This window comes from Topomyia yanbarensis, chromosome 1 (genome assembly GCF_030247195.1).
Source record: "Topomyia yanbarensis strain Yona2022 chromosome 1, ASM3024719v1, whole genome shotgun sequence".
Classification (NCBI taxonomy): domain Eukaryota; kingdom Metazoa; phylum Arthropoda; class Insecta; order Diptera; family Culicidae; genus Topomyia; species Topomyia yanbarensis.
This window is the reverse complement of record NC_080670.1, coordinates 2,542,768-2,603,715: the sequence shown is the minus strand read 5'-3', so window position 1 is coordinate 2,603,715 and position 60,948 is coordinate 2,542,768. Positions and strand designations below refer to the sequence as shown.

The window sequence follows — 60,948 nt, the reverse complement described above, 5'->3', positions numbered from 1 at the left end:
TGAGCTACACCGGAAGAAGAATACTTACAAAAAAAACCTTATATATCGATCGCACTCTAATTAAAATAGTTTATCAGAGGAAAACGCTAACGATAGCGGAAGTGAAATTAATATTATTGGAAACTTTCTCATCAGTATGCGCGATTTCACGCTGGAGGTCTACATATAATTCTCTAGGATGCCTTTGTGAAGAAGCATGAGGCAGACAAACATAAATACAGAAACAAACTTTTCCAATCCCAACTGGTTGCTATCTATCTCGATTAATTTAATATTCATTCTGTAATAAAACTAAGTGATTGTGCGAATTAATTTTTTTTGTGTCCAAACATTCTTCGTTATTGTATCTATAACAAAGCGGAGAGGTAGATTAAAATCTTTTTGTTTTTACAAAGTTGAACATTTCGTTTTCCTCCGGATTGTTTATTTCTTTTGCTTCTTAGTTTCATTTGGTTTGGTTCGGGAGCTTCTCAGTGTGAATCGGATTGTAACAATACAAAGTATATTATATATGTTAATTCAGTGGTCGATTTTGTTTCGAGAGCGAATGCGTCGGTGTTGCTTTTGTGAGTGGGCTGTAAGTTTCGGAATTGATGTTGGGTACCGTCCATTGTATCGCGTACCATTATTGATCAAAATGTTAATTTTGGCCTATTATTATAGATTGTTCATTGGGACCGGATTGTTTTTTTTTTGTTTCTAGAAGCAGACGCATGGTGCTTCATATGTACTTTGTTACAAGCAATATACCAAGCGTATTCATGGAAATTTGACTGTATTTATAGAGTATACTTTTTGACGAATTCACCGAATCCAATGGCGCCATGGCATAATGGGCAGAGTCTGATCTCAACTCCAAATAGTAAGGTTACCCGTTGTGCTTGTTAGAATTTTTCTCGATCGGATCAAAACCATTTTGTGCATGAATGGCCAAATACTTTTAGCTTTAGTAAATCAAGGATTTACTTCGTCAGACAAACTTAGTTACCAGATTTAAAATCCATTTTGCACTTTAGAGAGTAATACAGCAAGGCAGTTATTATTGTTGTTTTATACAGTGCCATACCTTCCTTTGTGACCATGGAACACGGTATTCCCTATGCACAGACCACATTGTGCACATATGACGAACAAACTGCTACGTGTCAGCTCTTATCACAATCTGGACATTATGGAAAACCATGAGTAGAAAGCCCAAGGAAATAGACACGAATATTGAATCAACGACTAGAGCCAGTGCGCAGTGGGAAAACATACTCCCAAAACGCGGCTTTTTGAAAAGGCTGGATAAATAGTTCCAAAAGAGGCATTTTTTATATAAAAAGGTCTAAAAAATTTACAACGACCACACACGCTATCATGCTCGTTTCGCCCCAATTTCCCTTTTTGTTTGAGCTCATATATAACTCGGAAGAAAGTTGAATGCGGCTGACCAAAGTTAGTGTTTCTGTAGAAAAGTCCAGAGAATCGATTGAAGATAGTTTCAATAAGCTCATGAAACATGTGTACCTATTTTACCCCATTTCTTCGCACAAATTAAGTTTAAAGTCAATCCTGTCTCTGTATTTTGGTAAAATGGGGCTATCCGACGGTGGTACTTCTTATGTATAAAAGTCCAGGAAATCGTTTGAAAATAGTTGAAATGACAACCCGAAACGCGTGTAACCGTTTTACCCCAATTCCACCCGTAATACAAGTATAGAGCTAAACATGGCTCTACATTACATACAGTAGTAATTCTTATGTAAAAAATTCCGGGGGTCGATTCAAGATAGTCAGAATGACTTGTTTCGTGAGCTCATTCTAGCTATCAATAATTTATTCCTTGGACTTTTGCACATAATAAATATTATTTTCGATTCGTCACAATCAGTCTCCTTCCGAGATATATAGTCCTGTTAGGGTAAAGGTCATGGGGGTAAAACAATTTCGCACTTCCGCTTTCGGCAATCGCATCCTGAACTTTTTTACGTACTTTAGATTAGCCGCGCTCAGCATCCGAAATATAGAATAAAGTTTAGCCGAAAACACGAAATATGGGAAGAATTGGGGTAAAACGGGTTCACACGTTTCGTTTTTAACTACCTGCAATTAATTTATCAAGTGTTCGCCACGCTCAGCCTCTCTCCGAAAAGTAGTGTAATGAAACTCTTCGAACTTAAGCAATGGGAACTGGGGTAAAACGGAAGCATACGTTTCGTGCGGTTACTGCAACTGTCTTCAATCGATTCCCCATTTGTTCATATAAGAAATAATATATTTGATCAGTCGCATTAAGCCACTCTCTTAAATGTAGAGCCAGATTTAAGTTCACACTTGAGCTATGAGAAGAATTGGGGTAAAACAGATTCAGACGCTTTTGATTTTTTTTAAATAATATGTATTTCATAGATTACAATTTAAAATAGATAAACATAAATAAATTTTGAAATAATATTTCTGTTGACCATCCTGGGCGCACTGCTTCCCGCTCCTTGTGTTATGATTTTCTTTCTCAGTCAGGTTTAGCCTCGGCTGCTTGTTGATTTTTCCGTTTGCCTTTTTCCTCGCTTGTGTTTGTGTCCATGTCGTTGTCGCTAGAGCTTTGGTTTTCGCTGTTACTTGTTTTGTGTCCTTTTTATCTTTTTGAGTGACTCTTGTATAGCCGTTTTTTTATTATTTTATTCTTCTCTAGGTTTGTCAACTATAGGCTTGGGGATACCGTGGCTCGCATTTATGTTTGGGTCGGATATCTTTGGTGTATTAGCGGATATCGTACGCTGTTTAATGAGGGTGGTTATAATAGATGAATTTTCTTTAGATGTTTTTGGTGCATGGCTTACCGCAATGTGCCGTCTGGCACCAAAACCGCTGAGAAAGCCAGGGAAAAAGATTCTACAAGTGTCGTACACTTGTCCATGCTTCAACATAAATCATTTGATATAATCCGTGCTAGTACGAGGTACCAAATCGTGTAGGCGAATTTCCGTCAGATCAAGGTTATGTATACAAGGGAATCTTTGTTTTGACGTTTTCATATTCGACGTCGTGTTGCGCGTTGTCCTTTGCAATGAAGTTTTCTGCCTCGACTAAGGAGTTGAACGTTATTAGTACTACTTGTCTCATATGATGTAGCTGTATGTATGAAACTTCTGTGAGAATAGGTTTAATTTTCACCTTGATCAACAGTTCCACCTCCCGCACTGTAGGTCTAAGACGGGTCTGCGAAAAGTCAATCGCGATTGTGTTCTCCCGTAATAGGCGAAATCTGTTTTGTGGTTCGCTTATTTCATTTGCAGTTTTGGGCAACGGAACTATGTTGTTTCGATATGTTACACGTGCACGTTAGAGCGGTACGGTGCGGTGCGGATAATAGTTTTTGTCTATATACCCTTCGCAAGCGGTGCGCTTTTTGTCTTAGACGAAATGAGGAAGCAGGCGTAAAGCTTTGATCATTTATTTTTTTATAAATATTTAAAAATATTTAAAACAGTGATGTACGCCGTTGAAAAATATCGATATCGGCGGCGTTGGTGCGATTTTGAAAGCCGACGGCGGTGGCGCAATACGACGTGAGATATTTTTTGATTAGGACGGGAGATAGAAACGAGTTTTCTCGACTTATGGAAGTCGCCTATCTTCAGTACCATCACCACCGCAATGCTGTTATCATTGCACACGTTAGGCCAAGCAGAAAGTTTCGTTTTGCAGAACAACCTAAACTACGTGATTGAAAGTGACGGCGTTAGAATTAAGATTCCCGTGTATATGAACAAAGACAATATAAAAGTAAGTCTACATGACCAATCACCGCGTACCCCACCTAAGCTATGTGTGTACGTATGTAACAATGCATGTCACAATACGGAGAAGTAGAATCCGTTACACCTGATACTTTGAAGAAACTTGTTCGCGGGTATGCCTTTGTTCCGTATGGCCAGCAATATCTTCCTAAGACTGGGAGTGCAAAGTATGACACAAAATTGAGGCGTTGACCATTTTGTCTGAAATCGGCGGTGTGTGAAAATCATCGACGGTGTCGGCGTGACGTGGCGGCCGCACACCTCTCATTTAAAAAACCTACGACTCCTTTAAGCTCACGCATAGAGCCGTGTTGAACAAATAAATTAGAAAAAGGCAGTTATATTTATTTTATGAAGATATTGTTGTATTTGCGACATAAGTTACTCTAGTACAATTATAATCCATCACGTAATTCCTTAAAATCAGTAACTTGTTAGTTTAGTTATTTTCAGAAAGAATTTTCTCACCTTTTTTTAGCCTTTCATGCCCAACTTTTTTTACTGCATGTAGAATTTCAACACTATTTTTCCTTGAAAACGGTGGGGTCAAGAAACACGAAAAGCCCTTTTTCATAAAGATAAGTGCTCACCCCGCAGTACTAAAAGCTGCTCAATTTTTACCTCCCAATGCCCAATACATTTCCAATAGAATATTTACAATAATCCAATTTCGTAGAAAAAGCAGCCAAAGACAGCCTAAATTGATATGTTTTATCAGTTTTCAATAATATTGCAACATAACGAAGGCATATGAAAAATTCATTTTCCGTTGTCAACGTAAACTGTCTCTGGCAGCACTGCACCATCGGAATCCAATTGGAATAATTGCAACAACTTCAGCTCTGGCGCAGATCTTGTTTTAGTGAGAAAATCTCGCCTCAATCAAAAATTATAGCTGATTAAAAACGTTGTTGTCCACCAACAACATGGGCATGAATGGGTTAAATATGATTTGCTAATGTCCTTAATTGTGGCCCAGTCCGTGATGTGACGAGAGCTTGTGTAGCTGTTGAGACGGGTCTCATGTACAAGACTCTGATGAGACCAATTCGACGTAGAACCACAGACTAACAGACATAACACTATGAGGGAATTCCCTCAAAAAACATCGATCCGACAATTTTCCCAGAACACTAGCTCCACCTTTAATTCACAGTCCCAAACACTCATTTACTGGTGGGTTACCCCTCAGGTTTGGGAACAATTTTTCACCAGTGGTCTATCCCCCATATGCTTGTTCATATGTCAGTGGCGCCATAATTTCAAATGTGGCCACAGTCCCAACTACAAATATATTTAAAATGACCGTTAAAGCGGGCGAAGCTTTGTTTTTGAATGTTATGTCTGTTAGTCTGTGGTAGAACCATTGGACCATATTCAACTGTTTTCCATTGGGATCTAGAGTTTTTTTCTGAGGATACTGAGTCATTGTCTACATATAGCGGGCACTTGAAGCTCTGAGATTATTTATCCTGAATCTCATAACGATGTGCACTCACTGCTTTGTACGACTACCGGAGTGTAACTTCACAATAATAATCAGCACTAGAAAATTGAATAACTGGCATACCTCTAAAGCTTCCACAGTGTCGCATCAGCTGTTTGAATTAGTCAACATTTTAATTTCCTTTCACCATGGTGTTTGTCAATACTCACGCTTCTCGAAATCGTATTCTGGTTGCAGTTGAAAACTGGAAAATCCAACCAGCGACAATCGTATTTTCTCTGGTTCTAAACAACGGAATCACGTCGGAGGTAGTGCGCTGTTTTCGTACAATGATGCGCTATCCATAGCACTACTTCCGACATCATGGATTAGCACTAAACAGAAGAAAAACCGATTGTCGCTGGATGGATTTTCCAGTTTTCAACTGCAACCAGAATATAAGTATGTATGCAATATTCCGGAAGCTCATTGAATGTTACCACGGTTCTTCAAATTTCCCTCGGCGGAGTATACGGGGGCAAAGTAGATCGCTGCATTTCATAGTTATGTGAAACCCGATAATCTGTCAACCAGCAAGTCTGACATGTAAAACAGGTACGAATTTTGCGTTACATAATGTAGGAATAGACCCTATACCACGTGAGAAATTTGTACCAACCCCCTCTCTCTCTCTGCATTTCTCCGAACTAACTCATTCATGCACACAATTTAAACTATATTTTGCTCCATCAATTCACAAAAGTGTTTGGTCTAGTGAAGCTAGATTAATTTTCACTGTCAGCTAGGATAGATTACTCTGTTTCAGCTCATGGTTGAGTGAGGACCGACACAATCGGTGCTCGGTGAGACCAAACTGCATACTATTAGGAGTAAACAGCACCCGAGGTTCTTATATTCCCGCACCGAGTCTTGCACTCAATCCTATCCTACACGAAAGATTAAAACTTTTTGCCTTGAATTCAACTTTGTATTCTGGAGGCGGTACACTGTACTAGATATTCCTAGATCGTAGCAACCCATCAACTGTATAGCTATATATGCACGAAAACCGATATCCTTTTTGTCGGCACCTGTTCGTTCATGGAACGTTGGTTGCCGGTGGCGCCTACACTTTTACCACTACGACCTACCGATACGCCATCGACTGTCAATGTGAGGTAATTTATATCGAGAAGTGAACCAGCTTTTCGCCCGGTGGTTCGAGTTGCCTTGTCTCTTTGTTTTCGCTCGTTGCTAGACGAGGCTGGGGGAAGAAATGTTTCCCTTTTCACGCTCTTATCGAACTATGTAAAGAAAGGAGCGTTCTCGGCACAATCGTGCGTCGGGGTGGAGCATACGCTTTCCCTTTACCATTAACCTCTCGGAATACTGTGTTTGAATGGAGCCTACCAACGAGAACTGGAGCCACCATCGGAACGCAGTCATAAAACGCAATCAATTTCAGGCTTCAGTCACGTGTTCTATCGAGAGCGTGTCGATGGGTAGGATGAAGCCTAGAACTTGCACAATGTGTGTATGGCTGATCATTTACAAATTCCACTCTGCACCGAATAGACGGCACCAGCCAAATTGAGAACAATTTGCGTGAAGTGTAATGTAAGGTTGATAACAATTATGTTGTTTTTGCTTGAAGCGAAACCCAGTCAGGTTCTAACCCCAACTGCTGTCAAAATGTATGAACTGACAGCAGTTGGGGTTAGAAGCTGACTCAGTTTCGGAGTCAAGAAATAAGCTATAACCATTGTAGTCACTCTTTCTAATCTGTCAAGTTAGTTCAAATACGTTCATTTTGTTTCTTGTTATCTTCTTTAAGCTTAACTAAATCTTCACAGTTATTGTAATTTGTAAATTACCTCCATTGTGAACAACTTTAGTTTGGAGTAGTCAATCGTTTTGCACAACTCGGGAGAATGTAAACACCGTATGTGTCGTTCTGTTCGACAGACGCAAACCGGATACTGTTAATTAGAGCAAGCCGCATCCTATGTTCAAACATCTGAACAGTTTAATTTTCTATACGTTCGTTAATGTACGACACGCCCCCAGCATAGCCTGCTGCGATAGAATGTTACCCAGCAAATAATTTGCACGTTGTTTTAATGATGTTTTGGGTTATGCGGTATGATGTTTGCTTAAATTTTCAATTTTCTTCGTTTGTAACCCTTCTCGCGATAAAATTCAAATTGATTATTCTCATAATTTGTTCGACATCGCGCAGAAATTAATTTCATACGCATGATCCAGCAGGAAACAATATTGCTGATTTTGATAAATTAAAAAATTCAATTTAAAAATGCATTATTAATCCCAATAGGCCGAGTGGTGTTGAACGTGTAAAAAAAATCGCATCGAGCGAGCCTGCACACTGGATTCAACACCGATGGCATATTGGACACATACCAAGCTGCTGTCATCTGGCGAAAGTTTATGGCATTTGATTTATGACTACACGAACCGAGCTGCGGCTAAAGGAGACACTAGGTATTTCCGGTGCAACAAACCTAACATTTTGATTAAATATTCGTCACGTAGCTGGACTGATACCACCCGTAGAATTTCCTCAAAATGTGAGACATGTGTGTAGCTAGGTGGAAATGGAACATTCGATTGCTTTCGTGGGAAGAAAAAAAGACACAGAGTATGTACGGAACTTTACTTGATTTCTTAATTTATTATCTTAAACTTTCTATATAAAATAATCTAAATCACAGTAACAATGCTACAAACCGTTCGATATATTGTAAGATAAAATATTCTACAACGATAAATAAATGCTTATTCATCTACCACTAATATTATTAGTTATTAGGAAAACTATCATTTGAATGAGCATTCAGCCTATCCAGTGATGATTCAATTTTTACTGCCGCCATCTATGATCCATGGTGAGATCTTGAGCGGCAATGTCACAGCAATTTGACACGTTTCGCAAGGAAAAATTTTCACTTTACTGTATTACGTTTCCAGCTGGTTCTGAGTTTCTGTGTTTCTGAGTTACGTTTCTGTGAAAATGTATCATGTTCGATGTAGCATCGATTATCAAATTTCTTTCTAGCTAGCTCTAGACAAGCTTTATTGAAATGACTTTTGGCACTACGTTAATGTGCATATTTCGATGAAAAGATTAAATAGTCGCATTGGCCCCAACGGCGACAGCAGAATCATCAAAGCAGGTGCCACCAGAAGAATGAAGAGGGTTACCGCGTCGAGTATCGGTCGCCGGCCGGAAGAGCAAATTTCATTCTCGATTTTATCACAGTTCAGAAAGTGGCGGTCGGTGGAGAGCAGCTTGGCAATCTTCTTCAGGAAGACCGCCGAGTCCGGTTTGCACTTGTACTTGGCACTGGTGAAGACACAGTTCTCGTAACCGAACCGGGCGCTGGAAGTGGGAGAAGAAGAAGGAAATATGACTATACAATTGATGTAAAAGGGATGCTGTTCGGTTTATGTTTAAGTGTGAGAGTATTAATGTAACTGATTTGATGACTGATAGATCCCATGATTTTAAATTGAAAGTGAGTAACACTTTTTCAATCTTTTCGGTTCACTTCTCAAATAGGGTGATTTGGCTGGAACGATCTTTCGTGAAAGATAGTTTTAATTCAAATAAGTAAAAAGCACCCGTAGGGGTTAGGTATTTTGTACATAGAATGTGCATTCTAAATTTGAAATGAATCCGTTATTTAGTTTTTGAATTGCAATTAACACCACAAATCGTGTTTTTTTCAGATACGTTCTACAAAAAGCTTCATCACCGAGCCGTTTGTCGATATTTTTGCAAGAAAAAATTGCAGAATGTTATTGAAATGAAGTATTATAATACACAAATACACAATGCTTCACCCAAAGCTCTACAAAAAATCGCAAAAAAGTGATTTATTCTTGCTGAAACCCTTTACAACTCCTCCCCCCCCCCCTTAATGGATTAAGCACATAAGTGTTTTTTTTAATCCCGTATTATTTGAGAATTCATTTATGAGTGTTGTACAATATGATCAGTTCAAACTGCAAGAATATGATACAAAATATGTTTAGTCGCCTGTTAGTACATAAGCTATTTGACGCGAAATAAATATCGTTTTTCGGAATTCTATGGCCAAAAAGACATCTTTGAATTACAAACCAATTGATCGTTGCAGTTTCTTGATAACAAATTCTGTTCCGACAAGAAAAGAAGAACGAAAAGGAAACGGTGAAAACATAAAAGAATGACAACAATAGAAAGTGCATTGTATATTAATTAGCCGTTCTTCAAATAGAGGGATTTTCACAAACATTTCCCATCTTATTGCAGCAATGGGTCTCAAGCTCGTCTAATTCGTTTTATTCATTTACTTTATTTAAACCATTTTTTATTTTAATTTTATTCCATATAGGGAGTAATTCGGACCCCTCGATTTCTCAGAAAATCGTAAGACTTTCTGACTGTCGTACATAATCGTGGAACCACTATTCTAAAACATTACTTTATACATTATAGTACTAAAATGTGGCTCAGGTTTCAAACTAATAATTAGGACCTTTGACCGATTAATTTTTTTTATATCTATCCATCTAAAAGTGCGATTTGCTTAGGTAGGTCCGAATAGCCCCGGGTTCCCCTACTCATTGTTTCGGTTTTTTCATTTCATGGATTTTATACATTCATTTGAGATAATTTCATTCATTTCATGGTTTCATTCTTTAGATTCAATCTGATCAGTTTATTCATTTCTTGTATTTTAATTAATTTACTAGTTTTACTAATTTTAATTAATTTACTAGTTTTAATTATTTAATTATTTAAATTAATTTTGTTCATTTTATTGTTATCATTTTCATTTTTTTTATTTTCGTTTCATCCATTTGATCCATGTGATAAATTCCATTTATTTTATTATTTTAATTAATATTCATTTATTTCATTTAATTTACTAATTTTTTAATCCGTTTAATTCTTTTAATTTGCTTAACTCATTCAATTGATTTCGTTCATGTAATTCATTAATTCGTTTATTTCATTTTATTAATTTAATTCATGTAATTCATTCCATTAATTTAATCCAGTGATTCTCAACCTGGGGTCCGCGGACCCTCAGGGGGCCGCGAAGTCGTTGCTGGGGGTCCGCGAAGAAAAATATATTTTCCGAGCGCAGATTGAAATTTTTCTAGTCTTGTTTCCTAACATACTGAAAATAACATATTGATAGCATACAAAATCGATGTTTATCCGTGGGGGTCCGCAGCAACCCAGGGCGATTTTGTCACGGTAAAGATGGACACGTCTATCGATACCAGGACACATGTTAGTGAACTCGGGTGATTCGTAGTTATACTGCCTAAGCTCGACCCTCATTAACAGAAGACAAAGATTAAACCCGTACGATTTTAAGCCTGTTCTAATGCTCCTGCCACTTCTAGTTTTCCGATCTGTTTACTTCACATCCTTGCTCTCACTGGAGTACTATGGCTCTAATTTTCATAACATTCCCTACCCAGCAATCTCAGTTAATTAATTTAACTCATTTTATTCTCTTTACTCCATTAATTCGTTTAAATCATTTTGTATATTTACTTCATTTAATTAATCTAATTCGTTTAATGCATTTATTACGTTTTATTCCTTTAATTAATCTTAATCATCCAATTCATTTACATTATTGCATTCATTAAATTCATTTAATTAATGTAGTTCATTGAATTCATATATTTTATTTCATCAATTTAATCAACTGAATTCATGTGTCCACTTGATTCATTTCATTAATTCAGCTCAAGTATTTAATTTTATTCATTTAATTTCTCTTATTCATCTAATTCATCTGATCCATCTTGTTCATTTAATTCATTTTATTCATTCAAGCTATTCAATTCTTTTAATTCATTTAATTTAGTTAATTTAATTAATTTTATCAATTTTAACAATTTAATTTTTCCTAATTTACTATTTTTTTTCATTTCTCTAAATTAATTTAATTCGTATTATTCATTTAGTTCGATTATTTAATTTTGTTTATTTTATTATTTTTTCCAGTTCATACACTGGGTTCAGTTTCTTCATTTTAATAGTATTTTTAATTCTGTTCAGTCATTTCTTTAATTCATTCATTCCATCCAGTTCGTTAATTTGACTGAATTTAATTTAATCTATTAATTGAGTAACTTGTTTGTTGAAATCTTCTAATTCCTCATTTAATTAACTGAACTAATTTGATTTATTTATATTATCAATTTGATTCATATGAATCTTTCAACCAATTTTATGGATTTGATAACATTTTGCTTTACATTTTTTGTTTAAATTTTATCCATTTTTCGTATTTTCTATAATTTATTCAATTTATTCGAGGTTTATTCGCGCAGGACTTGAAACTGTGTTCATGCCGGGTGTACTCCATACGGCATACGGACGTTAGGCATAATGTGCATTATGCTTAAAAACATTAGGCATAATGGACGTTAAGTCTAAATGACGTGGAAACAACGTGAATGTTTGCATTGTTTTTGATGTTGTAGAATTACTCTGTAAGTTCAAATAAGACGAAGAAATATTTGTTCAAATATAAGTAACAGATCGAACGCTTGGCATACGGAAACTCAACTTGCGTCAATTTCTCGACGTACAACCAATAAATTGCACATAACTAAAATAGTTTCAAAACTCTCGTTTAATCTGTTAGTTAAAAGTTGAGGAGGTTTTATGCTTGATGGAGAGGGTTTGAATGAAATCTAGCTCGAGGGGGTCTTTCATTGCTCCAAATAGAACAAATCAATCTCATTTATATTAAGGTTGAATAACGCACATCAATTTAGATTAGTTCAGAGCGCGGTGCGAACGCGTCAGAGAATCTTGATTGACATCCTTCGATACAAGTTTGACCGTACCAATCAGTAACGCGGGTGACGTCGTGTAAACTGTCGAATACGAATTGACAATTTACATAAATTATCCAAAACTACTCTTGCAGAAACTCGGGTGCCTAAAATTAAAAATCTTCTGAATCTTTGGTTGATCTCCCTATTAACAAGTCCGGTTCGGGTCGGGTTCTGGTTTTTTAATTTTTAAAATTTCGTGCTCGGGTCGGGTTCGGGTTTTTCAATTTTCAAATTCTCGGGTTCGGGTTCGAAAAAATTGAAACCCGACCATCTCTACTACTTTGCATGACTTCTGAACTAATGAATAGTCCAACAGTGATTTGTGCAAGAACGGTCTCATCTCTCTGCTAGGTGCATTAGATCGGTTATTATTCTTACTTTCCACTATCCCCCATAGTTGTTTGCAACAGCCGGAAACCTTATTCAATCAACGCCTACTCACCAGCAAAAGTGCATGTACTGTACATTGAACGACTGCTGAGTTGTGCGAGCCATTTCCTCCTTCAGGATGTTGACAAACTTGCTGGAGCACGAGTCCCAGTCGTCGTGCACATGGTGGAAGCAGGATTTGTGCTTCAGGAACTCTGCTTCCCATACAATGCGATTCGGATGCGGCAAGGTAAACAAACAGAAGGAAAGTAACACAGTAAAAGGATGATTTAATCAAATAATTTATTCTGTGTGGCACTTTGAGGTTCACTCTGTCCTGCGGTGAACAGACACTAGACCGTGCAAAGGTTGAATTTTTTTATCTTACCTCGCTGGAAGCTTTTATCCCGGCAGAGATACTCGTACAACATTTTGGCACCGTATACCTCATTCTCGATGATTTTTCGTTCCTTCGAGTCAACGCATACATTTAGATAGCGCTGGACGCAGTCCATGCCCCGGTTGAAAACTCTGGTTGGAAGGAAAAAGAGACGTGATTAGGTCATTAAAAACCTACAACAAGTCGGTGTACAATAGTACTCCGGGCGCTTTGGAATGTACTCACATGCAACGGCTGCTGATCTCCTCCACCGTTTCCGGGATCTTGACCGAGTGGAGCAGATCAACGGCCACCTTAGGTGTTGTGTTGTGGAAGCAATTATCCAGCATTAGCGAGAGTTGACCGCACACGGGTTCTGGGATAGCACTGAGTTGCAGGTTGGAGTCTGGCGGAGGAATTAGATAAATAAACGGGAGTTAAGAGTAGCGATTGAAATGCTTCTAAAGCTAATGGTAACCGGTCAAATACCTTCAGGCTGTCATATCTGAGTGTATGTCTAAGCTTTATTGCAAATATCGATTCAAGTAAGGAAAGGGTGTGTTGATAAATATTGCAACATTTTTGATTGGAAAAGTCGTCAGTAACTGACAGTAACACTAAATCCAAACAGTTCGCTCGGAGTCACTGACGGAACGGGAATTGAACTCTTGTCTTTTTACGTGAGAACCAAACGCCTGGGAGTATGCAACTTTTTCCCACTGAAGGAATTGTACTCCCAGGAACCCTTTTTTTCTTTTCCACATTATTTTGCATGTTTTCAACAAGAAGGGTTTAGAATTGAACAGAGTAAAATATGATATATATTTCCAAAAATTATGAATTTTTATTCTAGGTACAAAACTATATGTAATGGAACTCCGCCATTTTGTATCTAAATGAAAATAAAAATTTGTTTTTGTTCCTCAATATCGATAGAAACAGAAAAACTAAACTAAACGATATTTTATTAGATCAATCCGCTTCCATCTGACAAAGAAAATGATGTTGTGGTCACCTAGTAGGATTACCACTTAATTTTATATCCATACTCATTCCTGCACAGGATGTCCACAGGCTCTAGCAAAATGATGACCCTTTATGTATAAAAAGTTTATACGTAATAACATGCACCACTGGTTATGGAAATAACCGCAGTTGAAAGTATACTGCATTTCTGACTCCTGATCTGATTTAAATAATGCTGTGGGTAGCTGCTCAAGCCATATCTCCCAGACTTGCAGTTTGTGTTCGACTATGACAGTATGAATATTTATGCCCGTATCTTCGGAAGGCAATTTAACTTTCTGCAACGAACAAAAGCTTGATTCTTCTTGTAGAATAATCTTTTCGTTACCTGTCTGTACGATATGATGTGAATATTACTGTCGAAAGTTTTTCGCTCATCGTAGGGTAATTGACCTATTTTATTCCTAGTAGAAAACTAAAGCTTCCTGTCACCAGAGTTTAAAATATACAAATTCATTTAATAAAAATTAAATAACGTCAAACGAACAAACCACCCATTCATCCATGCATATTTTCATTCGTCTCCGATTATTACACGAAGCGACCGTGCAGCAACGAATCAAACGCATCAAAGTAGGCCCTGGCACAATGTAAGCGATGATGATTGTTGTTTCATATGCTTTACCGGCATTTGAAAACATTTTCCTAGATAATTAGTGAAATGAATATATTGTACGATATTCAACTGAATGAATAACATGGGTATTTGAATGAATATTTTTTCTATCCACCGAGAGTCTCATCAGGTCCATTTTCAGCAGTCAAAAAAGAGCTTCTATTATTTTTAACTTTGCCTGTCAACAGAGTTAAAAATAATCGAAGCTCTTTTTTGACGGCTGAAAATGAACCTGATGCGACACGTGGTGGATAGAAACAAGGTTCATTCAAAAAACCAAGTTATTCATTCAGTTGAATATCGTACAATAATACAGTGAAGACCCGATTTTATCAGCCCCGATTTTGTCTACCCCCGATTTTATCAGCTTTTTGACCCGATTTTGTCAGCATTGGAGACTAACTTTTTATTTTTGCATTTTTGAATTCGAGTAAATCCTTTCTTGAGCATATTTTTCTTATCCGAAATATGCAAAAATAAAAATTTAGATTTTTTTTTTTCAAATTCTTCATCCCCTTAAGGGAAATTTAAACTAAATAATCAAAAAGGGTTATGAAGCTATATCTAGGGACTAAAGAAGAATATTTTAAGAGCTTCGATTTATTAACCCTAGAACGTTGCACTTGCGTTTTCCACCCTAGAACGTTGCACTGGGGTATAAATGTACCCCCACGCATTTGATCGAAATTTTCGCAGGTAAAAATGCAAACAAAAGAAATGTATAATACATCATTTTCTTTGTTTTTTAATTGCGAAAACAGCTGTGTTAGTGAAAGTAAGTAAATTATTGAATCAATGATACATAAATTGGTTGGAATAAAAAAAAGGGAAAAACTCGCGGTTTGGACTTTTTTTACAAAAACTACTATAACTTTGCGAATTTTTAATTTTTAATTTGAAAGAAATCAAATGATTCTAAAAGTTGAAAGAATGGTCTTGAAACGGTATAAAATGGAATTTTGATATTTTTGAAAAAGTGCAATTAATTTGAGAAGTGAAAGTATAAAAATCGTGTTTGGGAAAATACCACGAAATGGGGTGGAAATTGAAATGAAAAAAATATTTTTGACCAGTAATACATTGGTAACACGCAACGTTACTGTTACAGCAGTTATTGTGCGCAAATTATACTTGCGAGCCATTGCTTTGAAAAACTATAAAAAATAAACAATAAAACAATAAAAATCAGCAAAAATGAGAAGGATTTTTTGTTTCGCTTGAATATTAAATTAAATAAATGATTAAAAAAGATTATATAATACTAATTGTTACTTACGTAGTAAAACAACCAGTATTTAAACTGGTATTGTCACGAATCACATTTCCACTGACAGCACGAAACTTGACGAAACACTAACGGCAACCGTACACTGGGGTACAAATGTACCCCACGCCAACTTGGACACCTGCTTCCACAAAGGCTATAAGCAAACTGGCTATACCATTTTTTCCTACTCTCACTAGTAACTCTAAATTTATTTATGGTTAGGGTCCCAGGTCGGTAAATGCCGAATTCTCGTTTTCACACGGCTCCAAAGAAGGCGTGGGGTACATTTTTACCCCAGTGCAACGTTCTAGGGTTAAAAAGAAAGGAAAATATATGTCCCGACTTTGTCAATGTCCCCGTTTTATCAGCACAAAATTCAGCAAGGGGCTGATAAAACGGGTTTTCACTGTATTAATTTCACTGATTATCTAGGCAAACGTTTGCAAATGCCGGTCATGCATATAAAACAACAATTATCATCGCTTACATTGTGCCAGGGCCTACTTTGATGCGTTTGAGTCGTTGCTGCATGTTCGCTTCGTGTAATAATCGGAGACGAATGAAAATCTGCGGTTTGTTCGTTTGACGTTTTCAGCTGCGTAGCTGAATATTAAAAATGAATGCGGCTCAATATGATCAATTTTCATTCAATGAATTTGAATATTTGTAACTCCGCCTGTCACAGTATACAGTTATCAATCTATTATCCATTATGCATCTTTATGGTACTTGTCGCAGGCTAATGACAAACGCTAAGACAAATGAAGAGTCACGGTATCCCGCGCGATGTGTTTTTTTCCGCGTGTGTAATATGACTAACGCTGCTTTGTTTTTTTTTGTTTTTTTTTGATTCTAGAGGTTTTAACCTTAGTGTCATTCGCCTCTTTTCGGGTTAGAGAAATTTCCTTTTGGAAAAATCTCTAACCCTATGTGCGGGGTTGGGAATCGAACCCAGGTGAGCTGCTTTCAAGGTAATCGATTTACCAATATAAATGTGTACTGTCCCTGTTAATGGAAGAATTTTTATGTTCCGCGTTGAAATATATCTTTGAACCGTTAATCGTTTTTCTTTCTTTTATTGAAAAAAAAAATTTTTTTTGAATAGGGTTGCCACCCCTTCGGGTTTGGTCCGGAAACTCCGGTTTTCGGGAGCGATCTCCGGGCCTCCGGGTTTTACATCAATTTCTACAGGTTTACTGGAAGAAGCATAATTTATTTTTTTTAATCAATTGATTTTTTACAAATTATTTAAAAAGTCAAAGATAATTATTACTCTGGTTCAGATTTATTTTGCCAAATATTGCTGATTTCTTTCGCAAAGCAATGAAAATGAAAAAAAAACAAATTTACTACAAATTAAAAAAAGTAATATTTCGCTATATGCTATAATTGAAATGTTGCATCGCACTAAGTCGCTCAAAACGGCGCAAAAAAGTTATTTTGCTGCAATTTTACCAAATTACTTCACTGTTGGTGGTGCTTATCGCCAGCTGCACCAAGATTTGTTCTAATCCAATTGGCTAGGTCGACATCAAACGAGTTCTTCCGGTGTTGTTGCTACTCCTACCCTTAACCCTTGTTGGCTAGGGAGGTGAGTTTTGCCCCTTTGTTGCGACCTGTGCGGATGAATAACCGACACCACACAGTGCTTCCCATGTGAAGCCGCTCTCCTACCTCCTTTGCTCGCCTTTTGCTGTTAGTTGTGGAGAAGAGCAATGCACGTTCCACTTATACTCCTCAGCGAGAGTAGCTGGTGCTTTTGTATTCTCCGCACCTAGTCGGGGAAGTGAAATACTACACCAGATTAAACCGACAAACCGTTCTCAAACGTAGTAATATAAAGAGATTAAAGTGCTCTAAAATCCCGAGAAATCGCTTTGATTCCAATTTCTGTATAGTTCCGTTCAAAATCCACCACACCTCAGGTCAGTGAAAATCTCCGGGTCCGACCCTCTCACGGGTGACAACCCTATTTCTGAACAAAATTTTTACTTTTCGTAATAATTGAAAACAGTTTAAAAAGGAACAAGGTTATCACGTCAAAATGAGTATCAGCTCACTCTTTGCCAGACTCAAGCTAGTTATTGTGTATATCTATTCATAGCTATAGGGTGCCCTATGGAAACTACTTTCCGCTTCTAGGTTGTTTCAACTTTCCTGATGCTGGACAAACGAGTCACTAATACTCATATTTAAATATTCTCTCGAACAAGATAATAATTTTCTATCTACTTTCTTTGCACTAGAGCAGTACTCATGCTCAGGTACATCAAAGCTGCCTCGTCCGTGCACTATCTCTGAGGGCACATTACATTCATGATGGACGATGGTTAATAATTTATTTTCCAGCCAGCGGTTCGTCGTTAGTCATTAAAATGAAGCGAATACTTCCGGACTACGTGGTTTCGATTTATTTACTCATTCATACCGTACCCTTTGGGTAAACGGTGAGGTGCAAAGCAAATTATGTTCGTTTCCAATTTAATTAGTTTTCGTCATAAGTACCAAACCACAACTGCAAATCGACCCACGCCTGACCTGCCCACAGTTGCCATGAAAATAATTATTTGATGCATTTTAAGTGGTTACCTGCTGGCAAATAATTGCACTTGGTTGACATAAGCACAGATTATAGAAGCAGCTTTCGCTACATCAAATGCGTTTGGTGTTCCACGAAAACGAGTATCGAAATGTAACGAGAGATATTATAGATAAACACGCTAATCCGTGAAATGTGGTAAGAGAATCGAATTGGCCAATTAGCGTCGCTGAAAAGCAAGCTTTTTGATATGAAATTTTGCTAATTTCGAAATTAATACTATAATGCCAAGGATTAATCATAATTGTTCGTGCATGTTGGCTCTTGGAATGGTCACACTCCTGGGAGCAGTGGCGTAGTAGCGGGGGGGGGGGGGGGGGTTTGGGGACGAACCCCCCCCCCCCCCCGAAATATTTTGGAGAATTTTGCAAAAATTCAATATGTTAAACAAAAATATGCCTAAAATTTTAAATAAAATTCTCAAAGTTTCATTTGCTAAAGTTATCTTGTGAAAATATTTCCTTGTAGTGAAAATTGGCTGCAGACTCGACACCTACTTGACGGCACGGTGTGGAGGCTAGCTCAACCGCCGAGGACTATAACAAGTAGATCGCGGCGAAGCGAGGAGTTGGGAGCTTATTGGTTCACGAAACGGATATCGGTACCGAGAGAAATTTCGCCACATTTTAGGACTACAGACTGACTGACGGCGAACATGGACTGGAGAGTGTGAGAGAAGTATCCCCATAGAGACCACCAGGCGATTCGCTACCGCATCGGCCAATGGAACCCTGCTGCAACACGAAGAAGGACGGGTCGCAAGCTAAAGTGGAAGACGAAAGCCTTTAACGAAAACCTCTTTGTTGAGTTACTTCGGCGAACAACGGTATCAAGTACGTTGATGCGGCTGATCTAACAAGAAGGATTGTGACGGCTGCTTGTCTTAGATCCAGAAGGCGGGCTCAGAGCGTAAGATCGGAGAGTGAGAGAGGAGCGCAAGCGACGTTTCGAGAAGGTAGGGACTCTTTAAAACGGGAGATCAAGCTTAGCAAGCCAATTGCCATAAGTAGCTGTGCTGAGAAATAAACGCCAATCCCTGGGGGACGCGTACTGAGTCGTCATGACGAAGACGAGGGTCCGTCGACACCAGCTGAAATATACCCGGGTAAGCTAAAGATAATCGTTGAGGGTCTCTTCCCGAATCACGACTCAACTACCTGGTCACCGACACCGTACGGCGAAGAAGAAGGAGGTAACACAGCCGAGTGGTAAGTGACTAACGACGAGCTCAAAGAAGCGTCGATGTGACTAAAATCAGAGAAAACCCCCTGTCCGGATGAAATACCAACCGTGGCGCTGAAAGCTGCGATCCTGGCATATCCGGACATATTCAGGATGCTACTGCTGAAGTCTTTAGATGATGGTAATCCCCGAAATGAGGAAGGTGCAGACACTGATGTTGCTGCTAAAGTCAGGGAAGTCACCGGGCCATCCAGCCTCGAATAGACCAATGCTGCAGCGTGACATAAAAGAATGAGCCAGATCCTGAAGAGCTACTACCAGAGTAGAGCACTGCTGTACCAGACGAACAAACGGGCAATATGCAATGCGAGTCACAGCGTGCGTTCCTCAGGGCTCCATTCTCTGTCCAACACTTTGGAATGGGATGTACGATGGGGTCTTAACACTGCGGCTTCCCAGGAAAGTGAAAATCGTTGGTTTCGTGGACGATGTGTCACTAACGGTGAGACACTTGAAGAAATGGAGGTGTCGGTGACGGAGACAATGAAACCGCGAAAAGTTGAACAGGATGCTTCGATTTCTGGTCGTACGAGTTGCGTACCGGAGGCAGTATGCTTTGTCGCCGAGATGATCCCCATCTGCATTACCCTGACGGAGGATATCAAGTGCTACAAACAATGAAACGCCAGAAACGTGAGGAAGATGTTGAGAATCTACTCGATGGTGACGTAGCAGCAGGAATGGGACAATACGGAGAAAGGAAAGTGGACCTACCGGCTCATCCAAACCTATCGGCGTGGGTCAATAGAAAGCACGGAGAGATGACCTTCCACCTGACACAGCTCCTACCGAGCCACGGCTGCTTAAGGAGTATCTTCATCGGTGTGGGTACGCAACGTCAACACTGTGCTTGGAGTGTGAGATCGTCGAGGAGACACCGGAGCGTCTTTGAATGTCCGAGGTTTGAAGTCTTTGAATGTCCGAGGAGAGTCTTTGAATGTCCGAGGTTTGGAGTGATGTGCAGGGAGCTACTTAAAACGGTCCTCACCATCATCAACCCGGATAATGTAGCATACAGAATGACAAGCAACGTAAAGACGTGGAACGCAGTAAACAGAGATATGATGTAGATCAGTGATTCTCAACCAGGGGTCCGCGGACCCCTAGGGGGCCACGAAGTTATTGCTGGGAGTCCGCGAAGAGTTTTCCGAGTGCATATTGAAATTTCAAGTCATGTTTCCTAACAAATTGAAAATAACATATTGATAGCATACAAAATTGATGTTTAACTATGGGGGACCGCAGCAACCCAGTGTGATATCTAAGGAGTCATTGGTACGAAAAAGGTTAAGAACCGCTGATGTAGATCATGACCGTCTTACAACGGAATGGATATCGAACCTCCGAGGACTAGTCGAGTAGACTGCAACAGAGCAGCGAGTATGAGTCGTCGAAACGCCAGCGAACCGGACGTCACGCTCCATGCGGATTCGTCAGACCGACCACGGCACCCCACCGGTTGTTCCGATAGAAAATAGCGAAAATCAAAGAAGAATCGATATTGGGAGACCTTTTTTCGCCAGGGAACTCTCCGGTAGCGTAAGCTAGATTCACCGCTGGGGACTAGACTGAGTAGACAGCGACGAGGCACCACTAGTCACGGGTCATCGGCACACGAGTGCACCGGACACCCTGCTTCACCAGAATCGCCGAACTGACCTTGGCACCTAGCTGATTAGCTCGATCTCGGGAGAACTTCTCGCGCCGAGGAATTCTCTGTCGGAGTAGGTCAGGTCCATCGTCGGGGAATAGACCGAGTTGTTCGCGAACAAGTTGAGGAGCTGAATGAATCATCAAGGAAGTAGTGCTAAATGGCCCAAGAAGAGAACTAAAGGGCTTAAAGGAGTTGGGGTGCTAAATGGCACCGGCCACGGAGCCAAAGGGCTCAAGAAGTTGTAGTACTGAAACCAAATAAGAATCGGTATCGGGAGAACTTCTTTCGTCTGGGACCTCTCCGTCAGCGTAGTCAGATTCACCGCCGGGAACGAGACCGCGTAGATCGCGACGATACACCACCAGCCGCGCCGGGGCTCCAGCAAACCGGATGCCCTGCTCTACCGGAATCGCCGAACTGCTCGCAGCACCTGGCTCGTTGGCTTGCTTTCGAACTTCTCTCGCCGGGGAACTTTTCGTCGGAGTAGGCTAGATCTATCGTCGGGGACTAGACCGAGTAGTTCGCGAACCAGTCGGAAGCTCAACGAGGAAGTGGTACTGAATGGCACAAGGGAACTGAAGGGCTCAGTAAATTAGTCTGAAGTTTGCCGACCAGATTGTCCTCGTATACCAACAGCTTTACTACCTTGGCTACCCAAATCCGTTCCCTGAGTTGTTGGTTTTGAACATTTTTTTCCTGCTCAGAATGTTTTTGAACATTTTTTCATATATATACAAAAAAAATCATATCCCCCCCGAAAAATTTTCTTGCTATGCCACTGCCTGGGAGAGATTATTTAGATAGTAATTAAAACCGTTGTTTATGTTTAAGGGCGCGCCGCGACACACAGTGTCGCCTAGCCGGACACAACCTCAATTTTTTTTGGATTTTTTTTATGAATTAACATTATCTTTTTGCAAACATGTTGAAAAGTCTTCTTAAAATATTCAGTCTTGAGGACGAAAGATAGAACTTCAAAGGTGAAATAGATGATCAATTCTGGAAAAAAAACTGTATTCAAACCTATGTTAATCAAATAAATATAATCTTTTAGTTAAGATTCCGATTACGGTCGAACTGATTTCATTTGAAAGGTTATTCGCTGGACTTATACTTGCCATGCGATTTAGTCGATACAAGCCTTTTTCAAATATGAAGAACAAATAATAAATTGGCCATTAAATTAAAATTATAATGTTCAAAGTGACTGTGCTTTTTTTTTTGAAACCGTTCGGAAAGATCGCTTTTAGTTAATAACAATTAGTTTGCTTTCCGAAAATAAATGTCTTACATGAATGTGAAGTTTTCATCAAATTCGGGCCACTTTTGACGTTTTGTCCGACTTTTGTGTGGAACGTGATGCGACAGCAAATCAACCTATTGAAAATGTCAGTGGCTACCTATCGTGCAAAGTAAACAAAAATTCTTCTCTCGGAGAATATGCAAGAAAGCATTAGTGTTAATTTTATTATATTCTCTTGTAACAATGTACAATAAATTACATGGTAGAGTGTTATAAACAAAGTGCTGTATTTCTCAAAAAAGCAACTTATTAATTCCTTCCATATGAATTTATTGTGTAACTCGGTAGAAGTCAGGAATGCCAGGTAATATTTTTTTAAATCTGTGTGTGTTAAGGAAAACGTAAAAGTTTGTCTCAAATCAAGAAGTCTATTTCTTAGTGAAAAACTATAAATTGAGCACGATGTCAAAAATTGAGAAATCTGTGCCAGAGCCGCAAATTTTCAACAGGTTGTTTTGAACTTGAAGGAAGAACAAATCTCAAATCATACCCTACTATGTTCAATTCGCAGTTCTTCGTTTGCATCATTCATTCAAACAACCGAGCTGCTCAATCGTGTTCCATTCATTTTCGATTTCATTGACCCTGTGAATATCTCTGCACTGGGATATTGACTAGGTTTTTCAAGCAAAACTACTCTGAACATACTTCTTACTGTTCATGCAAGCCTGAAAACGCAAAATATGTCCACATTCAACCTAAACTGGCCTCTACAGAGCAGATTACAACTTTGGTTGGTGAATGAAAAAGCATCATTTTGAAATGAAGACGTACGGTTTGGTTATGAAAATCCTGCCAACTTGAAGTTGAATGAATAAGGGGGGCTTTGAATTTGAATCATGGTTGGGTTTGATTGAGCTGAAAGTTGGCATTTGAAAATGAAAATTTGCACCACTGGTCTGTGCATTATAACAGAAACCTGTGGAAATCTGCGCAGTTTTAAGAATCTGTGCAAAACATTAAAAATGTGTGAAACACAGATTAATCTGTGCACCTGGCATCCCTGCATAAAGTGATGGCTACTTCCTTACTTCTGGCAACCACAGTTTTTGCTATAACTTTGAGTTACTTCAACTTTAAGGATTTGTGTTCGTTCAATAATTTTCAAAGTTTTCCTGTGACATATAATATAATTCAATGTTAATTCGTCAAAAGGGCGAAACTGTTTTGTAAACAAACTTGTTTCGCTCATTAGTCTGCTGCAGAGTAGAATTTCATGAAAAATATGCGTTAATGTAAATTTTTACCCTTCGTAGAAGTAATTTCAGTTGTTTTCTGCTTTGAAATTATAGTAAATTAAGAGAAATCATCAAAATAAAAGTTTGTTTACAAATCTTATTCGCCCTTTTGCAAATTTAATATGAAATTAACAAGAAATCGTAGTGATTGTTTCTTCTGGTGATTAGTTAAAATCTTGCAAGAATAGTTGGATGTTACTTAGTGATTTTCTCGCCAATAATTTTGCCGTGTACTTGTATAAATCAAGCTGCCAAAAATTACGTCGAATCGGTCCACTTAACGTCTACAGCGCCATCTCAATCTGACTAGTTGATGCAACGATTTTATAGAGGATAGAGGAGAATGCTTCGCGAGAATTGCCATGAAAGTATTAATTCAGAGGAGTACGCTGGTGAGATCGTTTTATGTTATCTTTAAATGCCTATATATTTTACCGAATTATGTGCCAGTATAAGTATTTTTAGTGCCAGTATAAGTATTTTTTTTATGGTATTTCCTTATGTGCCAGTATAAGTGCGAATATATTGCAAATATCCAATTGATATTTGGAATTATTTGCACGAGGCTTATTGTATATGAAGGCGGCCTCAGAATGTACACGGTAAAAAAGCTTTACCCATTTTATGTATTCAAATACCCCATTTTCGGAAGTTATTCGAGCTATCAAAAAATGGGTATTTGTTTGTTTCTAACAATGAGTAATTTTATCCATTTCACAACTACTCGATGAGGTAATGTTAATGGGTATATTGATCTTAACAATGGGTGAAAAATCCTTAAGAATTATTTCAAGCGAGTTAACCTGCAAACTAAGGATCGTAGCGGAACCTGCAAATTATCGGCCTGCATCGGAGTCCGTGGCGAAAGCGGAACATTTCGGCAATGCTCCGAAAGTAACAGCTGTTAAGACTACTGAGGATAGTGCAAATATGCACTAATTCGGCATTTTTAGAGCAGCCAAAAGATCCAGCCATCAAAAATATATCCAGTTGGCGGTTTTATTTTGTTAAGGAGTTTTGGAATAGGATCTCTATCTAGATTCCTATACTTTTATAAGGAGACAATAATGTGAAATGAATGTTATTTTGTTTTTTTTTTTAATTCAGAAATAATTATATTGACAGTATTTTTCATTTCGGCGCGATTTCCATGAATGGGTATTTTTTACGCATTTTGTTGTAACAGTTCTGCGAAAAATAATGGGTAAAACATATCCAGGTTGACGTACAAGGTCTGTACTCATTTATGGGTGGAAACTCTTTACCCATTTAATGGGTTATTCCACTTTTATTGAAAATGCGTAGTTTTCTACGCATTAATGGGTACTTTATTTTATCAGTGTCAGGCATTCTTGAAATGGGTCATTGAATGTACAGTAAAGCTATCGCCTTTCATCTCCAGGACTAAACATGTACACATCTATGGATAATACTTAATATATCATTAAATAGATGTAGACAAGTTTCTTCCATAAAGGCACTGCCGGACAGTGGGAGATGGATTGTATAAACACACACGCACAACTTTGAGTGACTTAAACTTTGAGTCGCTCAAAGTTATATATAAGACTACTGAACTAAACATAAGTGCTCCCATAGTTATGTTAATCCTTTCATTGTTCTCTCCAGAATATAATTATGATATCTTGAATATGTGACCAGGACTGCTACTCCTTCCCTACCTTATCTCCTACTGGAAGATGCATTGAAGAATGACGTTTTTACCGTTCTAATGGAGCAATATCCGATGGAAAACTTTTCATCGTGGCTAAATTTGAAACCCATGACGCTTTGCTTGTATCCTCTCATACTGCATTCGCTGATCCCATCTAAAAGTGACGGTGATCCTGTCGTTGCCGGAACTGGTTTTACATAAGTTGAAAACGGTTAATGCTATATGGTTGGCAGGCCTCCGAAAACATGGTTTTCGTCGAAATGAAAATGCGTACATCTACAAACGTTAGCTAAATACCCAAAACAGGAACACATTCTTAATTCTCATCTGCAGTTAGGTCACATCATATCGAAACCTTATAAATAGATATCACCGATCCAGCACTTGGCTTCAGAAAGAGTATCGCGTATTTTCGTTAATAGAAATAGGAAAAAAATTAAATGTCACAAATTCAACAACAATCCCATCAGTGTAACCAGGTTTAGCACAGGTCACTTGTGCAGTGTACCTTTTTGAAGTACCGGGTAGCACAAAACATTAATGCATGCCGTATTAACGTATTTGTATTTAATAAGAATTTTTTATTTAATTTCACAACATAAGTTATATTTAACATTTTTCGTACACTTGGATTTAGCGGTCTGGTCTATCTGGTTCTAAGTCAGTACCAGATACTGATGAGATGAAGTCTTGTATATTTATTTGACATCACCTCTCTATCTGGCCCTGCAATTTTCGGTACTTGATAATGCCTACGCACTCTCACAAACTACACCAGGTGGTTCGTGTTATTGCTGACATGTATACTTTCTGGCAGACGAAAATGTTACAGCACATTCATCATTCCTAAGCCACTCATCATTCACCCGAATCTTCCGAAGTTTACAGACTCACCAAGAAAAAGTTAATGTATACCGACGAAAACATCGAATTTTGAATTTTAAAGCAACAAATTAACAGCAGGGGAAATTTCAACCCCGAAAAATATGGCTACTACGATCACTAAAACTACAACAAACCTAATGCTGTAGCTTAGCTTAAAACTGTCATTTGTGTAAACTTTAAAGCGAACCTAGAATGAAATCAGCATAAGAAAAATAAGATAAACTCCTATTTCTTAATTGCTCGTACCATAATAAACACTATAGATTATTTCATACAATCCGATTAAATGAATCATCAAAACTACATCCTCTCAAAGTAGATAGCGTGATGAAAGTGCTTCTGGCGATTTTTACTCTAATATTTTATTCATAAGATATTGCAATCGATGACAACACATAACATGATTGAGGCAAAATAGCCAATTAAAACTATTGAGGAGAAGACTTCGTACAGATCACAATTTGCTCAAACATGCATACACATTCTTTTTGATCCATCAGAATCTTTTGTGCATAGCCTCAATTTGTCAGATTAAGATTCTCCTTTGTTCCTGTGTAAATGAAATATTCAAATACAATCAATTATGCATCATCGTTCTCCTACCGACCCTAACACTAATTAAGAGGGGTAAGTCATTTCTGAATCCGGCATCCCTTTCCGTTTTGTTTCCTACATTAATATTTGAATGGAATATACGAATCAAACAGTCCTGTATACCATCAAATTTGGCTTGCCTTTGTACACATTTGCTGCGTCGGAAGCCCGACCAGTTTGTATCGAACAACATTCTGTGGAATCGGATATTGATACATATTTCGTTTCGACTGAATGTGATATATTTATATCCGTTCCGGTTGAGAACAAGATTTCGCAATGTATGACATTATGTTAAAACAGATCCCGCCCACCCAAGAGATCGTTGCTATGTTTTCGAAGGTGTACGAAGGGTGGTTCCCTTGTGTGATACGTAATCGAGTTGTTATCAAACGGGTGGAATATCGAATTGCACGCTGCTATGGACCAGTTTATTATAATTGACTTTGATGTTTCAGAGCTTCAAAATCCAGTTTAGGAAATCTGTCTATCACTGGGTTGCTTTCGTTTCTTTTACGAAAATAATAAAGAGTATCTAATAACGGTGGTAACACTGTTGTGATTCAAGTTACTTTTTAGCGCTCATGGTTCTTATACGATGCAAATCCGGTTTTAGGCCAAATATCGAGCAAAATACAGCTTTTTGCTCAGACTGTGGTGGTCGCGAATCTCAACTAGTTCGTACCTTGGTGATTCTCGGTTGTGTGATGACACAAATCGAAAAAAATGTTTCAGTATTCGGTAGTGAAAAGTGGCATTTTAGTTTTCGACTTATGGACAATTTCCCACAAAAAATTTCACATACATCTGGCTTAGTTCGCCATCTGTAGGCGAGTGGCAGAAAGTGCATTCCCGCATTCTATGAGGGCGGAATGAAAGCTCTGCACTTTTAGAAGAAGAAAAAGATGGTTGGGTAATGTCTGGGACATAACCGAAGTGAAGTAGAATACATTTAGACTGTTAACTCGAATGCTGATTTTTTTTCTATCTTCTGCATGGTTGCATTAAAATCAATTATTTCGGTATTTCTAGTAGAAATTCAAATATAACGGTACCCGTACATTATTACTAAAAATATATTGCATGTTTGCATTACATTCACATAAATCACTTGCGATACGCAACAAATTTCAAAAATTCGGCCCGATTGTTAACTTAAAAAATCGATCTGGTAAAATCGATTTTTCTTTTAAAATTCCCATTGAAAAAGATCTTTTTGTCTCGAAAAATCGATTTTTTTTCATTCGATCTTTCCCGGTCCGATGTTTGACAGCACCGATTTTCGATGTAGCAAAAACGATTTTATTTTTCGAAACGCCCATCACTAACCAGTGCTAATCGGCAATCGCACCCGCACTACTGCTTGCCAGCGGAACGTAGTGTATACAACGCAGTGCACTTGGGAGTGCGGGCCGTGGTGAATTTATCTGAACACGTCACCCATAATTTAAAGAGCAAGAGAGCGGGGTCTCTTACACCCAACCACCCTATCCCCAGTGCAAAGAAAACGTTCTGCTTTTTCTGTGGTATGTGATAATTGTATGCATGAAACTGGCGCGCCTGTGCATCATTGGAATGATTCTGGCATACAACGTTTGCTTACTATGAGGTCAGACAGCAAACTGACGATTTTTTCATGTGCTCTGTTTTTATTTGTGTATCGCATTTCATTGGATGACAAAGGGACAGTCCCAGTAACGCTCCCTGCTTGGTAGAATTGTACGGGCCAATACTACCCATGATCGCATAGTTGTCCCGTTTTCTATGGGATTTCCTATCTTTATGGGACTGATATGCGATCATGGGCAGAATAATGGAGTAGATAATTACTGCTTTCACAAAATCCATTATTTCTAGTAATTGTACATACTATGGAATTAGACACAAAATTGTTTTCCTTCGGTGCTCCAGTGGCGCTCTTAGAACGAATACTACCGAAAAATCCCTCAGTCAGTGATAACAGGCTGTTTTTCGTCATGACCCGCTATCAAATTATGTCTCTAAGAGTCGACGACGATAATGATCTCTATGATGCATTTTCCTTTTCTTTTTTGATAATTTTTTGTACCTTATCTTTTTTGTTTCTATTCTTTTCTTCGCCGAACAGAATACACGTAAGTAGGAGATACGAAAGAAAACAGAAAAAAAAACATTTTTTTTTCAAATACGTTCTAAATTTTATATATAAATCAAATAAATACTTTAAATACTTTACCTCCTGTAAGGAATCGGAAGTCTTATTGTAATGTTAGAATCCATTTGATCCAAAAATTACATTAAGGCAGAGCTGGGATGCTTACCGCGGAACATGGTTTGCTCCGTATACGAAATGGGTAATCGGAAAGTCAATTGAGCTAACACCTACTTAAATCCTTGAACCAAATTATTGGCAGGTATGTGTATAAATACATGGAAAGAACTTTTTTTCTGTTTGTCGCGGCCGGCCAGTGAGATAGGATGATTAACACACACACACATACACACACACACACACTTATAAGAAAACAGGGAGAACGGCGAAGTAAACTAGAATTCAGGTAAACTTAGATAGGAAGAACGTTTTTAACATGTTTTCATTACCTTCACTGCTTACATGCGCCTGGAATTAAGATGCACACTAAAAAGTTTCTTTATTTCTACTCTTATGTGCGGAGACACGGAATAGAATCCACACATGGGACCAACATACATCGGAGTGATGAGGTATATTGTAAAAAAAGAAGAGCGTTGGTTCGCATGAAAAGTGCAAAGAGCGTGTTTATTCTCTTTATTTGCTCTGAGGTGCATTCCATCTCTTCTGTTCAGACAGACTTCGCAGCCGAATCTTACAGTGAAAATTGAAAATCCTTCTTGGCTATGGCTGTGGTTTATGAGGCTATCGCCGTACACTCTGAACCGTTAGACTAGAGCCATCGAATAAGCCCCAAAGCAATTCTGTATGCATGTCAGAATTCAAACTCAACGGCATTTTCTTCTCCATCGTTTGAAGCACGTTTCACGATCATCACCGTTACAAACACTAAATTACCGAGACTTGGCTATGCTTTACTTCATCAATAACATTATTCCCCACTTTCATTACTCTAGTAAATGTAACTGTATTCCACCTAGACATCACCTTTATCATGAACAATCTTTTAGGACAAACTATACAAAAATGGCCTTGTGAAAAGAATTATGCATTACCTTATTATGTCTGTAAAATAACTGAAATTACACCTTAATCGTGGAAATAATATATACTACATAGTCATATTATTCTATGTAATCTGCCCAAATAAATAAATTACACAAGAAATGGTACAAAAACTGATTAGAAGATACCAGAACGGATGGTAGAACCACTGCATCCAATTGTTTAGCACCAGAACATAAAAGTTCATTGGAATGAATAAAAGTAATAAATGAACAACCTTCCTTTGGAAACAATACAAAGAACGATAGATGCCCACAAAAACTACATCCACAAACTCTAATTTATTTCTAATTTGTTGGATACACAACTTCACTACCGACTGGTCAAACAGTCGGAAAAAGCTAAATTGAAAAGTAATTAAGCATCGAAGCGTCTGTTCTATTTGTGTCATCAGAAACCCCACAAAAACCGAGCATAAAACCCACATATGCAATGGTGGTGGTTGCCATAGTTGAGACAATCATCATTCCCTCATCATGGTTTTTTCGGGCAGACATCAGCTCAGAGGACACTTTGAAGGAAGAAAGATAAAAAAAAATAAACAGTAGCTTACCACAGTAGGCCGCTGCCAGTAGCATCAGAATAGTCCACTGTACGGCTAGCATGGTGAGCCTCTTTTCCTATCACTTGTCTGGTATTAATATTGGTTTATGGTATTATAGGAGATAGAAATGATGTAGAAGAAAGTTCACTTTCACCGGAGACGACAAAAACCTTTGGCATAATTCATCAACCGCCGTTGGGTGAATAGAACCTTCACTGACGAAACTCGGAAGAATAGGCCAAGAGGCCAACACATGACGTGTAGCAACACTGACAGCAGACAGCATCGCCATCCTCGAATCCATCACCATAAGTTGCGTTCATATTAAATTTTGGTTCCAGATCTTGAAAGTTCTTCAAACGCCCTCCTTGCCGCGATGGGGACAAATTATATTCACTCACTCAATGGTTCCTAAATGTTTACCTATCGTCGAATATTCAATTCATCAAATCACATCTGCAGAAACACGCTCTCAAAAAACAACACAAGGCATCCAAGCGGAATAATTTGTTAGCAATTTCGACACACAATAAACCACCGCCTGAATCACCCGCTAGCATCGTTTCCTGTTATTACGCGGTTTGAGTTATCCTGTGGCGTGAGCGGCAGACGGAAGATTGATTGGATCAGCTTCCAGCAAACGGACTTCACCAGCTCGCAATCAGGATCGAAAGCCGTTTCCGCGTGTACTGTTCCGTGCCAAACGAAAGTCACCGGTAGACTAGTGCGTGCGGCAACATTTGTCTATCCTTTTAACCGAATGTTTTGGTTACTGAGCACCCGGACCGGCTAGCATGCGCATGATCCGACTAGCACGTGGCCGGTGGAACTCAGCGTCTTTCTGGCGAAATAGTTTTCTTCATAACGAATGTTGCCGCAAGCCAATTCCGATGAAACCAGCCTCCGGTAATTGCTGCCCTAGAAGCGAACTGTTTACATTTGGTTGGGGTTTGTTTCTTCAAAGGGGATGGGATAGGATACGAACGGGGTCCTCAATTAGGGTTGGGAGGAACGCGGCTGGGAGTAATCGAGATAACGGCGAATATGATATTTTGCTAATGTTCGTGGAAAGGGAAGGTCACTTTCCGCAGGATACTTTGAGTTCGGCTGGCGAAAGATTGTTTGTTTATGTGGTTTTTGTTTGAGGCGAAACTGAGTCAGTTCCTAACCCCAACTGCTGTCAAAATGTATGAACTGACAGCGGTTGGGGTTAGAACCTGACTCAGTTTCAGGTTCAAGCGAAATCGCCATTAGTTAGTTAGGAAAATATACACTCTGATTGAGGACAACTTTGATTACTCGAAATCGGAGTAAGCAGAATTTCTCACAGTCTCAAATGTGTATTATATATTTTATCTGTGGTGTATGTACGTTAGTTTTAAATCAAAGCTAGTGGTGCAAATTTTCGTTTACATGATTGACAAATCAGAAGATCTGTCAATCATGTAAACCGTTGTTTTATAAGGACAACTTTCTCAGTTTATGATTCTATAAGCTAAGCTATCTACCGAGAAATGTTAAATTGAAATTAACCGTACAACGAACAATAAGCTAGTACCCATAAAAATATTTTATTTTGCAAAATATTTAATTATGTCACTAATAATCCAGTCGCTTTCGAGTAAGAATTCAATATGATCTAGAATGCATGAATATGATGCTGTTGTTCGCAGAGTATTCGACAGACAAGCGTCAAGAGAATAAACTTTTGTAACCAAAACCGGTAACATTTATAAGTAACAATGAATATTAAATTTATCTCAAAGCACAAACCTTACATTTTTGATCCGTAGGGTAATGTTACTATTTCATTCAAAGCCATTAGTTAGGGCAGCATCTGCCAACATTTTGGCTCAAATGGTAGCGCGATAATTGAGGTATTTTCGAACCGTGTTTTCGTTGCGCTCAAACAGAAGAATATCGCCATTCTCAGGCTATTTTTGTGATCATATTGGTACTTAAAAACGAAGCAAAGATGCTGACACCAATTTACATGCATTCCGTCGATTGTAAGCCACGTATGTAATGAAATAGTTCGGTTCCCTTCCTAATAACATCGAAATAGGCCTATGTTCTTAACAGTGTCTGTTTCATACTCTGTCTGACAAGTGAAATTAGTTGTAGCCACCCACCAATCTCCAAAAGCATTGTTTGAGTAAAGTTAGATTAATTTCCACCTTCGCTTCCAAGATATATTACTCAAGTTTAGCTCAGATGTGAGCGAGGAACGACACGATCGGTACACGGTGCTAACAAATTGCATATGGCTAGAAGAATACAGCAGTCGGTTCTTATAAATATTCACACCTGTCTTTTTACTTAGTCTGGTACTAAGAAGGATTAAAATTTTCCGCCACGTTTACTACCAAATACGCAAGTTTTAGCTCAGATATTTTCCAAACATCAAACGAGCTTCATTGAATTGAACCAAACGGAGTATGTAATAGGTTTTTGCGTATTACCGCCACACAGAGTGTGAAATTTTTAATTTCAAGGTTAATGAGCAAAAGCCCATAAACACTCTAATTAGCAGCTTGAGGAATGGGGTGTAAATAGTGCAGTTGCTATTAGAAGTGTTTATCTTTCTATCAATTTAATGTATACATAAATATCTATAATTACGGGTAACTTTCATCCAACATTTTTTTCCGGACGATAATTTGGACAAGATAGATTCTTAAAAGTCGCTTAAACCCGACACAACCCATTTTCTGTAACGATTCCGCGCGGTCAGGGTGCACCTTGCAAACCGAATATTCCTAGCCCAACCAGTAGGGAAGAGAAACGGAAATGAAATGAAATTTAAAATGATTTATGTGAGCTTTGCTAAAAGTAAGCACGGCATGCAAAAACCTGGGACGCAAAACTCGTCTCGCTCTGCTGGTTACGTGCAGATGTTTGCTTTCCCAAGATTGCCGAGAAGTTTGTAACTTTCTATGGCGATATGATAGAACGGGAAGGTGTGTATCGATCTACAAACATAGAATGTTAGAAGCTGTAAGACTATAACCTGTAAAACTCAGCTTTCGTGCAATATTTATACTGGAGACTGGTCAGTTATCAGCTAAAAATCCTACTTAGCTAGAAAGAATATTTCAACAATTCGTAGATTGAAAAGTATTTCGAAATGATTTGCAATGACGTAGACCCACTGGCTACTCAACTGCATAAACCTTACTATGTCCTTACAAGAGATCTAATACCACTTACTGAAATATTCCTAGCTCTAATTATACATGATTTCACCAATTTCACAATAAAAAACTGTTAGCAAGAAAAAATATCCTTAAAGACATTATACAAGCAAACCACAACATAGCTCCTACGCCACACACCCCTCTTTCCCCTGCCTGTATCTGACACGAGCAAATATAAAAACACGTTTTTCAACAAACTAACTTTGCCGGTGTGCCACGAAACTGCTACTTGAGGAAGCTAGAATATTTTCCTATGGGATCGAACCGAGTTTTTGACGGAATACCTTCTGCAGTTCTTATTTTGTGCGAAAATATCACCCCTCTTCACTTGGGCTTTCTTTTCAAAACTCTCAAACTCTTGTTTTTCTTCCTTTCACTTCCATTTCACTTTTTCAAATGCATTTTAATTATACACCACTGCAAAAAATACCCGCGAACTACAATAGTTTACTAACAAAACTTCAAAATGTCCGAAAACTCATTTGTGCGTTTGAATTTTCACTTCAAATTTCAATTTTTCTCAATGTAAACAAGCGAGCCGGTGCCTAGCAACAAGCGTGCGTTCCTGGCTTCCACATGTCTTCACCTTCAGAGCAAAACATCACGTTTCAAGCACGGCCTACTCTTAGATATAAGATTTATTGGATATGTAGTTTGTCGTCTTAATCAGAGTATATGTAAGGAGAGTGACGACAACTGTCACGTTATGATGATATCAAAACAGCTAACTGTCGTGGGCGATTCCGCTCACACCTTCGTACTTCTTGTGTGTATTTATATTGGATATTCACATTTATATACTTTTGTATAATTGTTCTTCTTACTACACAAACGAACTCTGGAAATCTTAACATCGGATCTAAATGATACAGGCACGTCCTAAAACAAAAATAAAAAAATATTGCAATTCATTAAATTTACTATCAAATCAAAGCCACATTTATGTGGCAGTTTCATGTATTTGTTTTAGCACAGTTTGTTATCGTTGACACCTGAAGAATATCTCAGATCCACATTTATCTCTTTCATATTTTGTTTAATTTAGTTAAATATTTTATTTTCTTTAATTTTTTCTTATAGAAACATATCAAAGGTTCATTTTGTATTTAGTTGAGGTAGTTGTAGGTAGAATTTCAGGAATCAGAATATATTGGCTCAAATGGCACGTTCCCCGTACATAGTCGGGGATTTGTGCCTCGAATTTAAGAACTCTCGACAAACATATGATTACGGCCTAAAAGCCAACTGTCAAAATCCACTTTGAATGGAAATTCCGGACAAACCGTTACACGCCAATCACAGATGTTGATAGCAAATGAAAGAGAAAAGTTTTCTCTTTCATAAACTGTTGTGAACTGTGTTCGACTAGTAACGGTTTGTCTGGAATTTCCATTCAAAGTGGATAATGACAGTTGGCTTTTAGGCCGTAATCATATGTTTGTCGAGAACTGTTTGTAAACTCGTCCACCCCTGATAACAATCAAATCTACTAACATCCTACCGGCGATAGGTAAACTTAAACAGAGGAACCATTCATAAATTACGTAACGCTTTCAAAGGGTGGAGGGAGTACGACAAATTGTTACATGATGTGACATATGGGAGAGGGGGCTAACCTAGAACGTTACGTAACATATTTTTACTGACGAAAATTTAAAGAATTCGTTACGTAATGAGGGAGGGAGGATAGAAAAATTTGTGACAATTCGTTACATGGGAGAGGGGGAGTCAATTTTGAGCAATTTATCGCATCACCGAACCACGGTTTCCGAAGCGGGAAACAGAGAGACAGAAAAGAAATACTGTGAGAAGAAGGACTGAAGGAGAAAAAGATAAGTACCCAACAAACAATGTAGCTGGATAATTGCTTAAACAGCTCTTGTTCAGCTTATTCTCCTGTACAAAAGGCCTGTTCCGCTTTCGTTGTTTGTTGGGTAGCGTGCAGGATATTGTAAGCCTACATTTGCGTAAAGAGACGGACGTAGAAAAAGTCGATCCTACAAATTAACAAACATAGTTCCGAAAAGCGCATAGTTTGATGATACCGGTGGAAAATTTCGACGTGGATCCCGTCACATCTGCACATCCGATCGCTGATAAGGATATAATGATTGATACTACTGCATGTGACCGAAGTTTTGTTCGGCCGGTCCATTTCAACAACGAAGACTAGTGATGCGATTTTTCACTTTCGAATTCCAGCTTTCAGTTGAATCTACCGCAACCAAAATTCAAAATTAATAACCTTCCTCAATCATTCACTTTCAAGTTGGCGGGATTTTCATGACAAAACCAAACGCCTTCATTTCAAATTGATGCTTTTTCATTCACCCACCAAAGCCGTCGTCTGCTCTGTAGTGGCTAGTTTGGGTTAAATGTTGACATTTTTAGCAATTTCAACCATCTATGAAAGTATGTTCAAGATAGTTTTGCGTGTAAGTACCCCAGTAGAGATAAAGGCCGCAGGGTCAAAAAAATTGAAAATGGATGATAAATGATTGAGCGGCTGAGCTATGTGAATTAATGGTGCAACTAACAACTGCTATTTGAAAATAGTAAGGCATGATTTGAGATTTCTCGTCCATCAAAGTTCGAACAAACATGTCTGCAGCTCTGACGAAGAGAACACCTAGTCGTCAAAGGAGGTGTGACAGTTTCACATGCTTCCGCTGAGCCCGACGGACGGACGTTTTTGAGGTTCGGGTCCACCGGGGTCTGGTTGAGCCAGGCCCTCACTCTTTGGCACCCAAACCGATGAGTTCCCAGTTTACTACTCTGAGCGGGCCTCGTCATACGTCATACCCTCTGGGTTAGCTTATTCCGCACTTTATACATATATCGTAGCAAAAGAATGTTTCGGTACTCTCCGCGTCCTCTCTCCCTCAGCAGCACGAAGCAACAATGGCCCCAACAATTCTTGACGGCAGCACCGGTATTCGATATGTAAGGAAGATTAGATATATTCATTTGTAACGGAGCGCGGTGCTTTTCTCGGCAGTGCATCTGCTTTAGCGGAGAATATAGTTGAGCACTTAAAGTGTTTATTCTTGAAACATGCCAATGGTATGGTTAGCAGTAGTCCCTTCTCGATAGAGTATCACGTTTACATTCCTTCTCGCGGTGTGGAGATTGACGGTGTGGTCAGCGATGCAGCTTTAACTGTCGATGTTCTGATGACCGGTTCAAGATCCTTGAATGAAAAATATATAAGTAATAGGCTACATCATTTTAGAATGGAGTAGTTAATTTCGTCGTTTCGATAAAAAAAAATACACGCCTTTCTAAATGGTTTGGTTCTTATAGAATCTAGGCAAAGGTTCGGTACAACAATATAGTTTAAGAACAGATAAACGTTTAATGTATATGAGAATGGGGGAAATTATTCGCGTCACGGAGGAATTGAAGAATAGGAACAAAAAACTACAGAAACGCTACAAATGCTCGATTATAAATATATACTTCAAAGTTAATAAAAAAATTGCTCGCGCTTCCTGGTGTGCAGGTGCACTCGCCCACTTGAATTTCATTTCAACCATCCAGGTCCCTTTCTTGAGTTAGTTGAATGCTCAACTGACGACTGAAAGAACATGCAAGTAATGGAAAAATTTCCGTCCCGTCTTTCAAGAGTCAACGAACGAACTCGTTCAAAGCGGATGTCAACCAGAGAAATGTAATCAACTTTCATGTAACTTCAGAAGAATATGTTGATAAATAAATGACAGTAGCATGATGGATATTATTTTTAGGATCCATTCGATATGATAGAAAATTGGATAGAGGTAAACGTGGAAGCACTAGTCTAAGAGTAACCAACATTGCTAAGTGATTTAGATTAGTTAGAAAATCCATCGAGATGCTTCCATATGTTCTAGCCAGATTTGAAAGTATGACTCAGTTTCGCTCAGTCTGCATGTGCAAGATTAATTATTTTTACGAAATCCTTTATTATCAACCAGAAACTAGTTTATCTAGGTAGAATGTAATAATCTTTTTCACGTGAAGCAGTACACACTGTTTTACATAGCAGTACTTTCCGAGCTCGACTGAAATAACATTTGCTGCAGTCTTTGTTTACTTGTTTACTTGTAAACCTGTTTACAGGTTTTCTAAAGAACAGCTGATCAGCCAAGTAAACAAAGAGCGCAGCAAATGTCATTCCAGTCGAGCTCAGAAAATACTGTTATGTAACACAGTGTGTACTGCTTCATTTATTTATATGTTTCCACACACGGAAAAATAAAACAGTCCAAAGAATAGGTTTTTTAACTTAAATTTGGGTACTTTTGAACTTTGCATCTTATTCGTATTTACTAGTGTTGCCAAAACAAAAGGAGAGATTTATATCAATCATTCATTCTTCCGATGCAGAAGGTACAGAGTTATTTGATGTATAATCAAAATAAGGCAGTTTAACTTAAATTTGAGTATACTTAATCGAAAGTCGGATATATTGCCGGGATTAAATAGAAACTAAGTTCAACACGGTTTACCTAAAATTTCCTCATTGAACGATACGTGTCTGAAACCCTGGACTTCATTTACCGTTCACGGCTAATTAGTGTTAAATTGTAGAAGTTTCCCCCATCAAATCGTTTCCTATCATATTTTATTCACGCCAAATCAACCTCACAGAAAGATAGATTGATTTTCCGACACTCATGTATAGAAATAAATGAAAAGGAAATAGAAAAAGAAAAGCTGATGGTTTTTCTAATTGTATCCATCCATTTTTCTTGCTTTATTGCAACTTCGTTTTTCCCTTAATCAAATATTAATTCCTTTTGATGGCAACTCATAAACAGCCGTGCGGTTGAAGTGGCACACTAAATGGCAATCTTCGGCAAATTATCCAAGGAAAAAATACATCGCTCTTAGTGTCCATTTTTATTCTTTTTTCCTCTGCTCGACGCAAGGACACTGCTTGTAGCTTCTAGCGTGAATTACTGATGCTTTTTTTCGCAAGTTATTTTCAGCTTTTATGGAGGGGAGGGGAAACAAAGCGAGAGTCGCGTTTTAATTTCGACCTTTCCGTGAATTCCAACCTTCGACGGATCCATCCTCTCCGACTTCAGACAGGACGAAACAACAGGCATCTTATTTCTGTGTTTCATTGTTAGGTGTACACCTAAAAGGACCAGAATAACAAAGCGACGATATCTGAATCTGGTGGAATTAATGTAACTGGCTACTTTGCTGCCAGCTACGCGCAACACTGTTAGCGCCTTAAATTAGGCATTTTAATTGTTGCTTTAATTGAAAGAAAAAGCTGAATATAATTTTAGGAACTCCTCTGGAACATCCTCAGTTTGATAGAGGAAACAGTTTCAGCAATCTCATTTGACCATCTAAACCAGGTGCGCTACTGTCGTCATGTTTTTTGTGGCTGAGTTCGACTGAATTGACAGCGGTTATTCCTCTACCCAGCCAAACTAGTCCGGAACCGGCTCGGACTTCCAGTATGAATTCCAGCTCAATGGCATCAACCGATAGAGTCGGAATCGGTTGTTTTCTTTGAGAAAGATTTCATACTGAATCCATTCAGAATTTCCAACCGGTTCAGGAATGGATTTGACAAGTAGTTGGGATAGGTTGATGTGGCGGCGCTAGTGTTTATATTAATTCAAATGTTTACACACGTTTTTTAAATATTTTTGTTCGATCATGGATGTCTGTTCTCTGTGATTATATGTACGAAAAATTCATGTATTTTACAAAAGTTGTCTACGAAGTTGTGTACGAAACCTATTCGTAACAGATTTACGAATATATTCTCTCAGATGGTCGATAAAACATTTTAATAAAAGTGGACTTTAGACTAATTCGTCACGTCATAAATTTTACCTCACTAAACGATACAGATAAATTTGCTCACCAGTTGATGATTTGGCCAGGCCATTCGAAGCCACGGAACATTGTCATCGCTGGAGCGACTATCATTGCACAACTTTTCAAGGAGTCACCTTACGTTTATCAGTACTTCTGCGCTAGATATGAAGGCAGATCCGATTGATCCGTAAACATGACGAATATTGAAAAAGTACAGCCAAGCTATAACAGGTCTACAAGAAAAAGCTTTCATTCTAGATGGTTAAAATTTTCCTTCAACTCTAGCTCACTTTCAATAAATTTGGGATGCTTAACAAGTGCTATCTTCAAAATAGTATTGAATTGAGTTTCGTTGCCGGATGCAAGATCTGGCTAATAATTCTAAATGCTGGAGGGCGTTAGGCGGGGTTCAAGGCTAACCGAAATAACTTACAATTTACTGGTTATACTCCAAAATTTAATGTTTTTATCGGATACTATTGAAACTTTCAGGAAATGAAGAACAACTAAATAATTTTGAGTACCACAATTTATTACATTTCTTTACCTTTACCTCTATACTCCACTAATAGGGATCTTTAGGGGTGCGCGGGTTAAGGCATTTTCTGATGTAGATTAGCACCGTGAATTAATATCTCAATCCTTTTTCTATTTCTAAACCCGACACTATTGAAAAAAAACATTTTTAGTTTGTTTCCTTTAAGGATAATAACACATCCAAACCCATGCGACTTGCATGATTCTATAGGTTGCCTCATCAGATCTACCATAGTTTGCAGATAAAATTTGGGATGGCAGGCTGCTAGCGGATTGCAAAAGTACCGGATCATGGTGTGTGGGGTGTTGTCCCGGTTAACAATGAGGCGAACGAGATATTGTGCTTTTCACCGAAGATTAGCATGCGACGGAATCAATTCAAAATAGCGAAAGAATTGAAAATATACCCTGTTAGCTCCATCTGCCCAGTTTAAAACAAACATCTAGCAATATATAGACACTGTTGGTCAGGTATCGGACGGTCATGAATTGACAGTTCATGGATTTATTCACCTCTTCACTACCTGTTGAGCGAAAATCGGAAATGATTTGTTACTATTTTTTGGTACCCATTTAATTTATTGTTTAGTGTGCCTTTTTGATGCCTAACTCGATTCTTTTGCATCCTCCTAAGTTTTTCCTTGGTTCAAGAGCAATAGTCGCTCGAACACTTCATATAAAAATCAATTCAAATTACATTTTTGTAGCCTTGCGGAATTGAAAAGGTTAAATCTTAAAAATGGCGGTTTCGCGATCTTGTCGCGATCTTGTTTTTTCGCTGTTTTTGCTAATTTCCAGTGATAAACACAATATTTGCAGATACGTCATTTAGTAGGACAACTGTCAGATTGCTGGCTGAATTTAATTTTTTTTAATCTAAAAATCAGAAAAGAATAATTAAGGTTTAAATGGCATGAGTGCATGAAATTTATGAAACGGAATCGGTCGGTTTTAGAATCAGTCAGTTGAAAATTGACAAGAACAAATCGGTTCCGTTCGTTTGTATCAAGTTGAAAAAGCGACAAGAGACAAGCGGTGTATTGTGTAGTTACTAAGGTGATAAGCAAGCTATTTGTGATAAACAAACGTTACCATAGTGTTTCACGGTGGAGCACAGAAGACAAGAAGACGGTGGCCCTCCTTCTACTCCGCAGCACAGCCCTACAGCTGGAATCCAAAGGAAGAGCCTTCGTATTTATAAGTTGCTCGCATCTAGAATTGAGCTCATCAACTTGTTAATTAATTTTATCCCAAGTTCACCTAAATCGTTTTCCTTTACCCATGAGTTGTTCAGTATTTTCTAAAAACAAAAACAAAATTTGATATTTTCTTGCTTCTACTGCTTCGCTTTAGAAATTTTCTCTACATCAACCTGTGTAGTTTATCAAACCACGTAACACATTCATATGCACTGAGATACAAAAATATGCTTGACGAGAGCAGTTGGTGGGGGAAAGACGGCATATTCCTTTGGTTAGGCCATTAGAAGCCGGACGGAAAGGAAAGGCTCATGCACGGCACGAGAACGAGCGAGAAAGCGATAGTAGTGCATATTAGCGCGATTATAAAAATATCTGTCGGTCGGTTTTTCTCATCATTCGTATTCGTTCAAGTTCAAGCACTAGCAAGCAGCCAGTCCACCGAAGGAAAGCAGTTGGCGATGACGACGGTCGGAAAAAGTGCCCCAGCTACTGGTGACTCATCACAACCCGATCAGGAACTGTCGCCCTGCAAGAATTTCGCCCCAACTAAAGGGCAACAGAGAAACTAATCTGTGTTCTAATAAGAGTTAAACTGGCTCACCGTGTCCGCGGGGAGTGCGTCTGAATTATGCTCCCGCAGTAAAACAATAAACGGTTCTTTACAGGACCAATTAATTGTGTTCTAATAAGTGTTAAACTGAAATTTACATTTTATGGTGTATAACAAATAATTTTCAGAAAGCTATATAAGAAATACGATGTGTGGAAAGAAAGAAAGAGAATTTAAATTATCCTCTCTCGCTCGTTTTCGTGCACTGCATTTCCATTCCTTTCTGCTGCTAATACCATCATAACGAAAACGAATGTGCGTATTCTCCCGCCATGACCAGTGTTGCCACAATTGCATGTCGCTATTACAATTTGAATTATTTTATTGAACTATTTGGCAGCTTCCGTTGATTAACTACATAAATCGATTTGTTTGTGCAGCTCCTTGCTAGTAGCAAACTAAATATCCTTTATCAGCGCTAACAAATAACACAAAAGAATTTAAATTTGTGAAAATCTTTTCCTTCCTTCTTTTCAAATCTGCAACATTCTTTGAAAATATTGTTGGAATGTTGTTATTGAAAAACTGAACATGCAAGTTTGCTAGCACTGGCCACTAGATTGAATGCGATGGAAAGACAGAATATTCGTTTTGGTTATGCTAGTATTGGTAGCCGAACGGAAAGGAAAGGCACAAGAATGGCACGAAAACGAGCGAGAGAGCGATAGTAGTGCTTTCTCGTGTGTTCATATATGAATATTGGTCGGTCGGTTTTTCGCATCATTCGTATTCGTTCAAGCGCTAGCAAGCAGCCAGTCCACCGAAGGAAAGCAGTTGGCGATGACGACGGTCGGAAAAAGTGCCCCAGCTACTGGTGACTCATCGCAACCCGATCAGGAACTGTCGCCCTGCAAGAATTTCGCCCCAACTAAAGGGCAACAGAGAAACTAATCTGCGTTCTAATAAGAGTTAAACTGGCTCACCGTGTCCGCGGGGAGTGCGTCTGAATTATGCTCCCGCAATAAAACAATAAACGGTTCTTTACAGGACCAATTAATTGTGTTCTAATAAGAGTTAAACTGAAATTTACATTTTATGGTGTATAATAAATAATTTTCAGAAAGCTATATAAGAAATACGATGTGTGGAAAGAAAGAAAGAGAATTTAAATTATCCTCTCTCGCTCGTTTTCGTGCACTGCTTTTCCATTCCTTTCTGCTGCTAATACTATCATAACAAACGAATGTGGGTGTTCCCCCACCATCCCATGGCCAGTATCACCGCTAACAAATAAGACAAAAGAATTTAAATTTGTGAAAATTTTTCCTTCCTTCTTTTCAAATCTGCAACATTCTTTGAAAATATTGTTGGAATGTTATTGAAAAACTGAACATACAAGTTTGCTAGCACTGGCCACTAGATTGAAGGCGATGGAAAGACAGAATATTCGTTTTGGTTATGCTAGTATTGGTAGCCGAACGGAAAGGAAAGGCACAGGAATGGCACGAAAACGAGCGAGAGAGTGATAGTAGTGCTTTCTCGTGTTTTCATATATGAATATTGGTCGGTCGGTTTTTCTCATCATTCGTATTCGTTCAAGCGCTAGCAAGCAGCCAGTCCACCGGAGGAAAACAGTTGGCAATGATGACGGTCCGCAAAAGTGCCCCAGCTACTGGTGGCCCATCGCAACCAATTACCGATCAGGAACTGTCGCCATGCCAGTATTTCGCCCCAAATAAAGGGCAACAAAGAAACTAATCCGCTGGCTAACATTCCAGCGTCTGGTTCGTAAGGTTGTGTATTACTTCAAAGTCGAGCTACGCTTACAAAACTCAGCCGTGATGAAGCCAGTGATGCCTACTTGGTCGGTTTGTTTGAGGATACAAAATAGTGCGCCAAGTACGTAACTTTCTCGCAAAAGAAATCAAACTGGCTCACAGTGTCCGCTGGGAGTGGGCGTAAATTATAATAAAAGCAACGGTTCTTTTCAGGACCAATCAATTGTGTTCTAGTGAGAGTTAAACTGAAACTTTCATTTTAAGGTGTGTAACAAATTTTCAACAATCAACATAATACGTTGTGTGGAAAGAAGCAGCTTGCACACGGAACAAAAAATTAAATTATCCTCTCGCTCGTTTCGTGCACTGTTTTTCCATTCCTTTCTACTGTTATTATCAGTATTACCAAAACGAATGTGTTGTTGCATGTGTTTAAGAGAAATGTTGAAGTCGCATGCTTCTATTCGAGCTTTTTAGCAGCCTCTGTGAACTAACTGCATTAAATAATTTTTTTGTGCAGCTCCGTGCTAGTAGCAAACAAAATGGCCCTACCAGTGTCTGATTCGTGAGATTGTGCAGGATTTCAAAGTCGAGCTAAGCTTATAAAGTTCGGCCGTAATGGTACCCGAAGAAGCCAGTCTTGTCGTTTTGTTCGAGGCTACAAAACAGTTCGCCAGGCACGTAACTATCATGCCAAAAATATCCAACGATCCAGCGCATCACCATCAACACCAACGCCGATACCAAAGGTTCTTTTCAGAACCACCATTATTACCATAGAGAATTATTTGAAAATTTCCCATTCAAACGTGGTTCTGTTGAATATTAGATTTAAATTAACGTCTCGAATTGAAATCACGACGCTCCGGTTATGTGACAGACATTACCCACCCATCTTTTTTTATTGTGACCACGACTAACGGTTTAATATAGACACCCCATTTCAATATTTCTGAAGGAACAGAAGGTCGAGTTTGGAAAGTTTGTAACTTTCATTGTACTTAACCAAATTACACAATGTTCGCACTAATGATTCAGAAATATGACCAGGAATCTTCTATTAGATTTGTAAGTATGTATAATTTACATGAATAAAGAAAAATTGATTTTCAGGAATCAATTATTATCTGTTCTTCCATTGGCTAGTACTACGCGACTTCCTCATGCTAACAATTAATTTCATCGTTAGCCATCTCCCTCACCAAGGCCAACAACGCCAACAAAACCGGTCCTTTTTAGGACCACCATCATTTTTGTAAAGAATAATTTGAAATATTCCTCGCCCAAATCACCTTTTGTCCGAAAATTCCAATGAGTGTCAACATATTTGAAGAACGTGTTCCTTATGTATTCTACATCTCTCCGGTTATGTCGCAGACATTACCCACCCATCTTTTTTCATTCAGCTGCGATTTTTACGCATTTACCAGCAAATACTTCTTGAAAGCATTCAATTATTGGATAGACGGAATATGTTCAATGCATAAAATTTACTGCAAGAGAAAAGAGAGGAAGGTAGCAAAAGAAAGTTCTCCTTCGACGACTTTTTATATGAAGCGGCGTTAACGATGATTGCGACATGCGGTCATTTATCACCATAGTAACTTCCTAAACCCAATGCTATGTTAGCTGATGCGAGAAGAAGCTCATTAACTTACAACAATAGAGAGGGGTTCGCGGTAGTGTTGTCTGACGAAGTGCATATCCTCTAAAGAATAATTATATTGTAAGTGAAAACCGGCATTCGGATGACGGTTTTACACTAAAAAAGTTGTCCAATGTTAATTCAGTTTATTTTATTTTTTGAAACGTGCCAAATATAACTTTGCGTAAGGGATTTCGATCAAAAATAAGAACATTTACGGTAACAACATGACTGCGGTCAGTTCGTCGCAACACAGCACGATGGATGCAGGCCGGCAAAACCAAAGAGAATAGGGAAAGAGACGAAGAGTGAAAATCAGTCAAAACGGCAACACGCCCTTTATGATGATTTCAACACTAGATTTTTGGCAACCGCTTCTATAGGCAGCACTTTAAATGACTCCTATTATATTTTGAAAACAAACCGTATGTCGATCGATGGATTTGTTTATCAAACGATGTGCATTTCGAAACAAAGAGATGAAATAATTCTAAAGCTTATTTTTACTCATACATATACTCTAGAATGCACCTTACAATCACGATTGAACTAAATTCTGATGAAAATTCAAATTTCTTTTTTGATAGAAGTACAATACTTATCTCTTCCAACTCAGGCATTAGTAATGTTTATTTACATTGCACGATTGGTCTGCTCAATAAGGTATTTTTGGCTTCACACTATTCGTCTCTTTCCCTATTCTCTTTGGGCAAAACCACCCGACGACACGAGCTCTGATTCGTCTATTCTGGTTCAGTTCACTGAGCACTGAGCACAACAATCGTGGAGGAATAATTATGAAAAATGACACCCTCGGGAAAACGCTGACCTCCTATGTGGTGTGGTTGTGTCCAACGGTCAAGGCCTGCTGTGTGACCGATGCGTGCGCTGTAAATGAATCGATATGATGTCAGTTGGTTTTATGTTCTTATTCGATTATATGTGTTGTTTAAGTATACGTCTACTACAGCCGAAGATGGTATACTGAATATGTGAATTTTAAATTGAAATCCTCCTATTTATGTCATAGAAGGAATAGGGATTGCGCTGGTGTGGCATCAAAGATAAACTTGAGATAGATTGGTCAGGGATTTGCTAGGCGCAATTCGAATATAACTCCCCGACAAACTCTGTTTCATCGTTAGTGAAAGTCGATGACTGAATCAGTTCTTGGCGAACGACGTACCTACCTACGACAAAGTTTGTAAAAACAAAATAAATTGGTCAAAAGTCATACCATAGCCACAATCGTAGCCATTACCATGAATCCCAAAGTAACTTGACTCAGCAATACTCAAATAGGAATGATCGGTAGAAAGAAAATCGAAATACATAGGCACAATCCAATTTTTATCGCGTTCAACCAACCGACTAATGGTGGAAGAATCGAATAAAATTCAATTAGATAGCTTTCAGCTATTTCATACTATTTTTTCATGTTTGGAAGGCTGTGGAATCACTCGAAAACGGGTACTGGTCCACTCACTTATGCTAAAGACTTGAACTTCCCGGATTAGGAGGAACTTTTTCTAATGGCGTTTTCGTTTTTTCTTGGTGCTACACCGGTGTAGTGCAAAGAAAGAGATAGACTGATTACACCCAAGTGCAAGTGTAGCACCGACTACACCGGTGTAGTGCACTGTCAAAAACGAATATGCCATAACTTTCTCCATACAGAAAGTATCAGGTCTGTTCAATTCAAACATGAAGTTGGTCAAATGATTTGCTCGATTTGAACTAAAATTACGAGAGACATTTAATCATCTTACTACTAGGTAGTTCGAAATGGCACCAATCTAATTCTGGATGGATGCATTTTTTTTGCTAAGTCATGCTTTTAGTGTTTCAAGCCGACGCTCAATAACAATACTCTGCTAAATTTCATATCGCTTACGACTCATTTCTAGGTGATTGATGTTTTGATATTAATAGTTCCTACGCCATAGGAAAGTATAAATTTGTTTTTCACTTTTTATGATTTCTGAAGAATATTACTTTCGGCATGGCTACCGAACCATTTAAATTCCAGCCTACTGTTGATGGGGCGGTTCAGCGAATCAACGCGACGGTGGGAGAACTGAAACATTCATCGAATGATATCTAATGCAGAAAAAATACGGTTCCCATTTTATAGACCTCTCCTTCATCCCTCCGCCATAAAAGGTGTCAACAACATACTAAATAAAGCATCGAAAATTTCATACTAACATCAGAGCTCCGTAAAGGTCGGGAAAACGTGACGAGAAAGGGAGGGTTCGATATTTTTTTCCTAGAAATATGCCGAATATTGCCATTTAGTGTTCCACTTCAACCGCAGTGTTGTTGGTGGGTTACCGTCGAATCAAATTAATATTTGATTCAAGGAAAAAAGCCACAGTTTTTGCACAAGGAAATAGGGTGTTGAGCCAGCTTTCATCCTAATCATACTATAGTCGTTGATTTGAGAAGTTATCTTTTTTATGCTTTCCTCCAATGGTACGGTGAAAATAGAGATTTTCGAAAAACTACTATCAAACTTCTATTATTTTTTCTAATTTTGAACCCAAAAAAAATATTATATTCAGTTTACTGACAAGTTATTTAGAAGGGACGGATACAGTAGAGTTAATATATTCCGAGTTAGGCGGACACAAAAGCCGGAAAACTGGCAGCTCTTCTTTCAAGAAGGCGTACATACCAAAATGTGGCTGTCGATTTCAGCAAAATTTTGCTGAATTTTCAGCAGCTCAAAGTCTCAGCAATACAAGATGCCGAAAAATCGGCAATTTGAATTGAACCTGTTTGACAGATTCGCTTTGCTGAAAATTCAGTAATTCAAATTGTCAAATTGACAGAACAATTACCGAATTGACAGCAATCCAGCCCGGAATACTGAGAATTCGGCAATTGCACTGTCATTTTGACAATTAGAATTACTGAATTTTCAGCAAAGCGAATCTGTCAAACAGGTGCAATTCAAATTACCGATTTTTCGGCATCTTGTATTACTGAAACTTTCAGCTGGTGAAAATTCAGCAAAATTTTGCTGAAATCGACAGCCAACTTTTGGTGTGTAGCTCAGCTAATTTAAATCGTGATTTAGTTTTGATATATCATTATTATAATGTAACGTTCAATACGTATCAAAAAATAAAAATAGTTCGACTACGTCTCTGTAAAGCTAGCTTCATCGAAAAAGAGCTAAAACATCCCATGGCCTAATGACCCAATCCATCCACATACCGTCGATTATAGACGGTGTAAAAATAGGCAAACCACACCCGTTGAACGGACGGAATGGATACAATGGGGAGCAAAGGTTGGAAGTCTTCAGCTTTTTATTTTACCTTCCTCTCATATTGAAGTGTCAAGAAAGCAAACTGTCACTTCGCTTCGTGATGGTATTTTTCCTTGAATGAAATATGAAGCGGAAAGTATGTAGGTGGACATGCCTCTATTTGACTTCAATTATAAAATAATTGAGACTGCATTTAATTTCTTTTGCCATGCCAGAGATATTTATCAGAATCAGTGGCCTTTTCTTGGATAATTGTGAGAATATTGGAAGTTTATTTCAAATTGTCTCTTTAGATTAATTCAATTGCAATGACTCGCAACAATACGGTTAGCCTCTATTGACTATACAATGGTAACGAAGGTTTTATTTATTCCAGTACATTTTGCTCCCGGACGCTCCTTACTATTTTTCTCTGTTGCCTATCGGAAGTTTTAAAATGAGTTTGGAGGTAAATACAGAAATCAATATTTCCATATTACTTCCAATATTTCCGGGTACCGGAACAAATCAATCCTTCGTGCCCTGTTCTCTGATTGCCCCGTCCAATGAAACGCGTGATTTGTCTTTTTTCGTCTTCATTTGGCTCAGTACAGGAACGGCCCAAGTGCAAATAACTGAAAAGTACGTCTATTGTTATTTACCTTTCATCACATTGAAAATAGTATGGAGAAAGCTCACTGGAAAACAGTTCGGAAACCGTATCGTTTTATGGCTTTCCTTCATTGAGTATTACCTTTCTCCATTGATTGTACATTACAGCACGTCCGAATGGTCCTTCTATCCGGTGTATTTTTATGGCCTCAACATTCCACCTCCTTGCTTTGTTCACTGAAACTGAATTTTAATAACTTTCCGTTCCACGAACTGAGAGCCATCAATATCGATAAATCGGATGGGTTCCAGTTTCCTCTCATCACAAAAAAAAACACCAACAAGTTGATTGATTCTGAAAGCTACACTTTTGCGAGATGGGCTAGTGGCTTTTAGGGTTTCGGAAATAGATTGGACGTGAATGGGAACGAGTTATGGTTCAGAAATTGCCAATAAGCTGCAAATATTAAACTTTTGTCCGACGCTTTCAGTGCTTTTGTTGGAGACACGCCACGTGGACGCGGATTTCGAGAGTGAATTGAAGTGATACAACAATGACCCTACCGGTTCATCCGTGCGTTGATTCCCAGTGCCATCAAGGGTGTCTGGTCCATTTTTTAACCAAATTGATCAAGTCCTAGAAAAAAAACATCAAAATCCTACATGATAAGCCACATGCCCAACTCGCAGTTGATACGTGCAAACAACGAGATTAGTTGATGTAGATTCTGCAGGGAAAATTAGAATAAGTTTCCGACAGATAACATACCAGATACCAGAGTAAAAGTTGTATGCTTTTACTCTCATATTCTATGTTTTTCCGTGATATGACTTCCCGCCTAAATGTAGGCAGCACCATGTAAGCTTGTATGTATTCGGGTATGTGGTGCGTTTAATAGAATTTTCCTCCACGGCCTCCTACTGCTTTTGTACTGATGGATAATTGGATGATCCAAGCTCCACAACCATCAGTTTGATCAGTGTCAGAGCGGATGCAAATCGAGTAAACAAACATTGGAGATGTGCTAAAAGTTACAGTTCAAGGATGTTTGTCAATGCAGGTTTCTGCAGCGTGATTTATTAACATATTAAATATGTAACAGAAGAAACGTTATGTCGAAATATTTGGACGCTTCGTGAATGGTTAAGGGAGACAACCCATGTAAAACAAAAGCAAAAGGCGATTTTTAACCGATGCGTTTACAGAAAATATCTGTGCAAAGTATACACGTCAGTGGTGTAGCCAGGGGGAGGGGTATGTGGGTTCAAACACTTTCAAAACCAAAATTAGTTGAATTTAAAAAGGCAAATTAATTGATACAGACTTATTTAATTAAATATTGCGCAATAATAATTTTGAAAGCAGTGTCTAATCCTAGGGGCAGATCAATCTAGGAATGTATAACAAATTTGCATCAACTTAGAAAAAATGCATTTAATTTCGTTTTTGCATCAACTTTGCGCTCCCTCGCAGAAAAGATTACTTATCAATCGTCCTACGTTGATCCACTTTGTTCGATGTTTTGTTGAATGTAGGGCTGTTTTTTGTACGGTTTTGATGTCTTACACGCAACGCAAAATGAATTACGAATTTCTATTTTGATGGAAAGAAATGCATTTAACTTCGCTGATTTTTAAAAATTCATCACAAGTGATCTGCCCCTAGGTCTGATCACTATATTGAGAACCTATTGTTTTAAGCATCATGGGAAGTTTTGTAAAATTGTGGGCATTGGATCTTGTAACTGATTTCGCCGAGGTCCCATGGTTGTCAAATGATCATGGGCTCTTTTTTGAAGAGATGCTCCGAAATATAGATTAGGGACTATGCTTCGAATGGGAATCACAGTTTGATGTTAATAAACTTGCTCACCGAAAAATGGCATTCAATTCAATATTTGCTAACAATGCGTAGAGTTGAGACAAAAAATTTTAGAAAGTAGAAAAAAAATTTGAAAGATTACCTTTTCCGTTTGTCTTTAGCAGGTCGGAATCGGTTTCTATTGGCATTTTATTTTTTGTATTATCAATTATATGAATAAGCAGGATTGGAAATAATTTCAAAATATTTCAAGTTACCGGCTATTAATGGTGTATATTTGGGTGTTGCATTGAATGGCGTAATATTGTTTTTTGTATACGAGGACTCATTCTGGAGTTGGTCAAGGCTCCGAAAATGGCAACCACAGGCGAAATTATTTTTTTATCAAATTTTGGGTCAAACTGTTTGTTTTCCGTATGTATATAACCTCTAATATTAAAAAAAATATGAGCGGTGATCCCAGAAAAAAATTTCATGTCTGTCATTTATGAAAGTTTGTTGATGCTACTTGCATGACCTGAAAGTGACTAAAAGACCGTAAGGAGATAAAAAGGTAAACAAAATCCATATTTTCAACTTTTTGCTTGCAACCACATTTTTCTATCGTAGTCTAATTTAAATTTGATGATATTGATTGAAAAGTTTTGATGGATATGGATTATTGCTTATTTTCAGTTGTGAAGTAATGGAATCCAAATAACTTGTAACGTGACAGATCAAAAATTCAAAAAAGTATTGTGGACCACACCAACAGCATGCATACAATGTCTAACCTGTATTTTTTCTTACTATTTTGAGTCTACTTTTTGAAACTGTATTGTCAAAACTTTGAAGTTTTATTAATTTTTAGGAAAACACAGTTTATCTTATGTAACGTGACAGATTTTTTCTGCTATGAAGCAATTCTATCAAGTTTGATTCAATTGCGTCAATATTGGTGACCATCTTTGATTCTGATGAAACCTTTTACGTTTCTTGTATATGGGAGACTAAGTATTTTTCAATATTAAACAAACAATTTTTATTCAAGAGTTATATTTAAAAAGGGCGTATGAGATCTTGGGTGCATTACTTTCACTATATATTTTTTTTCGAAAATCGTTATTTGTGCAGCAAAACTATATGATAGCGAGTTCTAGGGAATTAATTGTTCTGTGTGAATATTTTTTGGTGAAATTTTTCAAAAAAAGGCAAAAAATGTTAAAAATACAAATATAGGGTAAGGTGGGGCAAATCCGACCGTTGGGTAAACCCGACCCCCCTCTGTTACCGAAAATCACAAGCACTACGCGAACTAATATCAATGTTGTCGTGTAGAGCATCGAAAATAATCATAATGGTGGTATGGCAGCATTTCATCAGTCTACATTGAGATGCTCAAACGACAAAAGGTGTGTTTTTGGAACTTTTGATTTGACTTTTGTGCATCATTGACTACAGGATATTTCTGATTGTTAAAGTGATTGCATAATAAATGTAAGTGGATTTAAATTCTTTGATTAAAGTCCTAGAAAGTGCATAGAAGAGTTTAGTTCAATCTTTTTCATATTTTTTTTAATTGCATTGTAATTAAAAATGACGCGGTGGGGCAAATCCGACCACTAAATAGTGGGGTAAATCCGACCGCTTTTTTGCTAAGAAAATTTTTATTTTTCAGATTGGAATATATTTTTATTGTTATTATTTATTATTTTTATGCAAAATGGTTCATAATTACAAACGAAAGACACAAAAAACATGATGATTGTAGTATTCGTCGAGCAATTGCTCCGATGCAAATGGAAATATCATAACGTGCTACTGCTCGTGATTTTCGCATTCCAAGATTGAAATTGAACTCCATTTTCTTTATGTTACAACTTAATAACACAACATTCATTAATTTATCATTGAAAAACCAAAAATTTGGATAATAGCAGCACTAAATCAACCAAAAACATAGGGGGTCGGGTTTACCCCACCATTTTTGAAAACAGCAAAAATGAGCATTTTTGTAAAACGCTTGTATCACAAGATATTCCCAAGATCCAAACAAAATGCTATATATAGAAAGTTGCTCAGGTGTCTAACCTATAATTTGATATATAAAACGACTTGATCCGATGTAAAATGAGCATTTTACAGCCAAAACCATTTACTAGGTCGGATTTGCCCCACCTTACCCTACTGTTAAAAACTCAAAAAAAATTAAAATACAATTACAGAAAAACAATGTTTTTTGTTAACAAAATCCTGTAAACTGATGAAACTATAATTGCACTATAAGGAAGTTATTAGTAAGAAAACATTTTTAACTTCAAGTATTCTTCTAAATTTCTTAGTATTTGCCAGTCATAAATATAATTTTCTTATGCAATATCAATACTAAATATAATTTCGAAGCAAAATCCCCTTAAGAATTTTTTTTCCAAATATTTTGATTTTTTTTCAACAAATATATCTAGCAGTAAAAATACGCCCTTTTAATAAATTACTCACAAATACCAAACGCAAAAAACATAACACGTTTAAAATTTAATTGCGAATAAGAAAACTTTAAAATATAATTGCATCGTAGTTCTCTACAATAAACAATAAAAAGTTTTAACATATTTCAATAATTTTTTTAATTTTGAATTTTTATTTAATTTTTTTTTAAATAATTTAGTTATAGAATGTATTTCAAAATGGGTTTTCAATTCAAAAAGCTCACGAAAAATTATCCTTTAAAATGCAGATGTTTTCAAGTTGTTTTGGATTTTCTTTCGACATAATATGTTACTTCGTGAAATTACGACCTTTTCAAAAGTTTTTCACGTTTGTTCATCAAAACCAATATGTTTTTCAAAATAAACATGAAATTTCCCGTTAATACTCAGTTCCTAGATTAAGAATGATTTGTGTACGATTGACTTGATATCCTTGCTTCAATGAAATCGCAGAACTGTAGCGTGACAGATTCTGGTTGTAACGTGACAGATCATTGAGAATACTCCATAAAATCGAAAACAAAATTTTTCTTCAAGAAAACTATATTTCCAACTCTTCCTTGCTTTCTAAGCTTCAACTTAACACTGTTTTCATGCAAATTTGGGGGCTAACGGAACAGACTTTTTCTATTTAGTCGGGCAACCTCCAAACTAACTGCGAAAATTGTGTAACGTGACAGACGTATCAAAATGACAATAAAGTGAAAACGGTTCATGATAGAAAAAAACTTTCTGTAGAAAAAATGTTCGGTTTAGTGACCTTAATAATGTGCAGTTGTGATAGAATATGGTTTTATTGTTTTTGCTGACTTATCTTATGAAATATGCGTAAAAATGTAACGTGACAGACAGAAGCCTTGACCAGTTGCGAGCTTTAATAGTGAAGAAAAGTAAAATTTATGAAAATATTTTTTTACGGTTACTGTCACATTATTTCGAAACTGTTTAGTATCTTTGAAGAATAATTAGTTCAGGTGTTTGCGTTTCGACTTCGTCTCTTCAGAATTGTCCAATGCACCGAGCTGACGCTAAGTCCAATATTGGAATCACTAAACACTACACGCAAACACCTGGACTAATTATAGTTAGGTTTTGTGTTATTCATGGGACTAATATAGCATCTTTGAAGAAAATTACAACGAAAATTATTACGCAAGACCTCATCTAATAAAATAATCTTGGCGGTCGATTCTCTAACAAATTTACTCTTCAAAAAAATTTAGTTCGAGATTTAATGTCTTCAGCAAAGTTTTCGAAACAGCTTTATTGAATGAAGCAGGCATAGTGCAATTGGTAAGTTGATTGTCTTGTACACAGCTCACCTGGGTTGGATTCTCAACACCCGTGCGTCATGTTAGAAATTTTTCTAAGGTTAAAACATCTATAATAAAAAAAACTGTTGAAAGCATGAATACTCAGTGTATTCAGAATATCGAAATATATTAGACTATATGTGAAAAAAAACCTTTGGAACGAGTTATGCTGATATTGATGATATGTAATAGATGAATCTTATCCGCTGGGTATAACCAATATAACTCACACTCTATACAAGATGGTCTCCGAAGTTTACAATAAAAAAAATTATTGAAACGAACTAGATCTAAGAAAATTTCTTAAATATCGTTTTATATCCCGATATACTGCATTCATGTAAACCTCATATTTTTAACAAAATTGTTTAAAATGATATTATCAACAACTTTGCTGAAGACACCAAGTCTCTTATGTATTTATTTATTTTTTTTGAAGAGTTAATCCATAGTCACTTATAGGAGATTTAACCACCAAAATTATTACATCAAAAGATGCGCTTTTTCATGTTGGAAAGTTTCTTCGAGGTCGTTAAAGCTTCAAAGTTGGTGCCCTCGAAATTAAGTGGTCTTGACCGTTACAAAAGTTTTCGAAAATTTATTCCACTTTAAAGTGCACTTTGCATTTTCATACTTTGACTTAATTGACATATTAAAAAAGAAATTATAAAAGGCTAGACTAGTTTTGAACCTGAACTTTCAATAATTTATCAAACTTACAGAAAATTTAAGCATTTTCGAAAAATCTACGATTTTTGTCAAAGCCTCCGCCAAACAAAAATTCTGGTCACGTCACTGAGCGTTGCATTCTTTTAAATTTTTTTAGTTATTTTCAATTTCGTAGTTAGGTAAATATTTTACTGTAAAGTCACTTCATAATTCAAAACTAAATGATGCGTCCGCTGTTTTCGAATAAAATGACGAGCTTCGTATGTTTTGTTACTGTAAATCGAGCTTCGTATGTTTTGTTTTGTTAAAAAATAAATAATGTTTGTCTTTTTCGAAAGCGAATCTCTGAATGTCGAATGAAGCCAACCAGAAATATATCTTTGGTGATAACTTCCAATAGCAACAATTTTTTCGTTTTGCTACAGACATTTATTTAATTTCGGCATCGTCAATGCAATCAAACATAAAAGATTCAGATTAGCATTTCTGGATATCGTCTCAACGTACACTTATCTGGTCCAAAATTTTTCCTCACATTTCGAATGGAATGGTTGATTTTCAACGCTAACTACACTGCATTTGAATAAAGCTTTGGAACTAAGGCGTCGGTTCGTTTTTCAAATGTAATTCCTCATTTTTTTTTTAAGAAAAACATAGTTTAAGAAAGACATGCTGAATGAATCGATACGCTATACCAACATGTTCCAAAATTGAATGAACCATTCTGCCCCAGAGCACCCGCTTGAAATTTTTTTTGAAGACTGCTCCATCTGACATGAAACGAGAAAGCTTTTCAAGAAGATACCGATTTATATTTTTTCACTGCAACAACCGTTTTGTACGAAAAAAGTGAAAAGTTATTTTTGGGGTGAAAACCATACACAAACGAATCTAGCTCATACAATATCGTACATTTTGCAGGGTTTTTGGACCATTTTTAGAATGTTTTGATAAACGTTGGTTCGCGTGCCATCACCAATTTGAACCCAGTTGAACTTTTTTTTGGGAATAACTCGATAGAGAAGTTAGAAAACTGCGGCCTGAAAATTTAACCGATCTTTGGTTAAACTGTCTAAAATTATCGTGCAAAAATCTCAAAATCTCAATCTCAGTTTTAAAACTTGTCGATTGTGTACGTCAAACACCGGTTCGATGCTAAAAGTCACGTTTTCGACAATTTAACCAGATTTCATATATAGAAATGGCTTTCTAGTGTTATTTTACCATTAATGTATTTTTTTCGAGAGAGCTCGTATGACTGTACAGTATTACTGCACACAAAATAATTAGCCATGTTTGATTCTACAAATTATTTCTTTATTTTCAAACACGATTAAGTTTTTTTTTTTTAATTTAATCAACAAAAATATTTATTAAATTAATCTTACAGGTTTTGTTATCTGTGATTTTCGAAGAGCGATAAACGCATTGTTCATTTCAAATAAATCAGTGATTTAAGCCTTAACATTCTACTGATTTATCCCAAAGAACTTCCTGCATTAACTCGACAACCCTTGTTGGATCGAAACAAAGAGATTAAAGTTTGCTGCAACTAATAAAAAAAAGTTGTTTACATGAGTGGCAGAACTGGAAAATTTTAGAATCGCTTGTTATTGTTAAGATCCGGAGAATCCAATTCTGAAGCGTTCAAACGGTCGAAAATAATCCAATTATTTTTTGTGTGATACATTGCCAAAAATCTGATTAAGCAATATTCGCACCATATTCCTCTCCAGCGATATGTGGGCTAGTTCAACAACAGCAAAGGTCATTCGTGTTCGATATCAAACGAGCATTTGACCGAGGAACATATATTTGTAGCGTTTAAAACAACAAAACGAACATGATAAAACAAATTTGCATTTTCGTTTCGATTGTGGTTATAATGACATCAACGAAAAAAATTCTATTCAACTTTTTGCCGTGTTTGATCTTATAAATTATTCAGAGCTATTTCAACAATTCCATATTAAATTTACAAAAGGGCGAATAAGATTTGTAAACAAACTTTTATTTTGATGGTTTCTCTTAATTTACTATAATTTCAACGCAGAAAACAATTGAAATTACTTCTACGAAGGGTAAAAATTTACATTAACGCATATTTTTCATGAAATTCCACTCTGTAGCAGACTAATGAGCGAAACAAATTTGTTTACAAAAAACAGTTTCGCCCTTTTGACGAATTAATATTGAATTGTTTTATTTATGTCAAAATGCATTTTTTATTGAACACGGAAAATCACTTGAACTTGACGTGACAAGTTTTTGCGGTGTACAATTGACTTCGCACCGCCGACCTATGACCATAAACGACTATAAAACAGTTGGGTACATGGATTCTGAAGTGTGTCATGATTTTAATGAAAATATTGTTATGGTGATCTCTTGGATGGTGAATTTTGTAAATTATTAGTTTATTATTCGTACTATATTCTGTTACGTGAGTCTGATTTAGGTAACGGTAGGTAGTTCCTATGAAAATTCCAAAATACCGAACTAAGGAAGGTTATAAATCATATTTTTTTCAGACATTGGCGATCCATAACTTTTAGTCCAGATTCTAATCGAGTAATTTATTAATGACACGGTAACCTATTGGTCTCAACATTAATCAGGCCAAGTATAGTGAACGCGATAGCCTGCTAAAACAACTGTGTCTGGTCAAGAACAGTAGAGTGGAAAATACACAAGCTCCAACGATATTCCAGCAACGAGAACAAACTAGAAAACCAGGACGTCCCTTTAAATGCACCGATTCTTTTCAGAAAAATGGAAGCAAAAATCGAAACTAAACAACCAATAGAAGATTCTGACAGCAAACGATCGGCAGTTTGTGGCAGAGAATTGCAAATAAACTCCATAAACAGTAGTCATCCTAGATTTACTCACACCGTGGATAGACCATTCAAATTGGATTCAAATGAAAAACCTCCCAAAGCTAGCAAACGTAGTCGACTCGAACGCTATCAATGTGAATTGTGCGGAAAAGGATTTCCAAGACCCAGCCTTCGCAGCCTTCATATGCATGCTCACACCGGTGAAGCACGTTACAACTGCGAAGTGTGTGGCAAAGGATTTTATTGGCACAGCAAGCTTACGGACCATATGCAATTTCACACCAGCGAACAACCTTACAAGTGCAATATATGTGACAAATCACTCTCTTCACGAAGCAAACTTGGATTCCATATGCTGCTTCATACGAAAGAAAAACCTCATAAATGTGAAGTATGTAAAAAAGATTTCCGGTGGCGAGCTCAACTTAAAGTTCATGCTTCCTTTCACACTGATAAGAAAGATTTCAACTGTGAGGTGTGTGGAAAACAATTTCAATTTAGCAGTGGCTTAGGACGTCACTTGAAAACTCACTCACACCAAAAACAGCACAAGTGTGAAGTATGTGGGAAAGAGTTTGGTCAAAGCGGTGCCCTTAAGAACCATATGTATATTCACACCGGCGAGAAACCTTTCAGCTGTCCAGTTTGTGGAAAAAGATTTAGTGTACGCTATAGGCTCGTATCTCACGAGATAGTCCACTCAAATGAGAAATCACACAAATGTGACCTGTGTGAACAGCTATTCAAAACTGGCAAATACCTCACAAAGCACCAAAAGAAGTTCCATGCGATTGAATGTAGTGATAGTTTATAATCGAGGACTACTCAAAATAAATTTGACTGTTTCGAATAAAGTTAGTTTTTCTTTGTATGTTACAAAGTCAATCATACCGGCCTGCAAAATATAGCCGGTTTCTTATCCTATCTGGATCTTTAGCTCCAAAAATCAGCTTCTTGTAGCGGGTTTTATGTTTTCTTAGAGTTGTCATGAAGAAGTATACAAACATATTTTCAATACATCTCAAAACCAATTGACCTTGGATTTTCTCTTAGCGCAAACATTACAATTTATTTATCCATTAATTTCTTTATTCGTAAGAAGTTTAGATTATTCATTGCAGTTATGCAAATTGTGCACTTGAATGTAATAAATGTGTTTGCTTGCACACATTTGCCCTTCAACAGGTCGAAGTTACAAACACGCAAATGTAATATTTTAAAACAAACCAAACGCATCTTAGATCAAATCTGCCACATTCATCGGCATCTCGTCAATCTGCGTCGAGTAGTACTGTTCAATATCCCGCAGAATTCTGATGTCGTCACTCTTGACAAAATTGATCGCAACACCCTTGCGGCCAAACCGACCTGATCGGCCAATACGGTGAATGTACAACTCACGATTGTTCGGCAGATCATAATTGATGACCAGCGAAACCTGTTGCACGTCGATACCACGAGCCCAAACGTCCGTCGTAATCAGCACACGACTCTGACCGGAACGGAATTCCTTCATGATCTCGTCACGCTCCTTCTGCGGCATGTCACCGTGCATCGAACTAACGGTGAAATTGGCCTCCCGCATCTTTTCCGTCAACCAATCGACCTTACGTTTAGTGTTGCAGAAAATAACTGCCTGAGTGATAGTCAGCGTGTCGTACAGATCGCACAGCGTATCAAATTTCCATTCCTCACGCTCGACTGCCACAAAGAACTGCTTGATACCTTCCAGGGTCAACTCATCACTGTAATAAATATTAACAATTAAATAATTTTAAAAAAAATTACTTCACGACGTACCGTTTGACTAAAATACGAATCGGATCCGTCATAAACTTCGAAGTCATTTCAAGGATCTCGTGCGGAAGTGTAGCAGATATCAGTACTACCTGTGTTGCAGGAGGTAGATACCGATAAACATCGTAAATCTGTTCCTTGAAACCTTTATTCAACATTTCGTCAGCTTCGTCCAGAACCAACATCTTAATAGACCGCGTTCTCAGCACTCGCCGCTTGATCATATCAAACACACGCCCGGGTGTTCCACTGACCACATGCTGGCCATAATCCAGCTTGCGAATGTCTTCTCCCAAATTAGTTCCCCCGATACAAGCATGACACTGGACGTTCATAAAATCTCCCAGCGCCAGGATAACCTTTTGAATCTGAACAGCCAACTCGCGCGTTGGTGACAAGCAGAGAACTTGCGTCTCACGAAGCGTCGTGTCCATCGACTGTAGAATAGCAATCGAAAAAGTTGCAGTTTTACCTGTACCGGACTGAGCCTGAGCGATTACATCGCGTCCCTTGACGATCGGTAGGATACTTCGCTGTTGGATTGCCGAAGGCTTCTCGAAACCTGTAGATCACAACATAATTACGAACCGAAAAGAAGGAAATTAACACAACATATACGAACCATAGGCATAAACACCCCGCAGCAGCTCCTCCCGGAGTGACATTGAGTTGAAAGTTGGCAGCACCTCGACATCTTCACTGGTTTCGAATTCCACATTCGACAGATCCTCGTTGGCCGGTACTCGTCTGGCAGCCATTATCCGA

At 37.7% G+C, this 60,948-nt stretch overlaps 2 protein-coding genes across 2 annotated transcripts in view; both read right to left on the bottom strand.

Annotated features, from left to right (window-relative positions):
• Window positions 1-7,907: 7,907 nt before the first annotated feature.
• Window positions 7,908-31,405, bottom strand: LOC131676599 (uncharacterized). Its single transcript, XM_058955745.1, has 5 exons — window positions 30,681-31,405; window positions 13,079-13,238; window positions 12,842-12,984; window positions 12,527-12,668; window positions 7,908-8,608 (listed from the first exon to the last, which is right to left on the bottom strand). The coding sequence occupies exons 1-5, from the start codon at window positions 30,730-30,732 to the stop codon at window positions 8,323-8,325; spliced, it is 783 nt and encodes a 260-aa protein (XP_058811728.1). The 5' UTR covers window positions 30,733-31,405; the 3' UTR covers window positions 7,908-8,322.
• Window positions 31,406-59,453: 28,048 nt separating this feature from the next.
• The window catches only part of LOC131676598 (eukaryotic initiation factor 4A-III), a 1,623-nt gene continuing 128 nt past the window's right edge, over window positions 59,454-60,948 (bottom strand). Inside the window, exons 1-3 of the mRNA XM_058955744.1 lie at window positions 60,806-60,948; window positions 60,187-60,745; window positions 59,454-60,131 (exon numbers count right to left, since the gene is read on the bottom strand). The exon at window positions 60,806-60,948 is cut by the window's right edge and continues 128 nt beyond it. Of these exons, the coding sequence (XP_058811727.1) occupies window positions 59,624-60,131; window positions 60,187-60,745; window positions 60,806-60,941 (1,203 nt within the window). The 5' untranslated portion in view covers window positions 60,942-60,948 and the 3' untranslated portion in view covers window positions 59,454-59,623. The remainder of the gene's footprint in view (window positions 60,132-60,186; window positions 60,746-60,805) is intronic.

Bases quoted from the DNA above. Each gene is read 5' to 3' on its own strand.
- LOC131676599 (XM_058955745.1), bottom strand. From the start codon at position 30,732: ATGCTAGCCGTACAGTGGACTATTCTGATGCTACTGGCAGCGGCCTAC. The intron at 13,239-30,680 runs GTAAGCTACTGT...TTCCTCCGCCAG, and splicing joins ACTGGCAGCGGCCTACTGTG to ACTCCAACCTGCAACTCAGT. The intron at 12,985-13,078 runs GTGAGTACATTC...CCTTCCAACCAG, and splicing joins GAGATCAGCAGCCGTTGCAT to AGTTTTCAACCGGGGCATGG.